Below are 72,089 nucleotides of genomic sequence, written 5' to 3' on the forward strand. Positions count from 1 at the left end.
AATCATAAAACAGTGTCTGAACCTAGAGTTGGGACATCAGTGGCATATGAGTGACTTGATTTCAAAATCATGATGGTTCAGCAAGGGGCTATGTGCTTTTAGATCTTCCCATTATGGAGATGTCTGTGATGATTGTGAGGGGCATGTAAATTGTCTTTTTATTTCACAGGAGTCTGAGACATGAGGATCCATAACAGAAAGCCTTTCAAAATAGTAATTTGACATGCACACACGTGCACACACACACAATATGCTATCCTAAAAGTGAAAAAGTCAATTTTCACATTTCAGTAGTTAAACTTAGAAGAATGGGCAAAAAAAAAGAAAATTACTGTCAATTATAAATCAAAAATAATTGACCTGGCAAGAGAACAAGTTATCTAGTAATTACATGTTTTTTTTTCCAGAATAAATTACATGCAAGCAATATCTAGTTAATTGAATTTTAAGTTGTAAGCACAGTACTTATTTATGCATGTTAATTTTAATAACCTTTAATCACAATGGTTAAAATAATAAATTGATAATCTTTAATACAGGAAAATATTATGGTGACAGAAATGAAGAGAAAAGTTAAAAGTGTTCAGTATTTTGTATCCCCAGGGCAACATACATGTTGTATGGCTTGGGATTTATTTTTCAGCTGCAGAGGAACTAAATGAAGGCCAAAAAATGCTGATTTTTGGTGATGGGCATTGGAAAATATCTGCTCAACTGCTAGGAATCATAACCTTTCTATAGTTTTTCTACAAATTTTTTTCACTTTCTTAATATCAGTACTTTTTATTCAAGATTCTGAGCTTAAATTTATATTACTCAGGAGATCAGGATCAGAGTCAATTATTTCAGCAGGAACACGGCAGAAACAACAGTACCATCAGGAGTCTTCCACAAACCAAGGGTGATTTAGGCTCACATACACAGTAAATTGCATATATATATATATACACACACATATCTGAGTGTGTGTGTATGTGTATGTGTATACATATATGCAAATATCAGGTATTTGTGGAGTATAATTCAAAAAAGGAGATCAAACATACACAAAAAAGAAAATAGAAATAATAAAGCAAATCTTAACTTTGAAATAAGAAAAAAATTTAGATAACTTTAAATAAGAAAAAAAAATATCTTGATAAAAGATGATATCTGCAACAATTCTTTTAGGAATAATAGTAAAAAAATTCAGCATAGATGCTAAATATTATGTTAGAGGTTTCAAAACATACTACAAAGCCAAGAAAATTCAATGGGGAAATGTATTTTTTACTTGATATGAGAAAGTTTTATTAAATACAAACATTTCCATTATCATGAAAATGTTTTAACATTGAGATTTTCAAGAAAAGGAAGAGCTCTGTTGGCTTTTTCAAACATAATTTAACTGTTGTAAACATTGAATGATTGTTAAATAAAAAGGAATTAACAGTTTTAAAATTTTATTCCACAAATTTGTATATGCATGATTACTGTTAGGAGTTTAAGATATCATCTTTCATTCAAAAGTGTGTTTGTTTTATTCAGTAGCTGATATATAGTATTTACAATTTACAAGAACTGTCGTATTATTATTATTATTTTACCTAGTAGCAATTCAATCTTAAATTCTTAATTTTTTTAATTATAGAAGTTGTCGGTTTACAGAAAAATCATGTAAAAAATACAGTGTTCCCACATACTCCCTATAATTAACACTTTGCATTAGTGAGGAACCTTTGTTACAGTTGACGAAAGAATATTTCCCATAGTTTACATTAGGGAGCATATTTTTCCATTTACCACCCTGTTATTACTACCTTGCATTGGTGTGGTATATTTGTTATAATTCATGAAAGAACATTTTTATAATTATACCATTAACTGTAAGCCATCTTTTGTAGTAATGATCACTGTGTTCTACAGTCCTGTTTTATATTTGAATTTTTATTCTATTAACATAAATACAACCCTAATAGTTCCCCCTTTTAACTACATTCACACGTATCATTCAGCATTGTTAATTACACTCAAAATATTGTGCTACCATCACCATCATCCATTCCCTAAACTTTACAATCAACCTAAATAGAAATTCTGTACAAATCAAGCATTAACTCCCCATTCGCTAACTTCAACCCAGTCCCTGGTAAGCTAGATTCTAGATTACAACTTTATGAGTTTGCTTATTCTAATTATTTCATGTCAGTGAGATCATAAAAAATTTGTCCTTTTGTGTCTGGTTTATTTCACTCAAAATAATGTCCCTAAGGTTCATCTATGTTGTTGCATGAAGCAGAACTTCACTCCATGTTAATGCCAAATAATATTCCATTATACATATATACCACATTATGTTTATCCATTCACAGTTTGATGATACTTGGTTTCTTCCATCTTTTGGCAATTGTGAATAATGCTACTATGAACATTATGTGCAAATATCTGTACAAGTCCATCTTTAAATTCTTTGAGGTATATTTTTAGTAGAGGGATTGTCAGGTCATATTGTAGTTCTGTACTTAGCTTTCTGAGGAACTGCCAAACTATCTTCCACAGCAACTGCACCATTTTACATCCCCACCAGTAATGAATGAATATTACTGCTTCTCCACATCCTCTCCAACACTGTAATTTTCTGTTTTTTTTTTTTTTTCTTTTTATAGCCATTCTTGGGTGTGAAATGGAATATCATTGTGGTGATTTGCATTTCCCTAATCATTAATGATGTTGAGCACCTTTTTTTTTTTATGTTCTTTTCAGCCATTTGTATATCTTATCCTCTTGGGAAAATGTTTATTCAAGTTTTTTGCCCATTTTTAAACTGGGTTTCTATTGCTTTTTCTATTATTCTATTTGTTTTTCTATTGTTGAATTGTAGGATTTCTTTATATATTCTGGATATTAAACCCTTATCCAATACGCAGTGTCCACATATTTTCTCCCATTGAGTAGGTTGTCTTTTCACTTTCATGATAAAGTGTTGATACACGAAAAATTTTAAACTTGATGAGGTCCCATTTGTCTATTTTTTTTCTTTTGTTGTTAGTGCTTTGGGTGCAAAGTCTAAGAATTTACTACCTAATACAAGATCCTAAAGGTGCTTCCCTATATTTTCTTCTAGGATTTTATAGTCCTGGTACTTATATTTAGATCATTGATCCAGTTTGAGCTAATTTTTATGTGTGGTGTGAGATAGGGGTCCTCATTCTTTATTTTGCATATTGATATACAGTTTTCCCAGCAGCATTTGTTGAACAGACTACTCTTCCCCAAATGAGTGAACCTGGCAGCCTTGTTAAAAATTAATTGGTCATAAGAGGTGGGGCAAGATGGCAGCATAGAGAGGTGTGGAATTTAGTTTGTCCTCTAGAGCAACTAGCAAATAGTCCGTAACAAGTAGTAAATAGTCTGGAACAACGGTTGGGGGACATCCGTGACTGGACACACATCATACATAAGTCCGGCATGGGTAGAATAATTGGGATCACAGCATAGTAAGTAAAGCTCCCCAAAATGCGGAGCTGGCACCTTCCCCCAACAGCATGGTAGGCTGAGTTGTAACACTTCCCTGTGGAAAAAAAGAAGCAGGTTACCTGAAGCAAGGATAAGTAACTCAACCAAGCTCCAATTGCAGTTTTTTTTTTTTTAATTCAGTTTTATTGAGATTGTTCACATACCATACAATCATCCAAAGTACACAATCAATTACCCATGGTACCATCACACAGCTGTGCATCCATCACCACAATTATTCTTTTCAAATTTCTAGAATATTTTCATTACTCCAGAAAAGAAATAAAAACAAAAAAGGAAACTCAAATCCTCCCACACCCCTAACCAACCCCCTCCATTATTGACTCATAGTATTGGTATAGTACATTTGCTACTGTTGTTGCAAGAATGTTAAAATAATCCTTACTATAGTATTTAGCTGCAAAAGGTATATTTTTCCTTATATACCCCTCTATAATTAACTTCTAGTTATAGTGTCATGCATTTGTTATAATTCATGAAAGAGATTTCTAATATTTGTACAGTTAATCATGGACATTGTCCCCCGCAAGATTCACTGTTGTATTCTTTCCCATATTTTACCCTCCAATTTTACTTCTGCTGACACACATGACTCTAAGCTTCCCCCTTTCCACCATATTCACACACCATTCAGCACTGTTAGTTATTCTCCAATAACATGCTACCTTCCCCTCTGTTCATTTCCAAACTCTTAAGGTCAACCTAGTTAAACATTCTGCTCATAATAAGCAACCACTCTCCATTCTTTAGCCTTATCCTATACCCTGGTAACCTATATTTTATGTCTATGAGTTTACACAGTATAATTAGTTCATATCAGTGAGCCCATACAATATTTGCCCTTTTGTTTCTGACTTATTTCACTCAATATAGTGCCCTTAAAGTTGCTTCATCTATCCATTTTTTTAAGACAGTTTTGTTCACACACCCTAAAATTCTGTCCTAAGTAAACCATCAATGGTTCCCTGTATAATCACGTATTTATGCATTCACCACCATCACCACTATCTATATAAGGACACCTCCATTTCTTCCACAAAGAAGGAGAAAGAGTCAAAGAAGGTAGAGAGACAAAAGAAAAAGAAAAAGAAAGAAAAAATGACAGCTAAAAAACAACACAAAGAAAGATAGAATTAAAATAAAGTATAATAAAAGAGTCAGACAACATCACCAATGCCAAGAGTCCCATAACCTTCCCTTATAGCCCCCTCTTGTAGACATTAACTTTGGTATATTGCCTTTGTTATATTAAAGGGAGCATAAAACAATGTTTCTGTTAACTATAGTCTCTAGTTTGCATTGTTGTATTTTTCCCCCAATACCACCCTATTTTTAATGCCTTGCAAGCTTGACATTAATTTTTTTCCCTCATGAAAAAGCATATTTGTACTTATTATCACAATTTTTGAGCACTCTAGGTTTCAGTAAGTTGTACAGTCCCAGTCTTTATTTTCCTTCTTTCCTTCTGGTGCCCCACATGCCCTTAACCTTCCTCTTTCAATCATACACACAGTCTTTTTTGTTCAGTGTACTTACATTGTTGTGCTATCATCACCCAAAATTGTGTTCCAAACCTCTCACTCCTGTCTTTTCCTATCTGTCTGTAGTGCTCCCTTTAGTAGAACAGGTGTCATGTTCACAAACTCTCTCATTGTTTGTCTAAGAATATTGTCAACTCTCCCTCATATTTGAAGGACGGTTTTGCCAGATATAGGATTCTTGGTTGGTGGTTTTTGTCTTTCAGTATCTTAAACATATCTCACCATTTCCTTCTTGTTTCCATGGTTTCTACCGAGAAATCTGCACATAGCCTTATCAAGCTTCCTTTGTATGTGATGGATCGTATGGATGGATCACTTTTCTCTTGCTGCTTTCAGGATTCTCTCTTTGTCTTTGACATTTGATAATCTGATTACTAAGTGTCTTGGCTTAGGTCTATTCAGATCTATTCTATTTGGAGTATGCTGCACTTCTTGGATCTGTAAATTTATGTCTTTCCTAAGAGACAGGAAATTTGCATTGACTATTTCCTCTATTATTGCTTCTGCCCCCTTTCCCTTCTCTTCTCCTTCTGTGACACCCATGACATATACATTCATGTGCTTCATGTTGTCATTCAATTCCCTGAGACATTACTCATATTTTTCCATTCTTTTCCCTATCTGTTCTTTTGTGTATAGGAATTCAGGTGTCTTGTTCTTCAGTTCCTGAATGTTTTCTTCTGCCTCTTGAAATCTGCTGTTGTATATCTCCATTGTGTTTTTCATCTCTTGTGATGTGCCTTTCATTTCCATAGGTTCTGCCAGTTGTTTTTTCAAACTTTCAAGTTCTTCCTTATGATTGCCCAATGTTTTCTTTATATCCCTCATCTCTTTTGTCATATCATACCTCAACTCATTGAATTGATTTAGCATATTTGTTTGAAGATCTTTAATTAGTTGTTTCAATTCCTATATCTCAGTTGAACTGTAAGTTTGTTCCTTTGACTGGACCATATTTTCATTTATCCTAGTGTGATTTGTGGTTTTCTGTTGTCTAGGCATCTGGTTTCCTTGATTACCCTAATCAGATTTTCTCAGATGAGAAAAGGTTCAGGTCTTAGAAGGGGACAATATTCAGTGTCAGGTTCCCTGAGGGTGTGTCTTAGATGACTGACAGACTTTCCTGTGAGGCCTCTAGCAACTGTGCTTTTCCTAACTTGTCCAGCAGGTAGTACCTGTCAGCCTTTCCTTCCCCATTGGTGTAAAGAGGTGTGACCCCTTTAATTTTCAGATTGAGTTGTTTCCAGATTGATTGCTTTCCCCCAGGCCCTGAGGTCTCAGTTCTGAATGGAGGGTGGGCATTTGGGCTAGGCCCCATTTCCTTTCTCTTAGAGAAGATACACCCCCCAGGATTTAGCTTCTGCATTTGAATTACTCCTTTGTCTCTCTGATTCTGTTCACTCCACCCCTGTCTGGGTCAGAGAGCTGCAAACTGAAAATGGCTGTGGGCTGTCTCTACTGAGACAGTCAGGTTGAAAGAGAGAAAAAAGGAAAGAAAGCCCCTTTTCAGAGTGAGTCCATGGCCCCCCAGTTTCACCTGTGGGTCAGAGAGGACACCTGGTTTTCTGGGCTCCCTTTCCCAGGGCATAGGCTCCTTCTGGCTCTCTAAGGTCAGTCTCTAAAGCCCCTGTATTTTCCCTTTTTTTAAATTATTTTTTTTCTGTTTGTCAGCCCCACCTCTCCCCATTGGGAGCAACCTCAGGGTACTCTGCTGCTTGTTACGGGTTTGTCTGTTTGTAGCTTGTATTCAGCAGTCCACATTTGTTAATTGAAACCCCATTTGGAGCTAGGCTGAGCTATATTCACTCGCCCTAGGAATGCTACTTTCTCCCACAGTGAGGTCTTACAGCTCAACCTGCCGTAGGGGGAGGGAGCTCCCAACACAGTTCCGTGGTTTTTACTTACAGATTCTATGCTGCAATCTCAGCCATTCCACCCAATCTAGGTTGGTGTATGATGTGTAGATGTGTGGACAGTAATGGCTGTCCCCCAGCGGTTGTTTCAGATAATTAATAGTTGTTCCTGGTTGTTTATTAGTTGCTCCAGGGGACTAACTAAAATCTACAGCTTTCTATGCTGCCAAACTGCCCCTCCCTCTCCAATTGCAGTTTTAATTAACAAATTTGGACTACTGAATATGAGCTACAAGCACAGATAAACCCAGAGCAAACAGAAAAGGAACCCTGAGGTCTCTCCTAGCAGAGAGGAAGCAGGGCTGATGGAAAAATAAATAAACAAACAAACATTAAATAAATAAATAAGTAAATAAATAAAAACAGAGGCTTTTGGAATCAGCTGAGCACAGAATACTGGAAAACAGCTGTGTTCTAAGAAAAGGGGAACAGAGAACAAGGTACCAACACCTGTCGACTGGCAAAACTGGGGGTTTGGACTCTGAAAAGGGGCTTTCTTTCTTTTTTCTTTTCCTTTCTTTTCTCCCATTCTAAGTAACTCCTTAGTTCTTCTTTAGAAGAACTCTTTTTGCAGTTTCAATTGTCAGCACTATCTCAGCAAGAGTGGAGTTAAGAAAGTCAAAGAGACAAAGGAGGAATTCAAGTAGTGGGTAAGTCCCTAAAGAATGTCTCTTTCCTAGGAAAAGGGGGACAGGGCCCAGCTCAAGTGGCTGTCTTCTCTCAGAGAATTAAGACTTCAGGGCTGGGGGAAGGGGGGCAGGGTTTCAAAAACAACCAGAAACAACTTAAGTTTGGCTTCTGTCAGCCTCGGCCCCTGGCCAGGACAGATTCCAGAAGAATTAAAGGGACCACACCTCTTTACACCAGTGGGGAGCTGAGGGCTAACAAGTGCCATCTGCTGGACAGGGTAGCACAATTTTGTCTCTCCTATATGATGCAAAGTGGGCATGCAGAACCATCATCTACCAACTCGATCCTGAGCAGTCATTTGCTGAATATTTCTGGAATATGTGAATCTGTGTTCCTATGGTGAAACTATACAGCAACTCACTCCACAGGTAAAGTTGGTGCTAGATGAAATCTATTGTGTTTCATGAATTTAATTGTGATCTAAACCACCACTACTAGTCAAGCAGAGTGGGCATTTAGTATCAAATTAGTGTCTGTTTGCTTTCCTACTGCTTTTGGAAATCATTGATCTTTTATTTCATACTCAAATTTCTTGGTATTGTTTGATTACATTTCCATAGTAATAATTTCTCAAATCTTGCTGAAAATCTATTTGAAGTTTTAAGAATCCTACTGTTTATCTTGGATAATGTTATTTTTTTATGATAATGGAATGTAAAGAATCAGAACTATTTTTCAAAATATTTTTTTTCTGCCATCGAGCATGCCTTGGGGAATACAACAATCTAACAGATCAAAACTAATTCAAAATTAACTGTTATCTATTTTAGTGTCCATATTATGTGTCCATATTATATTTCTTGTCAATTTTATTTATTTTCCTAATGGTCACACTTTTCAAATAATTGTTATTAGTTACTTATTGTAAAGGACCTTAAAAATCAGGTAGATGCCTACCTCTCTAATTCTTTTTGCTGCTTTTTGCTTTTTATGCCACTTTCACCCTTGCAGGTTACGTCTAGCCACACTAGCCTTTCAATTACTCTTTCTTCAGATCTTCAGCTTAGCCTTCTTTTTAAGCCCATCCTTACTGTGATTTTATTTATGCTGCACTGTGTGCTGTAAATTCCTTCTCTCCTTCTCCTCCCAATAAGCATACTTACAGACCTTGTGAAAGAAACTGCTACTTATCATTCAGATCTCAAATTAAATTTTACTTGCTCAGAAAATTCCTTCTCTGATATCCCTAGACCAAAACACATCCTTTAGTAATACAACTTAATAAACCTTTCATTTTACCTTGCTAGTTCATTTTTCAGTATCTAATTATATATTTTTGTTTAATTTTGTGATCCGTAAAATCTACTCATCAATCTGTAAATTCCATAAGGACAGATAATGAGATACTTTTTTTTTTTTTTTTTACTATTATAAACATGGTATTAACTCAGTGTCTGCAAAAAGTAAGTTCTCCCTAAGAATTGGTTGAATGAATAAATGAATAAATGAAACCATGAATATCAATGATATAACTAGCATTTATTAGTAAGACATATAGATTTATGTCTTTGTTACGGCCATCCGAAGAGTTGGGATAAACCCCACCCTGAAATTTGGTTCAGATGTTTGGTGTCAGATTGATGATGTCAAACTTACCAAAAGGTTATGAAAAGATTTATTATCTACATAATGAAGCTTTTGGGGAGAGAAAAGCAGGCCTCCCAAGATGGTCTGGTAATGGTTTTAGAGAAATAGGAAAGGAGAATGGCTTGGGGTTTTTATTGTAATTATAGGTTAGGGCTGCAGGGAGGGTTCCCCTGTGTGGACACCACAGGAAGGCACACCCAGGCTTTCTTATTATACTTGTCCAGATGTGGGGCAGAAGAGGAAGAGTGAGGAGTGAAGCTTTAAATCTGTCAGCAGGCAAACATCAAAAAATGGAGTCAACTGCGCACACTTCTACATATTGAGTGTTTATGCATTTATTTACTAGTCACTATTTTATTTTCCTTTTATTCATTTAATCCTGCATTTACAAGACAGGATTATGGCTTTTGGAAAATTGCACTTAATCTTAGAGTAGTGCTAGGAGTAAAAGACAGGCATGTCTGATGCTAAAACTTATTATTTTAAACATAACTTATTCTTCCTTTCAGACCTGAATGTTTTAATCATTCCTTATTTTTTTCCTACTTTCACATAATATGAATATAGAGAATAAAAGGTTTTTAGGACTAGACACTTTTTTTTTCATGCATAAATGGACCTTGAGATTGAACAAGAGCAAAAAAACACATTAAGACAACTGTACTTTAATGGAGCTCCCAGTAGTGTGGACAGAATCTGCCAGTCAAAACAAAGCTATAAAATGATGTAAAATGCTAATATATGCATGTTTCTATTTTTATCTTTAGTGATATTTGGTATAACTTAGAGGTTTTTGGTTTCTCACAAATTATTTTTATTTTTTTATTCTACTACTATATACACATGCCTGTTATTGTGTGACACACAGAAAATAATTAATAACAATCTCCAACACCACTACCTATTTCTACTTATTTCACATAGGCTCTATAGTCAGGGTTCTGGGGAAGTCACAGACACATGCTCAGTGGCCATCTCCCAGCCTTCACCAGCACCCCACCCCTTTCCTCCTTTTCTATTGTCCACAGATGTTTCAGTTGTTGCAATTCCACAACCAAGGGGAGATTTGGGGTCTAATAAAAAGGCTGGATCAGACCTTGAAGTCAGAAACTGGGAACAAGCAGCTGTAGATGCTTATCAGGGCAGAAACTTTCAGTGACAGGACTCCCTCTCCCTGGGTCATATAAAGAGCCCAACCTTGGCAGCACTGGCTTATCTCTTCTCTGTGCAGAGCTGCTATCCCCTGACACTGACCCAAGCATGTGGCTTCCCTAGGAGACCAGCCATATGGGATCTCTTCTTTTGGATCCTTTCTGCCATGTAAGTAATAAAGCAGTTATGTCCTGAAAGTTTCTGTGTTCCTATGACACACCACGTAGCAACTTATTCCACTCAGGGAGTACTGAGTTTAAATCTGGGCTCTCTTATTTATAGACTGTGTAATCTTAGGCAAGTGGCTTAACTAATCTGAATGATGATACCTACTTGCTAGATGTGTTCTGAAGATGGAGAGAAATTAAACAAAGCACCTAGCACAGTAACTGTGAAAACCATAAGATCAATAATTATTATTTCTCTCTTTTTTCCCTCTCATTTCATGTTTTTCTTTCCTTGTCTTTGCTGAGCATTTAGTTTGTTTATTTAGGTGCGAGAGCTTTATCCATAGAATAAAGGTGATCTGGCAATACATCTTTAAACAAAAATTATATTGTGATGATAGATTTGAATCGGTAACTAATATTTTCCTTACTACTACGTTAACATTCTGTTGGTAATAATATAATTATTTGTCTAACCATTTAAAATGCATTTTTATTTCATGGTAGAGGAACTATTTTTACATCTCTAATAGCTAAACTTTTAGTTTCTGTTTGAAGACCCCTAAAGAAGTTTAGTATTTACTATGAGAAAATTATTCATGATCTCTGGTATAAAATGTTATTTTTTTTGCCTAATGTCCCCTGATACATCCTTCCAAACATTTCCATTAAGTCATAGGAAAAAAGCAAAAAATACAAATAGCAGCAGCTGTGAAATTCATTGATAAGAGCAAACAGTCTGCAAGGTTTTGGCAGGGATTTCAATTAATCACAGTGAAGATACACGTGACTCAGAAACAAAATGTTGGGTTATGACGAATTAGCCCTTTGAGGCAATAAACTAATATAGAATTTTCTGCTCTCAAATACTGTCTGTTCTTTGCTGGAAGATACAGGATGTGTAACAAGCCACATCCAAAATACTCAAAGCCTTACTTTGGGGAAAAAAACAAAAAAAAAACAAAAAACTTCATCCTCAGTACCTCTAAATTATTCTCTTTTATCATTTCTCCTATGTATTTTTGCACTGGTTTCATACTGGCCTGCTTACCAACTAGTCTTAAATTCCCATTAATTTCAAACATCTCCAAGTTATCTAAAATACAAATATATTTGGTATCTTTATAACTTGATCAAATTATCCTAATAATTTCCTAATTCTTTTGGTAAGAAATAAAATAACTTTAGTGATATTTTTATAAAATTTGTATATATTTGTTAATGATAATTTATTGTATTTCTTCTATATAGTTTTTCATTAAAATGGTGGTATTTATCTAGTCCTTATGAAATATTCCTAAAAGCTTAATTGCTTTGTCTCATTGAGCTTTAAAATATCTCATAAAGTGCATACCATTAGTATAATTGCCACTTAAAGATGATGGAATTGAGGTTTAGAAAATTAAACAAATTGCTCAAACATATATAGGTAGTAAATAATAAAGCTGGAATTCACATATAGCTTGACTTTGCTTGTTTTTCAAACCTGATACCTTTTCCCTTCTTTGTGTTAATATAAGCAAATTTAGGTAATAAGATTTTGAACTTATTTCTCCCATCACACTTTGTGCTTCACATTTTGCTTTTCCTTAGGATTCCCTTTCATGTTATTCAGCCTTTTCCTTTTCATGTTATTCAACCTTTCTTTCTTTCTTCTTTCTTTCTTTTTCTTTCATTCTTTCTTTCTTCTTTCTTTCTCTCTCTCTCTCTCTCTCTCTCTCTCTCTCTCTCTCTCTCTCTCTCTCTCTCTCTCCTTCCTTCCTTCTTTCCTTCCTTTTCTTTCTTCCTTCCTTCCTTCTTTCTTTCTTCCCTCCCTCCCTCCCTCTTCCTCCTTCCCTCCATTCCTGGCTTGTGCCAGTTATCAATGTATTACCTATCAGTTCTAAATCTATCATTTTGTCTATTCTGTGAAAATAGAACTGGACTTTTTAAATTTGTTTCCTTTGACAGCTGGCATGTATTATTTTTGCCAATGATGCTGTCAGCTGGCAAGATGATATCTTTGCAGTGATGTGGAACAAAATTGCAGAATGGTCCTTCTCTCCTGGTTCTAGCATTCTCACTAAAGGAGGCCCTCATTGACCAGTTCCTGCAGCTGCACAGTTGTTCCAGTTCTTGGATTTTGCAACACATGTCTTTCTCCAGCACCAGTCTTCTGCAGTGTGGTTGGCTTCTCCAGTACCTGACTTCTACTGTGCGTGGGGTAAGCAGCAACCAGTTGGCTAACAGCTTTGCCAGTACCCACTCTGGGTGGTTTTTTAGCAGAGTTCCTCAGTTAGCCTCTTCCCCATAGCATAGAGACTGGATTTTCACCGAGTTCTTCCAGAGCAGCCCCACAATGAGTTATCTGAGGTTCAATGAGCCATGGCTGTTCCTTCTGCCCAGGCTCTGGAGCTCAGTTCATCTTTGTATGTTCTGTCTCAACTCTGTGGTCAGTGGCTGCTATGACTATACTCTTCAGAGGAGAGGTCTATTTATTTTTTTGGCTAATCTCTTGTTACTCCAATTCGATGTTACAGTTAATAATTATTAATAGCAAACTTATGTTGCATAAAGTACTGTGTGGTTACTGTCTCCTCATTGGACTGTGGCTGATACTTATCTTTTTAATTCTTGATATATATATTTTTTAGCATGTTCCCACCATTAGTTAGAAAGATATACACTGTAATTCTATTAGTATGGTGGCTAATCCTGAAATATCACCATGGATACCTAAGAAATCTAAAGAGATTAATTAAATTACCCTATCTCCAAACAACATGATGCCAATGGAACTTTTCAATTCTGATCACCCTGCTTCTGAGTTGACTGATATTGTTTTCCAGGATTCTGTTTTTTCTTTTATTTAAATTATTTTATATAAATTAGAGATGATGATGATGAAGATGATGATGATTTTGTAGGGATAATGTCAACATTTACAAAGGTATTTAGCAATAACTTAGCTCACATTTGCATCCTAATTCTGAGACATTCATTCTGGTGTCAATTTCCTAGACTTTTTATATTGAAATAATCTTCATCTTATTTTTTTAGGAAGACATAATTTTCCTGAGTTTTCAGTTATAATTTGACAGTTATCTATTCTGAGAACTATGAAGATATTTTTCCACTGAATTTTGGTTTACAATATTGCTGAGGAAAAATAGGGTTGTTTTCTCTTTAAAGTACAGCTGTCTTTTCTTTCAGGCTGCACTTAATATGTGTCTTAACTTTGAAAATTCTTCAGTTTCACTAGAGTTATGTACTATGATTTTCTCTAAAAAAAACCTAGTATCTTATATCTATAGGTCCCTGACATTCTTCTTTAATCTCCTCAGTCATTATCTCTTCAAATATTGTGACATCCATTCTCCTAATTTTTACTTCTAATAACTGTTTTAATATATGTGTGTGATGGTTAGGTTCATGTGTCAGCTTGGCCAGGTGATGGTGCCCAGTTATCTGGTCAAGCAAGCACTGGCCTAACCATTACTATAAGGACATTTGTGGCTGGTTTATTAAATCATCAGTCAATTGATTGTATCTGTGGCTAATTACATCAATGGAGGGAGTGTCTTCTTCAATGAGAGAATTCAATCAGCTGGATTTAGTCAATCCAATCAGTTAAAGACCCTTAAGGGAGAAAAGAGAGACCTTTCTCTTCTTCAGCCAGCCACCCTCTCCTGGGGAATTCATTGAAGACCCCCATCAGAGTGCTAGCTCACAGCCTGCCTTATGGAATTTGGGCTTGTACATCCCTACTGTTCCTTGAGACACTTTTATAAAATCTAGTATTTACAGATATCTTCTGTTGGTTCAGTTTCCCTAGAGAACTCTGACTGATACAAAGTAGTTGGCAGGATAAAACTCTCTCACCCAGGATATCCATACCCTAATCCCCAGAACCTGTGAATATATCCGTTTACATTGAAATAGGTACCTTGCAGATGTGATTTATTGTAAGGACCTTGGAGTGAGGAAATAATCATGGGAAATATGGAAAATCCCATGCTAATATTTGAGCCCTCATAGATGGAAAATCTTTTCCAGTTTCAGTCATGTAAATACAGAGGTATCAGTGCACAAAGAACTTGGCCCAATGTAGTTCGTTTTGAAGATGGAGGGATGGGGCTAGGGCCAAAGTTTTTCTTTAGAACCTGGAAAAGGCAAGAAACAGATTCCTCCTAGAGTCTCCAGAGAGAAATGCAGTTCTTTCTGGCCAGCAACTTCAGTTTATGCTAGTGAAACCCATATTGGACTACTGAACTATAGAACTGTAAGACTTAAAATCTGCAATTTTTTAAGCCACTAAGTTTATAGCAATTATTACAACAGCATTAGAAAACTAATATAGTAGATATCTGAATTCCCCATTCTATCTTTTCTTTGCTTATCATTATCAGATTTTTTTTTTTTTATCTCCTTTACTCTCTTGCCACAGCCTGGAAATATATATATATATATATACACATATATATATATATATATATATATTTTTTTTTTCAGATTTGTCATCTACTTTATTATTTCTGTTTTCATGTATGCTTAATTTTCTGTTTAACTCATTGTATTTTAAATCAAATGCATTTATTCTTGTTGATTGCAATTTTTATCATATCTTTTATCCCTAAAGCATTCTATTCACTATGCATGAACACACATGAGCCTTATAAATCCAATATTTAAATTGTATTTACTTATTTTTCTGTTGACTGTTAATTACTTAACTCATATATGGTTGATCTTAATATGTGGCCAACTGAGGATAGTTTTACTCATAGAGAACTTACCTTTTCTTCTGATAAAGGCCAGGAGCCAATAAAAATCTTTTACCTCTGAGGAATCTTAAGTATAGCTGCCAATCTTAAGATGGACCCAGGTTTATTTTTTCCCACACTGGTGTTTTCAATATTTACCCCTTGGGATATCCCAGCTTTTGTATTTTCTTCCTACTCACATCCTTGCAGCTCAGGTTCCCATTTTCTGATATATTTTATTGGATAGCTAGATAGATAGGTAGATGGGTAGATAGATAGATAGATAGATAGATAGACAGACAGACAGATAGGTAAATGCTCACTTTTTGCCCTTTAGTTATTGCAAACCCAAGAATGCAGTAAAGAATAAACTTGTTGACTTCCAGTTTCAGCTCCAACTTGTAAAGTGCTTGGAGGTCATAATTCCCATATTACAACAATAGAAAAGCAGAACAAATGGAAAATCAGTGACTTTTCCTGAACCCATCAGAAAATTTAATTTCCTTGCTTTTGAAACAAATACATTGCAATGGGTTGTCTGAAAACAAGGAATTTATTGGCTCATGATTGTGAGGCTAGAAGAAGTCCAATACCCAAAGTATCATCAAGCCACTGCTTTCTTCAAGAAGATGGTGGCATTCTGGGGCTGGCTGTCAGCCACCCTTGGTCCTTGACTTTTATGTCACATGGCAATGCACATGGCAGTCTCTCTTTTCTCTTTTGGGTTCTGTTGACTTCCTCTGGTTGCTCACCGAGGCTTTCTCTCTTTTGGTCTGAATTTCATTCTGCTTATAATAGGATAAAGAAGCATCCTGATTCAGCTGGGCCACACCTTAACTGAGGTAACCTCATCAAAAGTTCCTATTTGTAATGGGTTTACATCCACAGGAATGGATAAACATTAAGAACATGTTTTGTTCTTGTTTATTTTTTTTCTGGGTACATAAATCCAAACCGCCACATAAGGCCAATCACCACCTGAAAACATAAGTGAATACACAGCAACATAGAAAAATCAGCTTCCATGGATGAATTCTTCAGGTGAAATGTGCAGATTAGTATCAGTATGAGAAACTCTTGGTATCTCAGTCTTAGGAAGTTCCCACATTTTTGGGGGTTTTATCTCCAGGTAAACCTCCACATACCCCTACTAGATTCTCATGGTGAAGAGTAAAAACAACCACCACAACAAAACGTTTATGTTTCTTTTTGGGGTCCAGAGGATGGAGTATAGTGGTTTGAAGTTGCATGTACTTCGGGTCAACATGTTCTTAAAACTAATCCTTTCCTACGGATGTGAATCTATTGTACGTAGGACCTTTTGATGAGGCTACTTCAGTTAAGGTGAGGTCCACCCAATCAGGATGGGTGTTAATCCTATTACTGGAGTACCATATAAGAGAATGCATTTCAGACACAGAGAGAAAACTGCAGGAAGCAAGAAACTGAAACAGAACCCAGAAGAGAGGGAATGGACCAGGATATGCTGCCATGTGACAGATTAGCCAAGAATTGTTGGCAGCCAGCCCTGGGGTGCCATTCTTTAGGAAGAAAGCATCACCTTAATGACGCTTTGATTTGGACTTTTTCAAGATCACATTGTGCAATTACCAAGATAAACCATGTTTTGAATCAGGAAACATACCTAAACCAATTTAAAAGATTAGAAATCATAAAAATGTATGTTCTCAGACCACAGTGATATTAAAATAGAAATTAATAATAAAAAGATAGCTGGAAAATTCCAAAATATTTGCAGATTAGAGAGCACTACTAAATTACAAATGTGTCAAAGAAAAAGTCTCAAGGGAAATTTAAAATTACTCTGGCATAATTGAACAATTAAAATACAACTTACCAAATTTATGGAATATAGCAAAGTAGTGCTTAGAGGGAAATTTAAAGCAATAAGTTACAACAGTACAAAAGAAGAAAGATTTTAAATTCATAATCTAAGTTTCTGCATTAGGAAACTCTAGAAAGAAGAGCAGTTTAGCTCTAAAGCAAGTAATATGTAAGAATGGAAATCTATGAACTTAAAAGCAGAAAACCAATAGAGAAAAGTAACAGAACCAAAAGGCAGTTCTTTGAAAGATCAATAAAATTGATTAACCTCTTGCCAGCTAAACAAAGAGAGCATAGAGAAGATGCAATTTACCAACATTATAAATGAAAGAGGAGCCATTACTCCTCATCCAATGTACATCAAAGGGATAATAAAGGAAAACTGTGAACAAAACAATATCCACAAATTTGATAATTTACATATAATTGGACATTTTTTGATAATTTGACAATAATTTGATCATTTACATGAAATTGGACACAATCTATTGAAACTCACACAAGGAGAAATGTATGAGTTGGATTATATATATTAAAATTTGCAACAATAAGTAATCTCCCAAATAAAAAAATACCAGATGAATTCTACCAAATATTTAAGGATGGAATGATACCAAATCTCTATACTATCCTCCAGAAAATAAAGGCAGAGGGAATTATTTCCTAAACTGATTTAAGAGGTCAGCATTATCTTCATACTAAAATCAAAAAAAGGCATTAAAATAAATGAAAACTACAAAAAAAAATCTCTCATGAGCATAGATGGTGAAACCCTAATCAAAATATTAGCAAATTGATTCCAACAATGAATAAAAATGATACACCACTACCAAATGGAATTTATTCCCAACATGCAATGCTGGTTCAGCATTCTAAAATTGGTCACAATTCACCACATCAACAGGTTAAAGGAAAAATTCATATGATCATATCAATTGACACAAAAAAAGCCCTTGACATAATCTGACATCTATTTACGATTAAGAATTTTAGCACACCGGGAAGACAGGGATTTCTTCGACATGGTAAAGAGCATCTACAAAACACATTTAGCTAACATCATACTTAATGCTGAGTAACAGCATGCTTTTCCCCTAAGATGGGGAAGAATGCAAAGATATCTCCTCTCACCTTCCTATTAAACCTATCAATACAAGTTCTAGCTGGTGCAATGAGAGAAGAAAAGGACACAAAAGGCATAGGTACTTGAAAACATGAAATAAAATCATCTCTGTTACCAGATGATATGACTGTTTATATAGCAAATCTCAAGGAATCAACCACAAAACTCCTGGAAATAATAAATGATTATAGCAAGGTTGCAGTGAAAAGGATAATGTGCAAAAAGTCAGTTACTTTCCTATTTGGAAGCAGCAAACAATTGGAATTTGAAATTAAAACACAATATCAACTACAATAGCACTCGTAAAATAGAATACTTATGGCTAAATACAAAAAAAAATTTACAAGATCTATATGTGTAAAATATAAAGCTATGATGAAATAAATCATGGAACATCTTAAAAATGGAAAGATACTACATGTTCTTAGATTGGAAATCTGAATATTTTTAAGAAATTAATTCTTCCTAAGTTGATCTATAGATTCAATGCAATCCCAATCAAAACTGCAGCAAGATATTTTGTGGACATTGACGAAATGATTCTAAAGTTTACATGGAAAGGCTAAAGATCAGAACAGCTAACAACATACTAAAGAAGACTGAAGTGGGAGGACTGACACTAAACCAACTTTATATTAGTACAAAGTGACAAAAATCAAGACAGCATAAAATTGGCAAAAGAATAGACATAGATCAATGGAACAGAATAGAGAGCTTAGGAATAGACTCACACAAATGTAGCCAACTGATTTTTGATAAAGGATTAAATACAGTTCAATGAAGAAAGTATATTTTTTTCAACAAATGCTTCTGCAACAATTTAACATACATTTTCAAAAAAAAAAATGTAGTCACAGACCTTACATTTATGCAAAAATTAAGGCAGAAGGTGTCATAGACCTAAATATAAACCATCCTCTGTGATTTTGGGTTTGGTAATGATTTTAGATACATTGCCAAGACACAACCCATGAAAGAAATAGTTGATAAATTAGACTTCATTAAAATTAAAGTCTGTACTGTGTAAGACACTGATAAGAAAATAAAATGACAAGTGTGCGGTTTGCTAGAGCTGTCATTATGTAAAATACCAGAAATGGATTGGCTTTTAAAAAGGGGCTTTATTAGGTTATAAATTCACAGTTACAAGGCCACCATAGTGTTCAAACTAAGGTACCAAACAAGAGGATACCTTCACTGAGGAAACGCTGATGGCATCTGGAACACCTCTGTTAGCTAGGAAGGCACATAGCTGGTGTCTGCTGGTCCTTTGCTCCCAGATTGTGTTTCAAAGTGGCTTTCTCCAAAATGTCTCTGGGCTTCTGTCTTTGCTCCTCATTCTCAGCCCCTGTGAGTCCTTGCTTCTTTCTCCCAGGGCATTTCTCTCTAATCATCTGGGAGTCCTCTTTTAGCTTCTCTGGGGTAAACTGGGTTTCATCTCAGCTTAGCATCTCCAAATGTCCTTCTGTCTGCATCTCCAAGCATCTGGGTCTGTGTTGGCTCTTAGCTTCTCTCTTAAATACTTCAGTGAACTAATCAAGACCCACCCTGAATTGGCAGGGTCCACAGCTCCATGGAAATAATCTAATCAAAAGTATCACCCACAGTTGGGTGAGTCATATCTCCAGGGAAGCATTCAATCAAATGTTTCCACCCAAAAAGATTGGGTTAAAAGATCATGACTTTTTTGGGAGACATAATATATCCAAACAGGCACAAGTGAAAGCCTGGGAAAAAATATTTGCAAAATTCCTCCCTTCAGATACTTGTACTCATTATATACAAAGAACTCTTAAGTCTAAGAATAAGAAAACAAACAATCCAATTAAAAAAGGGCAAAATATCTGAACAGACACCTTGTCAAATAAGATATAGAGATGGCAAGTAAGCAATTGAAAAGTTGCTCATCTTTTGCATTCAGGGAATTGCAATATAATCTGCAGTAAATTACTTTCCATTTCTATTTGAATGTCTAAAGTTTTAAATAAAAGGATTCAGAGCAGGAGGTATTCACATACATTGCTGGTGGGAATGCAAACTGGAACAGCCACTTTAGAAGACAATTTGGCAGTTTCTTGCAAAGCTAAACAGTCTTACTGTACAATCCTGCAATCATGCTCCTCCGTATTTACCCAACTGATTTGCAAATTTATGTTAACCAAAACAAAACAAAACAAGCAAACAATAAAAAACACAAACAAAATAGCATTTGGTTTGTTTACAGGAACTTTGCTAATAATTACCAAAAAATGGAAGAAACCGAGAAGTCCTTTAATATCTATATGGATAAATGAACTGTGGTTTTTCATGCAATGGAATATTATTCAGTGAAAGAAATAAATGAATTATAAGCCATGAAAAGACCTAGATGAAACTTAAATGCAATTTTTTTTTGCTACAGAAAGAAATCCTGTATGAAAAGGCTATGTATGTTAGGAGTCCAATTTTATGACATTTTGGAAAACACAAAATTATAGACAGAAAAATTATGTCATTGTCAGGGATTCCTGGGACATAGAGTTTTTTAGGGAGGAACAGGTTAAGCACAGGTGATGTTAAGGGCAGTAAAATTATTGTGTATAAAACTGTAATAGTGGACACAAGATATTCACTTTTGTCAAAACCCACATAACTGTAAAGCACAAAGAGTCAACTAATGCATGCTAATTTAAAAAAATCATTCATAACATTGTGGTATCCAAGGAAAGACTGCAAGCTGTGACAAGAGCATCTGGCTTTATTCCAAACATGAAAAACTCTCATTGAAGAGGATGGGGGGAAAGGTAGTGTCCTAAGTAATTTTGAAATGAGTGGAGTCTTTAATAGTAAAGGCAAAAAGAACTGCACAAAAGCACTGTACACTAGTTTGTAGAGGTGGGTCACATAGGGGTACAGGTTAATAACTCGGATACTGCTATACGTATTAAGTAAATGAATGACAGGTTGTTGGAGCCAGTTTTCTCATGGTTGTTACCAATAAGCAAGTTTAAACACCTTGAGTCATCCATGAGGTAATGGATTTGAGTTGGAGACATAAGTCCAAACTCACATTTACCTTAGTACAGAAACATGGAAACATACAGAAATATGTATAAATATGTGCATATACATGCATTACTATAAACATGTATATATTTTTGCTCCATCAGCTGAGAAGACCTAAAAGAAAAAACATGTTCATAGCAACAGGCATACCTAGCACTCAGTTCTTGGTTTCTAATACCATTCTCCAAAGAAAGGAGCCTGGGATCCATGGAGAAATGGCCAATTCTAGAACTGAGGCAGGAAATATAAAATATGAATCTGGAGTTTCTTATAGATCCAAAATATAAAGAAGTGCTCATAAAGGAAGAAAGAAAGAAAACCAGAAACAAAAATACAAAACCGTATTAATTGGTATGCAATAGAGCACCAGGGCCTACTTTTCAGCTACTAATGGTCAGAGCTGGAACAATTTGAGCAAAAACCAAAGCAGTACTGGAGTCTAACTCCAAATATAACATAAACATCTAAGAAGTCATACTGATATAAATAAAAGATTGGATAAATAAATAAATGGGGGAGAAGATGTGAATCTCCCAAACAGAAGAATTCAAATGATTTATGTAGATCTTCCTTACTTAAGGAAGAGAAGAACAATTCCCTAACCTTAAGTGTGGGCTGCACATAAGTGACTTAATTCCAAAGTATACAGTATGAAAAGAGGGTAGGAGAAAGAGTAACTTTACAGTAGAGAACCTTAAACACCACCTTGGTCAGCTGATCAAGGCTAATATCGACAATGATAAGTCATGTTGACATTAAGCACCCTTGATATGATGTCATGAAAATTGCAATTTGCTTCTGTGGTTTTCTTCCTAATAACCCCAATTATTTATCAGACAAATTCCAAAAAAGGGGGTATTCAAGAAATACCTGACTAATACTTTGCAAAGTCATCAAGGTCATCAAAAACAAGGAAATTCTGAAAAACTGCCACAGCAAAGAGGAGCTCAAAGATACATGTTGACTAAACGTAATGTGGTGTCCTGGATGGGATCCTGGACCAGACAAAGGACATGAGAAAAAAAATAAGGAAGTATCAATAAAGTATGGACACTGGTAAGTAAAGATGTATAAATATCCATTCATTGATTATGAGAAAACTAGGTGTCAAGTATATGGAAACTGTGTTCTATCTTTTCACATGTTCTGTAAACCTAAAACTGTTCTAAAAAATGAAATACATTAAAAGTTTAAGAAACAGAAACCATGAAAAAAGTAAATTTTTAAAAATATTTCCAAACTCAACTTCACTTCATTGAGAAATTATCCACTATAAGAAGTAGAAGTCTTGCCTGCCACATTACTGTGTACTAGGGTGGTTTTGTGAAAACCAATTAACTTAATGTTATATCCTTTATTGACAAGGTTTGTTTTCTTTTCATTTTTAATCATCTTTAATTGTCAAAGACCTCAAGTTTTTAATTATTGTCTTCCTGTTCTCAATACAAACTCTCTCCCAGAGTAATTTTATTATGATAAAAATATATCTATATTTCTTAGAAGTTTATATCTTCAGCACTCCCCTCATCTTGCCTTGTATCTTTGAATACAAAGTAAATAGTTCTAACTGAATCTTAAATAGTCACAATAAAACACTTTATTGTCATACCCTAATAATCAGTCTAAAATCTGTTCCTTCTACATTTATCTTCTTCTCAAGGAATGGCAATACTATACACCTAGAAACTCAAGCCAGTGCTTTTGTTTCTGATTACCTCATATCCCAATTCATCCAACTGGTACTACTTTAAACATATATCAAATTTTCTCTATTTAACTTTTATTTCCCTAGCTTCAGTGCCTATTGTCTCTTGTCTAAATCATTGCACTAGGCTCTTGCACCCTACTTTCAATCTTGTTCACATAAATTTATTTGTCCACAGGGAAATCACAAATCTGAAACCAGAACATAGCCTTACCTTGATTAAACCTTTTAAAGTCTTACTTGCCCTGAACTCTAAGGCTCATTGTGGCCTGACTGGTGCCTATGTCTTCATCACCATGTCATACAATCCTTCACTTGCTGCATTCTGTGTCAGCTATGCTAGATTCCCTTCTGTTCTTCTGCCATGCCAAACTTTTTACTACATTTTAGCATTTATTTTAGGCAGAAATTCTCCATTACCCAGTTAAACTCTGTCTCATTGCAATCTTTATTTCTTTCATAAACAAGATAGGGACAATATAATTTCCCAATTGGAAATTACCCTATTTTACTTTTTGATCTCTTGCTAGACTAACTACTCCAAGTTAAAATCTGTGAGGGGAGGCGGGGCAAGATGGCAGACTTGTGAGCTGTATGTTTTAGTTACTCCTCCAGGAAAGTAGGTAGAAAGCCAGGAACTGCGTGGACTGGACACCACAGAGCAATCTGACTTTGGGCATAATTCATACAACACTCATGAAAACGTGGAACTGCTGAGATCAGCGAAATCTGTAAGTTTTTGCGGCCAGGGGACCCGCGCCCCTCCCTGCCAGGCTCAGTCCCGGGGGAGGAGGGGCTGTCAGCTCCAGGAAGGAGAAGGGAGAATTGCAGTGGCAGCCCTTATCGGAAACTCATTCTACTGATCCAAACTCCAACCATAGATAGACTGAGACCAGACACCAGAGAATCTGAGAGCAGCCAGCCCAGCAGAGAGGAGACAGGCATAGAAAAAAAAAAAAACAACACGAAAAACTCCAAAATAAAAGCGGAGGATTTTTGGAGTTCTGGTGAACATAGAAAGGGGAAGGGCCCTGAGGCGCATATGCAAATCCCAAAGAAAAGCTGATCTCTCTGCCCTGTGGACCTTTCCTTAATGGCCCTGGTTGCTTTGTCTCTTAGCATTTCAATAACCCATTAGATCTCTGAGAAGGGCCCTTTTTTTTTTTTTTTTTTAATCTTTTTTCCTTTTTCTAAAATAATTACTCTAAGAAGCCCAATACAGAAAGCTTCAAAGACTTGCAATTTGGGCAGGTCAAGTCAAGAGCAGAACTAGGAGAGCTCTCAGACAAAACGCAATAATCCAGTGGCTGAGAAAATTCACTAAACACCACAACTTCCCAAGAAAAGGGGGGTGTCCGCTCACAGCCATCATCCTGGTGGACAGGAAACACTCCTGCCCATCGCCAGCCCCATAGCCCAGAGCTGCCCCAGACAACCCAGTGTGACGGAAGTGCTTCAAATAACAGGCACACACCACAAAACTGGGCGTGGACATTAGCCTTCCCTGCAACCTCAGCTGATTGTCCCAGAGTTGGGAAGGTGGAGCAGTGCGAATTAACAAAGCCCCATTCAGCCATCATTTCAGCAGACTAGGAGCCTCCCTACACAGCCCAGCAGCCCAGAACTGCCCTGGGGGGACGGCACTCACCTGTGATATAGCACAGTCATCCCTCAACAGAGGAACCGGGGTGCACGGCCTGGAAGAGGGGCCCACTTGCAAGTCTCAGGAGCCATACGCCAATGCCAAGGACTTGTGGGTCAGTGGCAGAGACAAACTGTGGCAGGACTGAACTGAAGGATTAGACTATTGCACCAGCTTTAAAACTCTAGGATCACCAGGGAGATTTGATTGTTAGAGCCACCCCCCCCTCCCTGACTGCCCAGAAACACGCCCCATATACAGGGCAGGCAACACCAACTACACACGCAAGCTTGGTACACCAATTGGACCCCACAAGACTCACTCCCCCACTCACCAAAAAGGCTAAGCAGGGGAGAACTGGCTTGTGGAGAACAGGTGGCTCGTGGACGCCACCTGCTGGTTAGAGAAAGTGTACTCCACGAAGCTATAGATCTGATAAATTGGAGATAAGGACTTCAATTGGTCTACAAATCCTAAAAGAACCCTATCAAGTTCAGCAAATGTCACGAGGCCAAAAACAACAGAAAATTATACAGCATATGAAAAAACCAGACGATATGGATAACCCAAGCCCAAGCACCCAAATCAAAAGACCAGAAGAGACACAGCACCTAGAGCAGCTACTCAAAGAACTAAAGATGAACAATGAGACCATAGTACGGGAGACAAAGGAAATCAAGAAGACCCTAGAAGAGCTTAAAGAAGACATTGCAAGACTAAATAAAAAAATGGATGACCTTATGGAAATTAAAGAAACTGTTGACCAAATTAAAAAGATTCTGGACACTCATAGTACAAGACTAGAGGAAGTTGAACAACGAATCAGTGACCTGGAAGATGACAGAATGGAAAATGAAAGCATAAAAGAAAGAATGGGGAAAAAATTGAAAAAATCAAAATGGACCTCAGGGATATGATAGATAATATGAAACGTCCAAATATAAGACTCATTGGTGTCCCAGAAGGGGAAGAAAAGGGTAAAGGTCTAGGAAGAGTATTCAAAGAAATTGTTGGGGAAAACTTCCCAAATCTTCTAAACAACATAAATACACAAATCATAAATGCTCAGAGAACCCCAAATAGAATAAATCCAAATAAACCCACTCTGAGACATATACTGATCACACTGTCAAACACAGAAGAGAAGGAGCAAGTTCTGTTCAAGCAGCAAGAGAAAAGCAATTCACCACATACAAAGGAAACAGCATAAGACTAAGTAGTGACTACTCAGCAGCCACCATGGAGGCAAGAAGGCAGTGGCACGATATATTTAAAATTCTGAGTGAGAAAAATTTCCAGCCAAGAATACTTTATCCAGCAAAGCTCTCCTTCAAATTTGAGGGAGAGCTTAAATTTTTCACAGACAAACAAATGCTGAGAGAATTTGCTAACAAGAGACCTGCCCTACTGGAGATACTCAAGGGAGCCCTACAGACAGAGAAACAAAGAAAGGACAGAGAGACTTGGAGAAAGGTTCAGTACTAAAGAGATTCGGTATGGGTACAATAAAGGATATTAATAGACAGAGGGGAAAAATATGACAAACATAAACCAAAGGATAAGATGGCTGATTCAAGAAATGCCTTCACGGTTATAACATTGAATGTAAATGGATCAAACTCCCCAATTAAAAGATATAGATTCGCAGAATGGATCAAAAAAAATGAACCATCAATATGTTGCATACAAGAGACTCATCTTAGACACAGGGACACAAAGAAACTGAAAGTGAAAGGATGGAAAAAAATATTTCATGCAAGCTACAGCCAAAAGAAAGCAGGTGTAGCAATATTAATCTCAGATAAAATAGACTTCAAATGCAGGGATGTTTTGAGAGACAAAGAAGGCCACTACATATTAATAAAAGGGGCAATTCAGCAAGAAGAAATAACAATCGTAAATGTCTATGCACCCAATCAAGGTGCCACAAAATACATGAGAGAAACACTGGCAAAACTAAAGGAAGCAATTGATGTTTCCACAATAATTGTGGGAGACTTCAACACATCACTCTCTTCTATAGATAGATCAACCAGACAGAAGACCAATAAGGAAATTGAAAACCTAAACAATCTGATAAATGAATTAGATTTAACAGACATATACAGGACATTACATCCCAAATCACCAGGATACACATACTTTTCTAATGCTCATGGAACTTTCTCCAGAATAGATCATATGCTGGGACATAAAACAAGCCTCAATAAATTTAAAAAGATTGAAATTATTCAAAGCACATTCTCTGACCACAATGGAATACAATTAGAAGTCAATAACCATCAGAGACTTAGAAAATTCACAAATACCTGGAGGTTAAACAACACACTCCTAAACAATCAGTGGGTTAAAGAAGAAATAGCAAGAGAAAAATTGCTAAATATATAGAGACGAATGAAAATGAGAACACAACATACCAAAACCTATGGGATGCAGCAAAAGCAGTGCTAAGGGGGAAATTTATAGCACTAAACGCATATATTAAAAAGGAAGAAAGAGCCAAAATCAAAGAACTAATGGATCAACTGCAGAAGCTAGAAAATGAACAGCAAACGAATCCTAAACCAAGTAGAAGAAAAGAAATAACAAGGATTAAAGCAGAAATAAATGACATCGAGAACAAAAAAACAATAGAGAGGATAAATATCACCAAAAGTTGGTTCTTTGAGAAGATCAACAAGATTGACAAGCCCCTAGCTAGACTGACAAAATCAAAAAGAGAGAAGACCCATATAAACAATATAATGAATGAAAAAGGTGACATAACTGCAGATCCTGAAGAAATTAAAAAAATTATAAGAGGATACTATGAACAACTGTATGGCAACAAACTGGATAATGTAGAAGAAATGGACAATTTCCTGGAAACATATGAACAACGTAGACTGACCAGAGAAGAAATAGAAGACCTCAACCAACCCATCACAAGCAAAGAGATCCAATCAGTCATCAAAAATCTTCCCACAAATAAATGCCCAGGGCCAGATGGCTTCACAGGGGAATTCTACCAAACTTTCCAGAAAGAACTGACACCAATCTTACTCAAACTCTTTCAAAACATTGAAGAAAATGGAACACTACCTAACTCATTTTATGAAGCTAACATCAATCTAATACCAAAACCAGGCAAAGATGCTACAAAAAAGGAAAACTACCGGCCAATCTCCCTAATGAATATAGATGCAAAAATCCTCAACAAAATACTTGCAAATCGAATCCAAAGACACATTAAAAAAATCATACACCATGACCAAGTGGGGTTTATTCCAGGCATGCAAGGATGGTTCAACATAAGAAAATCAATCAATGTATTACAACACATTAACAAGTCAAAAGGGAAAAATCAATTGATCATCTCAATAGATGCTGAAAAAGCATTTGACAAAATCCAACATCCCTTTTTGATAAAAACACTTCAAAAGGTAGGAATTGAAGGAAACTTCCTCAACATGATAAAGAGCATATATGAAAAACCCACAGCCAGCATAGTACTCAATGGTGAGAGACTGAAAGCCTTCCCTCTAAGATCAGGAACAAGACAAGGATGCCCGCTGTCACCACCTGTTATTCAACATTGTGCTGGAAGTGCTAGCCAGGGCAATCCGGCAAGACAAAGAAATAAAAGGCATCCAAATTGGAAAAGAAGAAGTAAAACTGTCATTGTTTGCAGATGATATGATCTTATATCTAGAAAACCCTGAGAAATCGACGATACAGCTAGTAGAGCTAATAAACAAATTTAGCAAAGTAGCGGGATACATGGTTAATGCACATAAGTCAGTAATGTTTCTATATGCTAGAAATGAACAAACTGAAGAGACACTCAAGAAAAAGATACCGTTTTCAATAGCAACTAAAAAAATCAAGTACCTAGGAATAAACTTAACCAAAGATGTAAAAGACCTATACAAAGAAAACTACATAACTCTACTAAAAGAAATAGAAGGGGACCTTAAAAGATGGAAAAATATTCCATGTTCATGGATAGGAAGACTAAATATCATTAAGATGTCAATTCTACCCAAACTCATCTACAGATTCAATGCAATCCCAATCAAAATTCCAACAACCTACTTTGCAGACTTGGAAAAGCTAGTTATCAAATTTATTTGGAAAGGGAAGATGCCTCGAATTGCTAAAGACACTCTAAAAAAGAAAAACGAAGTGGGAGGACTTACACTCCCTGACTTTGAAGCTTATTATATAGCCACAGTTGCCAAAACAGCATGGTACTGGCACAAAGATAGACATATAGATCAATGGAATCGAATTGAGAATTCAGAGATAGACCCTCAGATCTATGGCCGACTGATCTTTGATAAGGCCACCAATGTCACTGAACTGAGTCATAATGGTCTTTTCAACAAATGGGGCTGGGAGAGTTGGATATCCATATCCAAAAGAATGAAAGAGGACCCCTACCTCACCCCCTACACAAAAATTAACTCAAAATGGACCAAAGATCTCAATATAAAAGAAAGTACCATAAAACTCCTAGAAGATAATGTAGGAAAACATCTTCAAGACCTTGTATTAGGCGGCCACTTCCTAGACTTTATACCCAAAGCACAAGCAACAAAAGAGAAAATAGATAAATGGGAACTCCTCAAGCTTAAAAGTTTCTGCACCTCAAAGGAATTTCTCAAAAAGGTAAAGAGGCAGCCAACTCAATGGAAAAAAATTTTTGGAAACCATGTATCTGACAAAAGACTGATATCTTGCATATACAAAGAAATCCTACAACTCAATGACAACAGTACAGTCGGCCCAATTATAAAATGGGCAAAAGATATGAAAAGACAGTTCTCTGAAGAGGAAATACAAATGTCCAAGAAACACATGAAAAAATGTTCAGCTTCACTGGCTATTAGAGAGATGCAAATTAAGACCACAATGAGATATCATCTAACACCGGTTAGAATGGCTGCCATTAAACAAAGAGGAAACTACAAATGCTGGAGGGGATGTGGAGAAATTGGAACTCTTATTCACTGTTGGTGGGACTGTATAATGGTTCAGCCACTCTGGAAGTCAGTCTGGCAGTTCCTTGGAAAACTAGATACAGAGTTACCATTCTATCCAGCGATTGCACTTCTCGGTATATACCCGGAAGATCGGAAAGCAGTGACTCAAACAGATATCTGCATGCCCATGTTCATAGCAGCATTATTCACAATTGCCAAGAGATGGAAACAACCCAAATGTCCTTCAACAGATGAGTGGATAAATAAAATGTGGTATATACACACGATAGAATACTACGCGGCAGTAAGAAGGAACGATCTCGTGAAACACATGACAACATGGATGAACCTTGAAGACATAATGCTGAGCGAAATAAGCCAGGCACAAAAAGAGAAATATTATATGCTACCACTAATGCGAACTTTGAAAAATGTAAAACAAATGGCTTATAATGTAGAATGTAGGGGAACTAGCAGTAGAGAGCAATTAAGGAAGGGGGAACAATAATCCAAGAAGAACAGATAAGCTATTTAACGTTCTGGGGATGCCCAGGAATGACTATGGTCTGTTAAATTCTGATGGATATAGTAGGAGCAAGTTCACAGAAATGTTGCTATATTAGGTAACTTTCTTGGGGTAAAGTAGGAACATGTTGGAAGTTAAGCAGTTATCTTAGGTTAGTTGTCTTTTTCTTACTCCCTTGTTTTGGTCTCTTTGAAATGTTCTTTTATTATATGTTTGTTTTCTTTTTAACTTTTTTTCATACAGTTGATCTAAAAAAGAAGGGAAAGTTAAAAAAAAAAAAAAAAAAAGAAAACAAGGAAAAAAAAAAGATGTATTGCCCCCTTGAGGAGCCTGTGGAGAATGCAAGGGTGTTCGCATGCCCCACCTCCATGGTTGCTAACATGACCACAGACATAGGGGACTGGTGGTTTGATGGGTTGAGCCCTCTGCCACAGGTTTTACCCTTGGGAAGATGGTTGCTGCAAAGGAGAGGCTAGGCCTCCCTATGGTTGTGCCTAAGAGCCTCCTCCGGAATGCCTCTTTGTTGCTCAGATGTGGCCCTGTCTCTCTAGCTAAGCCAACTTGAAAGGTGAAATCACTGCCCTCCCCCCTACGTGGGATCAGACACCCAGGGGCGTGAATCTCCCTGGGAACATGGAATATGACTCCCGGGGAGGAATGTAGACCTGGCATCGTGGGACGGAAAACATCTTCTTGACCAAAAGGGGGATGTGAAAGGAAAAGAAATAAGCTTCAGTGGCAGAGAGAATCCAAAAGGAGCCGAGAGGTCACTCTGGTGGGCACTCTTATGCACACTTTAGACAACCCTTTTTAGGTTCTAAAGAATTGGGGTAGCTGGTGGTGGATACCTGAAACTATCAAACTACAACCCAGAACCCATGAATCTCGAAGATAGTTGTATAAAAATGTAGCTTATGAGGGGTGACAATGGGATTGGGAAAGCCATAATGACCACACTCCACTTTGTCTAGTTTATGGATGGATGAGTAGAAAAATAGGGGAAGGAAACAAACAGACAAAGGTACCCAGTGTTCTTTTTTACTTCAATTGCTCTTTTTCACTCTAATTATTATTCTTGTTATTCTTGTGTGTGTGCTAATGAAGGTGTCAGGGATTGATTTGGGTGATGAATGTACCACTATGTAATGGTACTGTAAACAATCGAAAGTACGATTTGTTTTGTATGACCGCGTGGTATGTGAATATATCTCAATAAAATGAAGATTAAAAAAAAAAAAAAGCGAAAGAGAAGAAATCCTAGTGAAAAATAAAATAAAATAAAATAAAATAAAATCCGTGAGGGCAATTTAAAAAAAAAAAAAAAAAAAAAAAAGGCTGTTCTATTTACCAACACTCCTTTACAACTAATTAATGATATCCAAAGAGTATATGAATTTAATTCATGATGTCCATTTTACCATTTTTGTAGATCCATCTAGTGATTGATTTTAAGCAAAAGACATATTTTATTTCCTTGTGAAGAATATGAGTGAAGTTAGTTGAAGGGGAGAAAAAAGGGAAATTAAATTTACTTGTCTGACTCCAATTCCTGTCATAAGTCAGAACACAGCAATGGGAATAGTGCAAAGAAAAGAGAAAAGTTTTACCATTTCTTTGCAGGTGGTCATCATACTTAGCTCACCATGACTTTCTTACGCCTTCAGTCTGGGCAATTTTAAAATGCTAGATAGCAATGAATTACAGAAAAATTCACCTTTGTTTCAGGTAAAAACATTAACTTTATTTAAGCATTCTGTTATAATTACAAGGAAATCTTTTGACCTAAAGAAGAAAATTGAAAAAAAAAAAAAATACACTCACAAAAAAACAAAAACTTATCTCTCAAGAAAGAGGGAATCATTATAACTAGGCTAGTAATGATAGTAGTATACACATTCAATAGATCTCTATCTTGAACATACAGCAAGATGTTACTTTTGTCTTCTGGAAGCACTCTTTTTTCAGGAGATCAAGGAAAGACTGCTTGAAACAGTAGAGAATGAAGTCAATACTTTAACATGTTTCAGGGCAAACATAACAACAAAACTTTTTTACTTACTAGGAAGAGAACAGCTTCTTTATTCAACATATTTATATATATTTGTGGCATATGTTTTACTATATTAATACAGCACTGAATATCCTTATAATGATGTTTGCTAGGTTAGACAGTACTAGTTTTTAAATCTATTCCAACAGAAGTTCATCTAGTATTTGTATCCTATTTAAAATCATAAATAACACCTCTCACTCCTTTATTTCTTAGGACTGTGTTTATCAAACATGGCCACAGATAAGTGTGTAAGAAAAAATGTGCTATCTATAGAAATAACATGTTTTCCTTTAGTTGGAAAATTCTGTTAGCACTCTGTAATAAGTTAGTGTCATTTATTCATTCTTCAGGTCAGTTATTTAGTCATTTATCAAATATATAGTAATGGTCTCACACTGTGCTACCCTCATGAAGAATAAAGTTTACTGTGGAGACAGGTATTGATCAGAAAATCACATAAGTAAAAGCACTGTGCAATTCTTGAGAGCACCTAATCGGTAGATTTGATCCAGGAAGGGATAACATGGAATATGTCCTAAGTAGGTAAAACTCATGCTGCCAGATGAATGATTATTCTATGGTTTTACCCAGATTTTTTTATATTCACCAAAACAAGCCCCTAATATTTTAACAAAATGTGAGGCAGGAATTGTGCTAGGTATAGATTATAATAAGAGGACCAATCCATGATTTCTGCCAGGTCATCAAAAATATGTCTTAATATTGCAAATCATATGAAATTAAATATATGTATTTATTTTATTAAATAAAAATTTTTATTTACTTTGTTAACTAAAAATGCCTTCTTGATCAAAAGAAGGAAAAGAAAGTTAAAATAATGTTACAGTGGCTAAAGAGATTTCAAATAGAGTCAAGAGGCTATCCTGGAGGTTACTCTTAGGCAAGCTCCATCTAGATATCCCAAATGGCTACAATATGCCAAGCCCTAACCAACTGTAGTCTGGAACTGTAGTCTCTATCTGAGATTCTATAAAACTTTCACTCACTAAGTTTATCTCTCAGAAACTTAAATCAACCAGAGTGTTCCTATGCCAGACAAGTCCTAAACCTAGAGGCAACAGCGTCTTTTAGAACAACAACCAGATGCAGCCCATTCCCCATAATGTTGACACCCCTTTTCAATATGAGTAAGTTTGGTTAGTCACTGCCTAGACACCCCTAAAGACTGAGAAATTGATTAAATGAGAGGAAGGGGTAGCAAGAGTCAAGATAGGATTTAACAAAGGATTATGAATACCAAATCTTTATATAAATATATTTCAGATGCTAGGGTATTAGAACAGCTAGAAGTAAGTAACTGAAAAGGCACTGTAACCCATAACATTCTTTGAAGTTTGCTCTATGACTACTCATTGAATTGAACTTTGAAAGTAATCACCTTTCTGTATATATTTTATATTTCACAATAAGGACAGAACTGAAACTGTGGAACTGTAACCCATAAGATTTTTTGAAATTACCTATATAGCTACATGTTAAATTGCACTTTGGAAGTTATCACTTTTCAGTATATATGTTATATTTAACAATAAGGAAATAACTGAAATTGTGGATCTATAACCCATAATATTCTTTAAAATTTGCTCTCTAACCACTTATTAAATTATACATTGAAAGTTGTCACTGTTATGCATATATGTTAAATTTCACAATAAAAATGTAATATATATATATAAAGTGAATTGCTTTGGTTTTCTTGTTTGTTTCATTGTATTTAGCATCGATTCATTCACTCATTCATTCCACTTCAGGCCAGGTACTTTTCAGCTCTGGAGATTCCATGAAGAATATAACTTTATCGCATCTGTCCTCAAAAAGGGCATATCAGTATATATTGAAAAAGGAGGTATTATAAGTTATACAGTATTTTACTTGTTCTCTACAAGTAAAATAAATAAGCTATACCCTTTCTTTCCTATTCCCTTCAGTAAGTTTAAATGTCTAAAAGGTATGGAATCACATAAAAATAGATATACATCTTGATTGACTGAATTGACAATCATAATTCAGCAGTTGCTCAAATGGTAAACTGTTTTATCATTGGAGTTAGCAACGAGGATGCTGCTCTTATAATACAAATGTTTCATCTATGTGGCTTACATGGGAGTTTACTGAGAGGTGCTGGCAATGAATATTTACCTATTCTTGACTGAAGAAAAGTATATATTTATATATATTCTAGATATATTTTCTATGTTGCTATACTTTCTATATTTGGTTTGATTGGGCAACACTGGGAAGGACGGTCAATGAATAGTGAAAGCCACCACCTACCTGACTGTATTAATTCAATCATCCATGAAAATGAATTGGGTAACAAATGTTATTGCCTCACATCCTACATTTTTATACATTCTTACATCTTATATTTTACTATTTATTCATACATTTTTTTGTTTGACATTTTCTTGTCCAAAATAATGAGGTTATGACAGCAGATATACATATCCACATTTAGTTGATAAAATAAGAAAAGCAAAGATTGGCAGTTTAAATGATTTGCCCAAGTTTATGGTGGAGGTTTTCTGAATTGAGGTTTGGGGCTATATGAATTAAGTTACTCTAAAAAATATGAAATCCAGTGTGATCACATATAACTTAAACCCTTCAAAACAATGACAATTAAAATATAGAAGGAAAAAGCTCTTAAGCTAATAAACCATTCTGAAATGTCCATGATACAAAGTGCTTTTATGTATTACTTTGGAGAAAATATAATTACCCCAGATAAGACTATGGAAAACATAAAGCAAAACAAAATGTGCCCCCTTCATAACTTAGTGATATATATGCATTTATATGGTTTGGATTTTTCTACTTCCCTGTGGAGTTATTTATAAAAGCATTATGATGCACCATACAAGATTACTTTTCAAATTTCCCTTTTCGATACCTGTGGTCACATTGCACTACAACCCTGCTGCTTTTCTGAAAACTCACATTTTCTGAGATAGTTAGTAGACCATCCACTACATAGAAATTATTTTATTTGTTCCAACAGATAGATTGACATATACTTAATCGACTCTCAGTTACATGAAACCTCTCATCTTACTCAACATGCACTTTATATCAAGTCAGCTCTGGCCATCTCTTCTAGTCATTACTATTGAGAGTAGGCACAGTGGTGGAACTTGTTATAAAAATGACAGGCGTACTCTGACCTATGCTTAAATTGTTCTTAGTTCATAGATTCAGTCAGTGAACTGGAACAGTTTGAAAGTTGGAAGTCTTGTTTCTGTTGACAAGCTTTTCAGCTTGAAGTCTCAGATACACAGTATTTACCAGTTTACCATTTTAGAGATGACTGCCTCAAAGGGACAAAAATAATGATTCAACTCCTCAGAGAAAAGTTTGAAACCTTCTTTAAATAAAATAAATTACACATCTGTTGGAGATGTAAGTCATTTAAAGTGATCCAAGAAAATGTGCTCAATTATGAGCAGCTATTTTACTTTATAATGGGATTCTTATAGAAATTATTTAAGCTTGAGGTTAGGAGAAATAAAGAAAGCATTACACGTAAATTTTTTAAAAGGCATTACATAAGCCCTCAGGGGAGAATTCATAAGCAAGTTTCAGATATGCAGACTAAAATTTGTTTGTTTTTATTCCTTGATATATTTAAATGTATTAGGCTCATATGTGTGCACATTTATAAATCAATATGCAATATTAAATAGCTAGTACTGTCTATGCCACACAATCTAGAGCTTTATGGAAATGTTAATTGTTAATATTGTTATGGTTTTTATGTCTTCTCCGTTAAACTGCTAAAATAGCACATCAGTGTTTGGGTTTTCTCCTATTCCTTTGATCTTCAATAGTGACACGTTTTTAAAAATTCTTAATTTTCTTACTTATTGAATGAATTAGTTACTTTTAAAAATACAACAAATCATTGTAACCGGTGGGGAGTTAAGAAGTTCTTGTGTTATCTGTAAGGAACGTTGTGCTTTTTGTAAATATAAAACAACATTTACGGAACCTATTGTAGGAACTGAGACATTCTGTTTCATTTTATTCAACATGTCAGTTAATAGTAATTTTAAAAGAAAAAATATATTTTCTCTTCAGCTTTTCCCTAAAATAACATGCATGCAAATATTCAGTGTCTTAGTTCCTGGAGGGGGTTTAGTTATAAAGCTGACCTATTATTTTTTATTCTGCAAGAAAGGAAATTAGGGACTAGAAAAAATAAGCATTTGCCTCAACAAATTGAAATGAAATGAAAGTGAGTTTTGATTTCTTTTGATTGTATTTTTAGCTATTCCAAACTGTACCATTTAGGGAAATCTGTGAAAATTATGTAATATAGAACTGTTGAGATCATTATAAGCAGCTGATGAATTGGAGTTGCTCTGCTTTATTCAGATTGGGTGTTTCCCAACTGGATCTCTGAATGTTTTTTGTAGCTATTTAATTCATTCTGCATATGTTTAATGAAGATTAATAAAAGGGGAATTTGGTCAGAGATTAAATTGCTGTAAGGAAGGAAAAACAGTGAGAAGAAAAAGGAAGTTATCTGCATATATTCCTACCTATATATATATAAAGATTATAAGACAATAGGACAAAAACTTAGGTTAGAATTTCATTCAGAATTTTGATTTTAGTTCATTTAACATATTTATTGAACTTCACCATTAAACAAAATGAGAGACACATTCCTTTCTGTAGTCTCACTCTATTACACACTGTCTCCCCAAGCTCTTGCTTAAGTTTTTGTCACCCCATTCAACTCTAGCTTCCAAAACAGTTTCCATCAAGCAAACAACAAACCATCTAAAATTAAGACCTCCTTACAATTTGCTCCGTTTCAATTATCTGAACCTCTATTTTTCCTTGTAATATGAAAATAATGAAATCCACCTCTCAGCATTTGTATGAGAATTGAATGGCTTATAGTAGGCAGTCAACATATGATCTCTCTTTGTCTATCTCTCTCACTTACTACTTCAACTTCAATGATAATATTCTCCTACTAGACCTCAGAAACGATTGTACTAAACCCTCACAACACACTTGGAGTAAGCTATTTTCATTCACTCCTATTGTACCCATGAACTTGTGAAGTTAACTCATTTTTGCTTCTTAACTCCAAACCGTATGAAACGCAAATCTTTGTTGTTTTGTGTGTTTTTCCATATTCTTCTATTCCTCTATCTGTTCTTTGTTATGTTCCTCACCAAATTCATCTGGCCATTCCCCCACTATTTTCAAGATATCCTACTATGCCCTCTGAAATATAGTTTACTTCACCATAAAATTTTTACTAAAACTAAAACATCCCAGAATTTTGCTTTTAAATTGTCTGAGTCACAGCTTATCATAAACTTAACTAAGGCTTTTTCTTTTTCACAACCATCTAAATCCCGTTATATGTCAAAAACATGATTCCTCTACTCTCTTGTACAAAAGATTTATCAATTGTATATGCCAGACAAATTATCCTCTCTATCATCCTTGATGCTCCGAACTGTCACTCTCTTTGACATTTCCTCAATTTCTCTTTAGTTTTGTAATCCATTGACACTGGGTCATTCCCCCTTATCTGTAAAATACTTCAGTGCATGACTCATTTTCACTCTTTCTAATGTTGTTCATCTTAATTTTGGTTGATCTCTATATACACACAGAGGATGCTCTCAACATCATGTCCTCTTCTTCACTGATCTTGTCCAGCACTCATCAATCCCTCAGTTTTCCTACCAACATCTGCATACTTTGTGTTTCCCCTTGTTATTAAAGATTGCCTTTTCATGCTCCTTTCTAAAGCCTTCTCTTTATTTGTGCACTAATTCCCACATGTATTGCTCATGAAAATACAAGTTGTCTGTACTTGTTGCCTTTTTTGCATTACTTTTTTCTCTTTTATAAAGATTATTTCCATCAGTGTACATACATGCTTATATTTCTCCCATCTTAAATCCAATCAATCATTAAACAACAACAACAACAAAAAAAAACAGTCAGTACCTCATTTCTTTGGTTTTCCTTTCCAAACCTAAATGAACTCAAAATTGTTTACTATATCCTATCTCTAATGGATTTCCTATACTCTTTTGATCTCAACCAATCAAGATTTCATAAACCCAACCATTTAATGTAAATGTTCTTGTAACAGTCAACAGTTATTTCCACTTTGCTGATTCTAATGGTCAGTTATCAATCTTTGTTCCCATTAAATTACAATTCCACCCTCTGGGTGCTTTTTTACTCCCACTTGGTTTCCAAGATACTGCATTCTTGCTTTTTCTCCTAGTACTACTCAATACGCATCACTTCTTTCTCCTTCCCTTCCTGATCTTTTAATGAGAACCACCACCATGTGAACAAATCCCAAGGCTCAGTCCTTGTTACATGCTCTTCTCCATCTGTACTCAATCCCTCAGTGATCTCACACAATCTTTGGCATTAAATATCATCTCTACACCACCAATTCACAACTCTGTATCATCAGCACAGACATCTCACCCAAACTCCAGACCATTCCATCCAATTTGTTAGTTAGCAATTGGCCTTATGTATGTAATAAATAAATCAATATATCAATAATGAATTCCTGATATTGCCTATTAAACATACTCTACTCAAATACATTCCCCCAACACACATATACATATTACTACCCTCAGCTTGATGGCAGCTCCATCCTTCCAGTTGCTGAGGCCAAAAATATTGAGTTAATCTTATTGAGGCCAAAAATATTGAGTTAATCCTTGACCTCTCAAGTCTTTCATATTTCATATCTGATCTAACAGCAAATATTTCTGGCCTTAGCTGCAAAATGTATTAGAGCCCTGCCTCTTCTTATCACTTCCACTGCATTCTGAATATTCTGTAATGCCATTCTTGTTCCCTCTCTACTTTTTTCATCTAGTTCTACACCTGGCAGGCCTGATATTTAAGAATTACATCAACCATAGTCCTTTGTCCTGTCTTCTACTTTCTTCAGATTGGAGGAACTAACAGGAGAAAGGCAGAGGAGGAAGAAAGAAGTTGAGGTATTAATTTGCTAGTGGATTTGGTTTGGAAGCAGCTGTGTTTCTCCACCAAATGATACCATTCTTATAAGGTAGCCTTTTTCTACCACTAGAGTTCTCATTGTTTTCTGTTCACTGCTTATTCCCCTCGATCCTGTCAGAGAGCTAAGGTCAATCAAATAATTCAAAATTTATGGACACTTGCTTACCAAGGATAGGCATTAGATCCTATATGAGGAAGCAAGATACCAACTTAGCTAAAGTTTTTAAGGAATTTCTAAAGATTAGGGGTGATCTAAAGTGAGAGTGTGTAACCCTGACAGCCCCAGACAAGAGGTAAATTCATACCCACTTACAAGTTCATCTCCATGGATTTCTTGGGTATGCAACTGGAAGACTGAGGGAACAGTGAGAGACAGAAGAAAGCCTCCATAGTGGTGTTAGTTTTGGAGAGAGACGCAGCAGCAACATCAGGTTAGGCATGAAGCTCTCCTTAGATTATTCTCCTCTTTTCTCCTATGGTACAAAATCCTAAAGCCATTGGAGGAACGATAGCAAACATTGTCACCCTGTGGAAATAGAGGAAGGCTCATTGCATATGGAAGGAGATAACAGAAAAAAGCAAGCAAAACACACACACACACAAACAAAAAATACTTCTAACTTTGAGAAGGTATAAGAAAACATCCGGGGTCTATGCCTCTAGAAATCCTCTATTGCTAGAAGAGGGTTCCTGAGATGCTCCAGACCCTGAAACATAAGGGCACAGTGCATGCCTGAGACTGAGATTGAGCCAGACCAATAGAGAAAATACCCTGGTCCCCATAACCAGACTAGCAAACATCCAAACACAAGTAACAGCAGGCCACTGCTGGTAAGTGGCAAGAGCATGTGGGGTCAAAGAGAGACCCTCCATGAAGCACAGGTAAAAAGGCTTAGGCTCAACCCTGACATTGTAGCAGAGTACTGACAAAAAACCCTCTGATGAACCAGCTGTCACTCTCTGCACAAAGCATTTGTAGTGCAATTTGAGGCCTCTGGTCTACTGAAGGTTACCATATTAACAACAAAACAAAGCATGGATCAACTCACAGTAGATGTTCTATGCCCAAAAAAACAAGAGAGAAGCAGAGGTGTGTCAATTTCCAGGCATAAATTTTATTTCCCTCATTCTCTACTCACCTAAACAAAAACAAACAAACAAAAAGTTACACTCTTTCAAGCAGCAAAGCAGTCAAGTGAAATAGACTCACTTATGACCACAAGACTGAGCAATTAAATTTGTCTCTTTAATGATGAAACTTCTAGGGAAAGATGTTTAAAACATGCATGATCAGATGGAGAATTTCAGCAGAGAGATGGAGATTGTAAGAAGGAGTCCAAATATAAGTATTGGAAATAAAGTATACAGCAACATAGATGAAGTCTGTCTTTCATGGGCTTGTCAAAAGACTCAGCTGTGGAAAAAGAAATTATTGAACCTAAAGGTAAGTTAATAGGAATTACAGAGAGAGAGAAAGAAAGGAAACAAACAAACAAACAAACAAACAAAAAAACAGAACAGTTATCCAAGAATTATAGGATAACATAAAATATGGTAGCATGGATCATTGAAATTTCAGAAGGAGAAAAGAGAGAAAAAGAAATATTTCAAAGAATACTGACAGAGAATTTTCCCAAACTAAATAGACCCTAAATTTAGACACAGAAGCAGCTCAGAGTACCTCAAGTAGAATAAATAAATTAAAAATGAATAAATATTTATAAATGTAATATTCAAAGTACTGAAAACCAAGGACAAAGAGAAAATACTGAAGGCAGTCAGTGGAAAATGGCACATTACATATAGAAAAGCAACAAAAATTATAAGAGACTTCTCAACAGAAAGTAAAAAGCCAGAAGACAATGGAATAACACCTCTTAAGTGCTGAAAGAAAAATGACAAATACAACACATTATCAACCCAAAGTTCTATACCGAGCAGAAACATGTTTGAAAAATAAGGAGAAAAGTTGAAGAGTTTTTCAGATAAACACAGGATGTCCTGACTAAGGAAAAATATAAAAGAGAGTTCTTTAGTCTGAAGGATGATTATAAAAAATAATGTTTTGGATGTACAAAAAGAAATGAAAAACTCTGGAAATGGCATGAATAAACAAAATGTAATATTCATTTTAAAAAGTTCAATTCTCTAAAAATTACCCCATTGTATAAAGAAAAATATTAGAAACGTATTGTGTAGTTAGAGCATGTATAAAAATAAATGCATAAAAAAATAGAAAACAGTTGTGAGGGGGGAATGAAAGTACACTGCTGTTAAGGCATTTATATTACAAGTGAAGTATGCTGCTTGAACAATATATAAAGTTGTGTATTTGATATGGCATTAATTGAAGATACATATTTTAAATCCTGCAACAACCACTAAGCAATAATTTTAAAAGGGGTAGAACAAGAAGCCAATAATAGAAATGAAAGTCAATAATAATCAATGTACAAGGAATTCAAAAGAAGGATAACAGTGAGGAAAAAAAGAAATAAAGAATCCAGAATAAATGGGGAAAAATTAGCAAGTTGTTAGATTTTGTCACCTAAATCAATAATTATAGCAAATGTAATGTTCTAAATCCAACAGTTAAAAGAAATTGTCAAATTAGATATACAAGCAAGACCGAATTATGTGCTGTCTACAATTAACTTAGTTTAATTATAAATTGGATAGACAGATAGACAGATAGATATAAATACATACATACATACCTATAGATAGATAGGTAGGTAGGTAGATGGATAGATAGATAGATAGATAGATAGATAGATAGATAGATAGATAGATAGATAGATAGATAGATCTATCAATCATTTATCTACCAGTCTACCTACCTATCTATTTGTTGAATCCATCCTAGAGGAGGAACACTCAGGAATGGTTTTATAAAAGTGGTATTGATTGACTTAAGCTCTAAATGATCCATGTGTTTATTTCCAGGTGGTCAAATTGGGTAGAGACACTATATAACTGATCTTCTTGTATCTATTTTGAACATTCTTGAACTCTTCACACAGTCAGTCTGTTCTTTAAAGAATGCAATTCTGAATGCACTCCTCGATTTATATTCCTTCAGACATGTCTATTGATTTGTGAAACAAACATAACAGGGAATACAATAACCACACGGTTTGCCCTGGCCACTTTCTCCTAATTCTCATAATACTTCCACATCCTTCCTCATGTCAGGAAACTTTTATTTCCTGGGATCTGATAACTTCCTCTTCCTTATGTCTAGAATCCTTTTCTCTGAATTCTTTATAAACTAACTGCAACATATTCATTAAGTCACAATTTTATTGTTGGTTCATCAACTTCAGAATTAAAGGGAAAACAAAAAGGAATATGATAAGACTAAGCCAGGTGGTTAATAAAGTGGGAAATCACAGGGTGGTTTGACCTTGATGAGGCTATTACATTACAATTTCTTCAGTTAAAAAAAAAGCAAAAATAAAAAATACAGATAGTTACATTAGTAAATATAGAATTGATCAAGTTCATGGTAACTGAGCATGAACAAATTCTCAACACATTGAATCATAGTGGAAACCCAATTTATTGTTTTGTTATGATAAATTTTCTGGGGAAGGTAGTGGACACTGATGGAAGAATCACAGAAACAGTAGCCATCTCCCAGCCCTCACCTACTTTACTGCCTCCTTTTCTATTGTGTGCAGATGTTTCAGTCTATTTCCATCCACAACCTGGGGGAAATGTTAGGTCTAATGAAAAGGCCTGACCAGACCCTAAATCCAAGATCTGGGAACCAGCAGCCTCAGAGGCTTATCAGGCAGGAATTCTCAGTGGCAGGACCTCCTAACCCTGGGAGTTTGAGTGCTACACACAATCGAACAGTACATGGTCTCTCTTCTCCAAAGCGAATTGGGGCATGCAGAGCTGTCAACTGCTGACCCTGACCTAAGCAGTTGTCCTTTCTGGGAGACTGGCCACGTTGGGATCTCTTCCTCTTCTCTTTTGGACACTTTGTGCTGTGCAAGTTAAAGCGGTCATTTGCTGAAAGTTTATTTCGTACCTGAGCCTGTGTTTCCATGACACTCATGTAGCAACTTGCTCCACAGTCACATTATAATCAGATGGCTAGAGGCATGAAATTAGAGCAAGGAGAATCTATTAGGTAAAATGAATGAAGCTATCCTCAAGCTTTCATGAATTTACTAAGCATCCACATTATTGAAATAGGGGAGAACTTAGTCAAAGAATGATATCGCCTGATCAGCAAAGAGAGTCACTAAATATATCTTATTATTTTCTCTGTTAGAAACCCCACAAAAATCATCAGTTTCCTTTAAAATAGTTTGTGAAACTATAATTGATTTAGTTTAAACTAAACAGTCTATGTTATAATGTGTGTTAGGCAGAATAATGGCTCCCAAAGATGTACACATTCTAAGTACCAGAACTAATGGATATGTTATGCTACATGGAAATTAATATTGAAGATCAAAATAAGTTTGCTAATCATCTGACTGTAAGATGGAAGGATTATCTCAGAGGATCCAGGTGAACTCAGTATAAATCAAAAAGTCCTTAAAAGTGGAAGCAGGAGACAGAATTGGAGAAAGTGTAAGATTGATGCAATGGGAGAAGGACTCGACCAATCATTGCTGGAGTCACTAGCCAGAAAAAGGAAAGGAATCTATCCTCCCCTAGAGCCTCCAGAAATAAACTCAGTCCTGTTGACACTTTGCTTTTAGCTCAATGAAATCATGTCAGACCTCTGAACTTTAAGACAAAAATTATGTGTTGTTTTAAGCCACTAAATTTGTGGTAATTTGTTACAGCAGCAATAGGAAACTACTGCACAAGCTTTTCCCAAATTACCTCAATATGTGTATTGCTTAGAATGGGATATTTCTCTGATTAATAATGATAAAATAATAATAAACATTTACTGAGAGAATTACCATGTTAAATAAACTCTGTGCTTTGTGTACCTTATTTCATTGATACACCAAAACTATCAGTTAAATATTTTTATTCTCCACCTTTCAAGTACAGAAACTCTTGTTCAGGGAAGCTAAATACATTTTGCAAGGTTATAGCAATAGGTGACTGAGTCAAGATTTAAAATTAGGCATTTGATTCCAAATCTCATAAACTATATCTTTGTTGAATGATTCCTACTTTCAGCAATAGTATCATTTGATATATTAAAAGAACTTTTCATTCATCCTCCACAGATTGACAAAATGCTCATGGGTCAGAGTAGATATAAATCCTATAGCCGTTTTTACATTCTTTAACATAATGACCCCAAGTTATTCCTCAGAAGTCTAAGTATATTTTAGTGTCCCCGTGTATTTCTTAAAGGTAGAAAATTATATTTATATGACTTACAATAATTGCAATAATGTTTAACTGAAACCAAACTTATCTTTCAATTCTACCCCTTCAATAATATGTGTTCATTTTTCATAACATTCCATTCTTAAAATACTACATTCATTTATATTTTCAAGTGTGATATAAATTTCAATCATGCAGTTCTATATGTATGAATAATTGCATATATTTTTGTTTAACAGAAAATAAAAGAAAACCTTGTAAATTTTGACTGAAAAATGTTCATAAGACATAATATTAACAATGCATACTATTGTAATTTTTGTCACCAAATGTCAGACTAGAGTAATAGAGTCAATATATGTTAAAGGACATTTGTGGTTGTTTGTTATGATAATTACTCATTTAAAAAATTAGAAATAACTGGAGAAATTGTCACTAGCACTTTGAATCTCAATTCCATCTAATTTTTTTCTGTGTGGAAATAACCTTAGTAGCTGAATTATAGTCAACATGAGTCAAAAACTTTTAAGAAATCAGATAGCAATGAAGATATTCATTTTTACAATAATAATAAGATTCAAAATCTAAATGTTAAGGTCAGAGTCAAACATCCAAACTTGAATTTCACTTCAAATCCTAAGCCATATATTTTCTAAAAATTATAAATATTAACTATTGAAAGATATGCATTTTTAAAACATAGACATTAATATGAAGTGAAGCAAGACATGAAATAGCTTTGTTTAAATTTCCTAGAAATAATATGTTCATTTGATTAAATATGTAAAATAACAAAAACAAGAAAAGATAAAATGTCAAGAGGACATATACATCTAATCTTACAAACAAAATAGAACACAGTAGAATCAGTGTCTAAATGTGTAATGCCAGTAACTAACGTGTTAGAAAATAAATTCTCTCCAAATAGCCTTAAGGGGCTATTTACTTATAATATTTTGATATTGAAATAACATTTTAGAGGAAGAAATTACTACATCTTGACTTAATCAAAAGACTTTAAAGACTTCCAACTCTGTGGATTTTATGTCCACTCACCTTGTGACCAATTGGATACTACTATCATAATACAAATTAATACAAATTAACTGTTCTCTAATTCATGTTTTGTTCACAAGTCTTATAGAAAGAGAATTGTGTGCATCAGTCCAAGTTATCAACAGTCATGGCTGATGGCAAGTAAAATTTACATTAATAAGTGTCAAAGTCAAGGAAGATAGAAGAGGCAATTTTTTCCTTTCTATATAACTCCAAGTATAAAAAAAATTTTTTTTCTATTTTTCCTGTGATAATCTACTAAATATTTTGTGAAACATTCTCAAGAGATCAATATTTTTAAAAGCTTTGTTATTGCTGCCACCCAAAGCAGGATCATTGCCTGATGTGCTTTGAAGAAAGAAGTCAATGCCTTCATGCCAGGATGCTGAGAAAAGAAAGAGTTTATTGCAAGCAGCTCAGCAAGGAGACAGGAGGTAAGGGAGATAAATCTCAGATCTGTCACCCTGAGCAGTAGGGGTCTGGGAGTTTTATACTGTTTGGGGAAGGCAGGCTTAAGGAAGTGGCTTAGAACACATCAACTCACATGTTACTAAACTTCCATCAGAAGGGATAAAGCTTTATCCTACCACCTACTTCAAATAATAATTCCTTTCTTCCTAAAAGTGCACTTTGGGATTCTCTTAGAACTTCTTCATCTAAAATTATTTGATGGATTTTTTTCCCAGTCAGCCCACTGAGATCTAAACTGTAATACATTCCTCTACTGCAGTTATGTTACACACTTTCAATACAATTTCTGTTATTTGGCATTTTCAAATGCTTAGAATAAAGGATCATGCTCTTTCAAGAAAGGTGGGTTGCTAACTGGAAAAGATGAATTATTACCAAAGAGGAAAGTGATGGCAATAAGTAAGTGACCACAAGAGTGAATGAGTGGGTGATGAATTTGGAGCTTATAACTACTCCAAACTATTTTGAGAAATGTAGGTTAGAGTCACAAAGAAAGCAAAAATAATTTAAAGGCTCAGAATTCTGTACTATAGTCCAAGGGAAGCTTGGACTCTGTCCAAGCTACAAGGTCACAGTAATATAATAACTGAAAAGGTAGAAAACAAAGCATAAGTTCCATGGACAGTTATAATCATCATCCCCATGCACACTGTCCTCATTTCCTTGCCCCACACTTAGGTCTTCACATGCCCTTGGTTAATTCCCCATTTGTTCTGAGCGTAACTCCATAAAGCAGAGCTTGCTTGAAAACAAACAAAAACAAAAACGCATACAACTATATTAACTGGTTTCACTTCAAATTCATGATAACTAACGTTAAGTGAACCAATGATGTTGCACAGCAGTCAAATCATATTTTCTCAAGGACATTAACTCTCTCACTAACCCAGGTAAATACTTCATCCTTCTCTCTTAAACCTTTAGTCACATAACTCTTGCTGAACATTCCCAGTTCACTGCAGAAAATTTGAAACAATAAGAAGGCAATCTCCTAGTTTACTACTGCAAATATACACCGATCTACCTCTGTATCAATGAACTTTAACTTTTTTCTTCATAAAGTACCCATGATCCAGGGAGAATAAACCCCACTATTTGTGTATCTATTTTTCCATCTTTATGAGATCATCCCGAGTTAAATGAATATATAAGCTGCTGTTTCTATGATCTAAAAAAAAATTAAAACGAACAGAAAAACACTCTCTTTTCACCCCATTTCCCTTACCACCCATGTCTCTCTTTTCCATAAGAGGAAACTACTCGAAAGAGTAACCTATTCTTAGTTCCTCAAAATGAGTTCTCATCCTATCTGGAACTCACTCCATTTGGTCTTTCAGCTCCACTGCTGCATCAAAATTTCTCTGAAATTTTTATTTTTCCACTGATATTTTCCAAAGGGGTTATATCAACAACACTTCCATCAGCATTATATTATTTTCTTATTCACTTTGTGAATGGGGAAATACTTTTATTTTTTAAGTCAGTTTCATCAAGTCAAGTTTATTGTATGTATAATTTTACATGCAATTAAATTCACCCTTTTGTGTGTACAAATCAACTAGTTTTGACAAATTTGTAAAATTGTAAAACCATCATATCCATAGCATAGTCTCATTATCTACAATAATTTTGTCAGTTACTTCTGTCTATTTTCTGTCCCTGTGGTGTTGCCTTTTTAAGAATTTCATACAGATGGAATCGCATAATCTGTCGTTTTTGAGATCTGGCTTCTTTGAATTGGCATGATGTTTTTTGGATCCATCCATGTTCCATATTTCAGTAGTTTCTTCCATTTATTGCTGAGTAGAATTCCATTGTTTGGATATAATGCAATATGCTGAGGGACTTCAGGTTGTTTTACATTTGGGGCTTTTATAAATAAGGCTGCTATAAACATTCACCAACAGGTATTTATTCAGATAGTGTTTTTCTTTTGGGTAAAAACCTATGAAGTTTGTTGGGTGATATGGTAAATATATGTTTTACTTTATAACAAACCAAGAAATGATTTTGCTGAGTGGCTTTGCCATTTTACATTCCCACCCATGGTGTATGAGAATTCCTGTTAGTCCACATCTTCACTACCACTTGGAATCTTGGATAGTCAGTCTTTGCACTTTTAGCTACTCTAGTGGGTATGCATTTTTTCCATTGTGGTTTACTTTTGCCTTTATATTTAGTTTAATTTTCATTTATCTAATGATTGATAATCTTGAGCATCATTTTATATAATTAATCCATATGTCTTCTTATGAGAGATGTCTAATCAATTCTTTTTTTTTTTTCCAGATGTTGTTCATTGTTTGTATTATTCAGTTTTAAGAGTTCTTTATATTATATGTTCTGGATAAAAGTCCTTTATCAGAAATATTTTTCACAAGTGTTTTCTGCCAATCTTTGGCTTGTACTTTATTTTTCTTAACAGTTTATTCTGAGGAACAGACATGTTAATTTTGATGAAGGCCAATGTTGCACTACTTTTTTTTTTCATTTATAATGCAAGACTTTTGTGTTCTTGTAAGATACCTTTCATAATCTGAGGTCACAAAGGTGTTTTCCAACATGGGAAACATTCCTTTGAAAAGATGCCTTTTCAAGTGATTTTAAAACAACTGTTCACATATATTACCATCCCTCTCTTTCCAAACATATAGTGTCAGGAAATATCCTATACTAATGTAGAGAGAAAAATTTGGAGAAAGACTCTGATACTATGAAACCCACCTTACCCTCACACTTCATCAGGAGTAGGGTAGGTACATTTATAACTAATGGAGGAACAGCAAATGATGCATGTTCCTGTGGACTGCTTTCTTCTAAAAAAGGGGAAGAGATGAAGGAACTCAAATATGCAAGCACACTTTCTTTTCATAACTGCACAACTGTGCCAGTCAGATGAAGTTCGTGGTATAGAGTGACTCAGTCAAGTGAATAGGCAAAGACTATTTCACTAAGGGGATTCCCAATATTTGGAAGGAAATATCTGAGCACAAAAGAAGCACTACAGCTTTAAATTTATGTGCAATATACAAATGTTCCTCAGGATCAATCTTCATAATATCAATTATTGTACCAAGGACATTACTCATACCCAAGAAATGATCCTTCCATTTTCTCTGCAATGGTCAAGTAACTATGGCAAAGAGATACTCCAGGGATGACCAGGACTATTCCAAAATCATCTGGGTTACCTACACCATATTAAAACACAGGGTATGGGTATCCAGTACTAGTTATGCAATTTTCAGCATAGTTTTTTTTTTTTTCACCCGGGAAACTTGTTTATTACTAATTCACAAATGTCTTTGCACTGCTTGGAAACATTTAGTGAATCAACTTCATCTTTGTCTTCTTCAAAGTGATCTGATGTACTGCTATCCAGGGGATTAAGTTCTAGTTCTGACAAATTAGATAGCAGATATGAACTCGCTTGCGATGTCCATGTTGACTGACTTTTTTCTAAAAACCTGCAACCAGTTCTTGTTTTAAGTGTAATAGATATATCTTGACCCTTCTTTATAACTTTAGAATTATGCATCCTATTTAGGTCTATCAGTTTTTCTTTTTCCTGGGTCCAATATGAAGAAGATAAATCGCTGGTAGAGGTAATGAATGCTTCTTTGAAACTTTTATCCTGAGTCTTTGAAATTTGAGGTCTTTTATGTGAGTGCACTGGTGATTTGGCTGAAAAAGGTGGGCTAAAAATAGAATTTTTTTTCACTGCTTTTTCCTTGTGAATGATCTAAATTCACTAAACTTACTTATATTTTGATTATGACTTGGATTTCTTATCCCTGGACTGCTATCGCGAGTCTGTAAACCTCAGTGGTGCAGAAATCTTCAGAATTACAAGGGCTGGTGAAGTCATCTGAAAACATCAGTTCCAGGATGCTTTCAGAGCCCCTATTTTACTTGCTTTATTTTCTCTTATATCATCAATAAGGATGTCATCATTTTTAGTTTTGATAACATCAGAAACACGGTTCTAAGCAGTCAGGCCCACCTGATCTCGCATGAAACAGAGAAAGAAGTCTCTGCTTTGGTGGGAAGGTGAGTTTAATGAAGATGAATCAGCAAGGACCTGGAGGGAAAAAAAAAGCTTTCCAAGACCAGTTCAGAGTGAGAAGAGTTGTTTGGGCTCTTTTTTTTTTTTTTTATGAATTTACATATTTTAATTAGTTCATATCAGTGAGACCCTGCAATATTTGCCTTTATGTGTCTCTCTTATTTCACTCAATATAGTGCCCTCAGGGTTTCTTCATCAACCCATTTCTTTTTTTTTTTTACATCTTCATTTTATTGAGATATATTCACATACCACGCAGTCATACAAAACAAATCATACATTCAATTGTTCACAGTACCATTACATAGTTGTACATTCATCACCTAAATCAATCCCTGACACCTTCATTAGCACACACACAAAAATAACAAGAATAATAATTAAAGTGGAAAAGAGCAATTAAAGTAAAAAAGAACACTGGGTACCTTTGTCTGTTTGTTTGTTTCCTTCCCCTATTTTTCTACTCATCCATCCATGAACTAGGCAAAGGGGAGTGTGGTCCTTATGGCTTTCCCAATCCCATTGTCACCCCTCATTAGTTACATTTTTATACAATTGTCTTCAAGATTCATGGGTTCTGGGTTGTAGTTTGATAGTTTCAGGTATCTACCACCAGCTACCCCAATTCTTTAGAACCTAAAAAACGTTGTCTCAATTGTGCATAAGAGTGCCCACCAGAGTGACCTCGCGGCTCCTTTTGGAATCTCTCTGCCACTGAAGCTTATTTCATTTCCTTTCACATCCCCCTTTTGGTCAAGAAGATATTCTCCATCCCACGATGCCGGGTCTACATTCCTCCCCGGGAGTCATATTCCACGTTGCCAGGGAGATTCACTCCCCTGGGTGTCTGATCCCACGTACTGGGGAGGGCAGTGATTTCACCTGCCAAGTTGGCTTAGCTAGAGAGAAAGGGCCACATCTGAGCAACAAAGAGGCATTCGGGAGGAGGCTCTTCGGCACAATTATAGGCAGTCCTAGCCTCTCCTTAATTTTTAGCATAGTTTTAACCTTTTTTTTTATGCTTTCTCATTTGTAAATTGAAAATAGTTACCTCAAAGAATTGTTCAGAAGATTACCTGAAGTAATAAATAAATGAATAAAAGAAGTATCGTAGAAGTGATGTCAGTTTCCTTCCTTCTATACTTTGGTCTGCATATATTCAATTATTTGGATATATACATCTCTCACCCTGTTGAGTCTTTTAGCTTTTTCCTTGGAGTCTTTCAATTATGCAGTTATTTGATAGTTCAAAAACATCTCTCTTCCCCACTATTCTCACATATCTTCCAATCCTAGCATTTTCACAACCTGAGTTCATAAGATGTTTTTCACTTTTTATGTGAAGAAATAGATTTCAAACATCTTGAGGGCAGTTAGTTTGGCTTTTTTTATCCATATTATCATTGTTATAAAAGTGTCTGCCACATAATAATGGTTCATGAAATTTTGTGAATAAATGAATGAATGAATAAATGACCCCTAATTGAACATTTTATATTTTATATTTAGTAATATTATCAAACAATGTTTTGAGTTTACTTGGTACAGTTTGACAGGATATCCATGTTAATGGGAATTGAATGCAACATGTTTTTCTATGACATAACAGAAAATTGATCATATAATGTGTGAAATATTAATTCTCCTTGGGTTCTTAAAACAAAATTGTGATTTAAATTTTTAATATAAAGTTGTGTAAAAGTGCCCTATAAAGATGAACAAATAATAGGATAAAAATATATCTGAACTTGGGTTAATTTTTTTGAGTTCTGTTACTAACTGACTTAAGGATTGAAATGGAAGATCTCCAAAGCAATTCATATGCATCTGAAAATGTAATAGCCACTAACAAAACTTTTTTTCTGAATGCATTGATAATGCAAAACTAATGACAATCATGTTTTTCTTACAAATAATACTTTTTCCTATGAGTGATAATAATATTGATGTTGCTCATATGTCCATGTGTTAGGTGAATTGTAATGATTATTTTTCAGTTGTCCAAATTGTGCTAGTGTTGTATAGTCAGTGCCTGAATTATTGAGAATGTTCTCTATAATATTACAAAATTTAGTTCTTCTCCTAAGAATTCTTATCACAACACATGCACTTTTTTCCCAAATGCATTTCAATCTTGGGACTTTTCTCTATAAGTAAAATGTATATCCCTAATATCTGTTATGAAATTAAACTAAAGAGATATTCAATTTTATTTTACACCATTTAATTTGACAAACTGTAGTCGCAAATTCTGACTTCTCTTTATTTTCAAACATCATTATTTAAAGAATTACATTGACAGCAGCCAGTAATATACTCTCTGCAGCAGCATACTGTAGTATGCAAAAGTCAATAAATAATGAAATGCAATAAAATAAAACGCAATTAATTTGTCAATCCTTACAATCTATTTTGTAAGTTACTCTGTTAAACAATTTAAAATATTGAGGTGAAGCAATCATCTCTGCATGTAGTTCTTGTGTTTGGCTCTTAATAAAAGGGTCATTTTAACAACTCTTAATGCCTCTTTCCCATTTTCTGTAATAACTACCTTATCTTGTTCTCTCACTTCTTTTTAATTATTTTAAACAAAGAATTTATACACACTGGATTCCCAGCAGTTTCAGGTAATTTGTGCTCAATAAATGTTTTTGCTGTACAAGAAATAACAGGAGAAAGCTATTCCAGCCTATTCTTTCCAAATATAATATTTTTTTCAAAGGACAAATTAAGAATTTTAAAGCACACAGTGTGTTCTTCCTACTGGAGCGAGATAATTGAGTACCTTTTTGGAAACATTTCCTACTATTTGGTTCAAGAAGACAAATATTAAGAAGTTAACAGTTTTTTTTTGTTTTTTAAAGATAATATCAGCTAAAGCCTTTTGAATTATATTTGTCTAAAATACAATTTTCACTTTATGTACACCTGCAGAGTCTATGGCTGAACCATCAGTGTGTATAGATGTTAATATTATGTACTTATGTTGGTCATTAGCTAATATATATTTAAAAAAGAAATCTGAACATTCAAAATAAGACAGACTCAAATAAACCTATAAAATAAACTGAACAGTCTACTTAATTCTACTTCAAATGATATCTCAAATCCATTCTTTAAAATTCCACTGCTACTACATTAGTTCCTATCCATTATCATTTCTTTCTGGGTAACAGAATATCCACTTTACCCCTTCTAATACACTCTGAACCTAGAAGTCTGAATCATCTTTGAAATTATAAATTGATTATCTTGTTTAAACACTATAATGCCTTCCTATTACACTTTAAATCACATCTATAATCCTGGAAATCATGAATCATTCTTCTCCCTTCCTCCCTGACCTCATCATGTGCCGTGCTTTCCCCGGATGTCATGTTACCAACAGCGATGCTTTTCTTACAGTTCCTGAAATACTCAAGATTTCTGCCAGCTCTAGGTTTTGCACTCACAGAGTTCTTTACCCAGAACTTAGTTTACTACCTGGACTCCCTCTGATCTTCTGAGATGAGTGGTATTTCTTTTTGTACTTTTCTTTATTAGAGAGGTTGTGGGTTTACAGAAAAATAATGCACAAAATACAGGATTTCCCTATACCACCCTGTAATTAACACCTTGCATTGGTGTGGAACATACGTTACAACTGATGATAGCACATTTTTATAATTTTCATGCCATTTTCTGCTTTTTCAGGTTCAATTAGTGTTTCCTATTGGAGAAGTTTTTCAATATAATTATTTCTATTTTCTTTTAAATCACTAGCTACACATTTATTAGCTTTCCTATTTACAGCTATAAGTTTATGCAATTATTTTACTGGGTCACTTGACACAAACTTCTTGGTTTTGAATCTTAGAATAAGATAATAAAGCTTTTCTACCCTGTTCAAAAAAGAGATTTAAACTGGAAAATGCAATACTCTGGATTGCTATGACTTTGTATATTTAAAAATGATTATTGTGGTGGTTTTCTAATAGGTCACTTTAGCTAAACTGGAGCCATATTTCTACAGGTCCCCTCCCTTTATATTTCCAAGTTATTATTGAACATGAGAGAAATTTGCATGACATAAGGAAAACAGAAGTGAATTAGCAGCTATGTTTACATTCTGGAGATCTTTGTAAGCACTGTGCACTTTTCTGTCTCATGTCTGTTGTCACTGAACTACTGGTTCACCTGCTTTGTGTGAGGCAGCCGCTAGTCCCCTGATTCTTTTCCAGATTCCTTTGCCAGATCCTCTCTTTTAGCTTTTCCAAATGTTGGGCTGGGTGCAAGTGCAGCTCTGCATTGAAGGGTTCTAATTGATCCTGCAGATTTCCTGCATCATTCAACTTGGCATTCATGAGATAGCTTTTCATTGTTGATTCTGCATTTTTCTTGTAGATTCATTTGTCCTTGCTCTCCCCCAGTTCTTGACCATCTTCCCTTCTCAACCACCTGCCCTGATAACCTCAGGCACAATATTATGAGCAGAAGCATTATACTTCACTAAGCTAGATCCCACAATGGTACAAGTTTACATTCCTACTATATATTCCATAGTGTGTATCACATAGTAATTATGCTTCTCTAATCGAACTCCAACTGATGCAATTAAACAAGAAGTGGTATAGATTCTTGAATTTGAGTGATTAATGATTTCTGGTTGCATTAAACCTAAGAGCTACTCTTCTTGACTAAAACAAAAAAATCAAAAAGTAAACCTTCCATAAAACTCAGTGGAGCTGCTTAGAGAGACTCAGAGCTGTCATGTCAAGATCCAATAGTGAGCAGAAAGACAGGTAGCTCTAAGCAAAATTCTTCAGCACAGAAGTATAGTAGCTTTTCTTGGATAATAAGCAAATGCAGCTTTCAATTTCATTCTATAATTACTTCATATTTCAAATAATAATTGGCATCATCACTTCTCTGTCGTTACCACTCTATTGTAAGCTCTCTGAATTCAGATTCTGTGTATTTGTACCTGTTTCATAAACCTGAGCACCTGATAGAATTTCAAAAATATTAGTTGAATAAATGAATACTTTAGCAGACTACATTGAAGGAAAATGCCTCTGCACAAATGGGTCTGAAAAAGAGCTGGAGTTTAGAAAACAGAATGATTGAATGCAACAAATCATTTAAGGATACAAAAAACCAATATGAAAAGTAAAAGAAATGAAGGATTTGGAATGTATTAAAGAATCACCATCTGTAGGCAAGAAAAGAGAGAGAATGAAAGAGGAGAGAGAGGGAGAAATGGAGATAGAAAATGCAAAGAAATTCAAAACAATATATTTTTTCTTAATTTCATATGGTTATACTGTTTTCCAATCTCAAAGAAGAAGGATTTAGTCATCTTTAAAAGTTTATACTACACACTATTCTAATATAAAGATTCTTTTGGGAATTGTTATAAGTGGATTTCCAAACACATTAGATTGTAAAAGATATTAACAGGAAAACTTTGTAAACTTATTTAATGCTCCTCCTTTAAAGGTTCATTCTTTCCTTAATATTACATAAAAATATATTCTTTCCTACTTAGATCATCTTTATTGTTTGAGATTTTACCTGAATGTCACAAATCTGCTCCATAAATGATTAAAATATCCATGTATCTCAGATTTTGTGTTTAGCTTTTACTGAAATATATGCAAAAATGAATAAATCCAAGGGAACCTTAAGTATGTCATTACAAAAATTGGTAGAGAGTTCTCACTTTTAGCTTTTGCCCCAATTAAGATGCGTCACTTGTATTTTGTGGCTGAGGTAGCACTTGAAGGCAGAGGCCAAGAGAAATACAGAGATACCATTCTAAATGTTGGAAACATCATTTAATAGAGTATATTTCAAATAAACTTTTGATTTTAGTTTTCTTTCTTTCCTTCCCTCCTTAGTTTCTATAAACTCTGAATCTCAAGCTTTCCAAAGTTTCTGCCAGGTACACAAGCCCTCTCTTTAGCAGGTTTTCTTGCATTTACATTTAGTGTATTCTCTTATAACTTGCATTTCGTAAGCAGGCTTAGTAAACATCTATCCTCTTTCTGTCTTCCAAAAATGTGTTAAATCTTTTGACTCTCTTCTTTATATTTATATATACATTAGTTCATTTCCTAAAATGGTAGTGAGATCAACAAATAAAATGGGTGACAAAACTTTTTTCAGTCTATCATGATAAACAGACTCTCAAGTATCATAATATATAAATTTTAGCCAGCTGATTGATTCAATGCACATTTGTAAATTTTTTTCTTGTCTATCTTTCATTTCTCTCTCTTAAAAGCATATATTCCTCAGGGGAAATAACCCCTCCAATATTTTGTAAGTTGGAGGAGCATTGACAGAGGGCAGAAGCATGAACCAAACTAGAGAAAAATCTTCTCCATGTAAATAAAATTACTTAAGAATTAATAATGGAAATCAAACCAAAACAAAAATATGTTGAAAAGCTTTCATTCCAGTGATAGAGTATAAAGAGGCAATACATGGTTTCTGCTATTTACTCAACCTAGATCTATTGTACATACCTTGTTTCCAGGAATAATTGTCCTGGCTCCTAATCATTCAAATAATTGTCATTTTTTTTTATTTAGTTACTTGGAGTGACTCCAGAGATTCCTAATAGAACAGATGTCATTATTTTGTGAATGCATTTATAAGTTAAACAACAAAGTCAATCTTCTAAAATTATTATTTGTAATTGTCTTTGTATTAACTGATTTTTCATGCCCTGTGCCCATATATGTGTTGATTTTTTTCTACTTTTTCTTATAAATTTCTAAATATTTAATCTCATTAATTTCTTCTAATCTCGTTTTTTATATTGGTGTTATTAGGCTTGCAGCAAAGCGGCTGAGACACATAGTGAAAAAATAAAAGTTGTAATAGGAACATAAAACTTGATTTTTTTTATGTCCTCTTAATAGGACTAAATATGCTATTGCTAAGGTTTCAAAACATAGCTAAATATAGTAAATACTCCACAAGAATTTAACCCTAAGTGTTTGTCATAGTTGAATAGTCACAACCTGGATGATAAACAACTGAAGAACTTATTAGAAAGACAAAGAGAAAGGGAGAACTTGAAAGTGTTAACAAAACAATGAAACTTTTTTAACATTTACCTGGTCTGTATTTGTAAATGTACTGAGGAAGAACCTAGATTTGTCAACTGAATGCTGTAATTATTTTTTTGTGTGTATTATTAGCATCCAGGAACATTTATTTTCTAGGTAATCTAAGTTATCACGGATATCTAAGTTTGTTACTGTTTTTAATCACAATGCTGAATATAAAACAATATTAGCTTATAAAAAAGGAAAGAAAAGACCTTTATGTTAGATATTCAAATCTATATGTCCTATTGTGCCATTTTGGACATATTATGACCCCCGAAAAGGCATGTTCTGCAATTCAGTCTTGTGAGGGCATACTGGTTAGTCTGTTGATTAGGTTGAAAACTCTGACTGAATTAATTCCATGGCAGTGTGGCCCCACCCATTTAGGCTGGGTCTTGATTAGTTCACTGGAGTATGTAAGAGAAAAGCTAAGAGCCAACACAGACCCAGATGCTTGCTAATGCTTGGAGATACTTGGAGATACAGACACAAGATGTTTGGAGATGCTTAAGCTCAGAGATGAAGCCCAGTTTGCCCTGGAGAAACTAAGAAGCTTAGAGAGAAACACCCCAGGAGAACTGAGCAGAGAGTTGAGAGAAGCTACAAGAGACAAAAGTCCAGAGATATTTTGGAAAAAGCCATTTGAAATGCAACCCAGGAGCAGCAAAGGACCAGCAGATACCAGCCTCGAGCCTTCCCAGCTGACAGAGATGTTCTGGATGCCATTGGCCTTCCATCAGTGAAGGTATGCTCTTGTTGATGCCTTAGTTTGGACACTTTTATGGCCTTAGAACTGTAAATTTGTAACCTAATAAATCCCCTTAATAAAATCCAATCCATTTCTGGTATTTTGCATAATGGCAGCTGTAGCAAACTGGAACACCTATATACAATAAATTCATTAAATAATTAAATTTAAAGGTGAATTTTTCTCTATTGCCTAAAATTCCTCAGTGGCCAAGTCTGGTTCTTAGGAGAAGAGCCAACATTCTTAATATGTTATAGAATATTATGCCTCCCCTTACAGGCAAACACAGACTCACGTGAAACACACCTGTATCTGGGTCAGTCACTCCAAGAGAATTGCAGTCCTTCTTTTCAGGCTATAAGCATGCTATACTCTTTATCATACGCCAGGTTTAATTCTGCTATTCTATGTGTGTGGGAATGTTCTTTCTTTTCTCCTACTTTATTCATACTCACTTTTCAAGGAACATATCAACTAGTATTTCCTTAAGAATATCTGTCCTGGTCCTGAAGTCTTAGTCAGATATCCCCCCTTTTGCTGTAGGCACTGTACTTTTTAATCAAGGCATCTATCACAAATAAGTCTTTTTTGATACACTCTAATGTCTATTTCAAGAGTTTTGTGTATGTTCTAAGCTGCACATTAATAGACTTGATGATATTTGATGAATTAACAAATAAATTAATGGATTAGAACAACTTATTCAAATTCTACTTATATTTTAAAATTTATGATTTCTAACATTTGTTACAAGGAGTATTCAACAAAAACTTGGTAATGGAATTGATACATTGAGAATTCTATTAATTCTTGAATTCTATTATTCAAGCATAATACAGTTTAAAAGTACCAGATTATTTTTGTAAGGCAATGCTTATACTACAAATATTTCAATTGTCATTTTAGAATAACTTGTTATCATCCCATGAAGATGCCAACATTTTGACATTAAAAAATAATAAACTTTTTAATAAACCATTAAAAATCTCTGAATATCTTTTATTTTTACTTGATAATATTTTTGTTTTGTTTATTTGTTTATTGTTTTTTGCCTCTCTCATTTAAGTCTACCTAAAGTGTAGGGTATTAAAATAATTCCAGAAACCAACTTTTATATTGTTTAAAATAGGAAACAATCAAAATTAAGAAACTATTTTTTCTTGAAATTTTCACTTTCATATAACTACTCTAAAGTCATTTCACAGTAATTTTAGAACTAAAATAAAAATGTGTAAATCCTTTCTTGGATTTATAAATTTACATTTAATCTAAGAGTGAAAATAAGGTAACTTATAGCAAAATTGCTGTTAAACAAGTTACTTTAAATGTTTGCAAATGGAATAAATAGTTAAAATGCTGCTCTTCACATTCTTATACTTAAGCTTAATTTACAGTAAAAATAGGCTAAAAAATATTAAACAGGGAATATGTGTCTAAAATTACCTGGCATTTTGGCCTTAAATATTTTTCAATCATAGACAGAAGCAAAAACTAAATCATAAAAACAGTCAGTTTGCCTCCATAATGAACTAGAAGTTTGACCTTGAACCCAAATATCTTCCATGTATTTTTATGTGTAGATATATATTTTAAGTGAAGTTAGAGTTGTGAAAAAATAATGCTCAAATATCTTTTAAGGTATTTTGATCTATATGATAGGCAGAATTCTTAGATGGCACCCAAGATTATCATCGGCTGGAGAACATGCCATGCCTATATGATTCTTATTTCCCTTCTGAGTGTAAATATGATAAGAATATCACTTCTGTGATTAGGTTACATTATACAACAATGGTGAGAGAATTTTTCAAATGTAATTAAGGCTCAAGTCAGTTGACTGAGTTCATCAAAAGGGACATGATCCCTGGTGAGCCTGACCTAATCAGAATAACTTTTAAAAGGGACTGGGCCATTCTTAAAGAGATATATTCAAAGCAATAAAGACTATTCTGATGGCCTTGAAGAAACAGTCATCTTGTGAACTGTCTATGGAGGAGGGCATGTGCATGGCCTAGACTTGAGAACAGCCTCTAACAACTAACTGAGGCAGCAAAAATATGGGGACTTCAGTCATACATACAGCTAGAAGTAAATTAATTCTGTCAATAACCTGGAGGAGACTGGGAGAAGATCTTTTCTTATTCCAGTCTCTAGATGAGGACACAGTTAGCTGACACTTTGATGTAGGTCTTGTGAGAACCAGAGCAGAAAACTCAGCCATGTTGTCCTGGACATTTGATGCAAAGGAACTGTTAGGTAATTAGTTTGTGTTGTTTTAAGCCTCTAGGTTTAATATCCAGCAACATAAAGTTAATACACTAATGTATCACTACTCTGTTAGAAAAAAATATTTACCTCCTATAATTGTTCCACACTCCTTTTACCACCCTCAAACATAACCAAATAGAAAGATTGATAGATAGAAAGATAGATTGGTAGATAATAGATATTAATATAGATAGATATAGATATTGATATATTTAAGTGACATGTGGATGTTCAGATATTTTTCTAAAATAGTAATTCTAACTTGCACATTGAGACAGTACTCTATTTTAATAATGCTAAAATTATAAACAATAATGAAAAACAGTAAAATTTGCTGTAAATTAATAATATACTTAAAATATCCAGAAATTTTAGGGTACAATAGGCTTAATTATACCATAATTATATACAATTCACAAGTAGTATGTTGTCTTCTGTGCATGAAAATATGAACTGTCTGTGAAAACCAAAAGATTCTAGTATTTCTCATATTGACTTTTAATCAACTAGAAAATTACATGCAAAAAATAACATAGCTGTAATGCAATCTCTGAAGTTTGATTTCTGACACAATTTCAACTTCCATTGTGTTCTGATAATAAGGAGAACAGTTCGTGAATGAACACGTACCTGATACTGAATGGAAGGAAAAGAAAGGTAAGTAATTTGACCCCAAATAAATTTGTATGATATATAAAATATTTTGCATTGTGTTTTGTCACACAGTATATATTCAATATAAATGAATTATCTTTCTCATCATATAGGTCAGATTTCAAATAATTTTTGTTAAGTTTTCAATCAACAGTATATGTTTTCTTCAGCCCTCTAAGGATTGGTAATCTTAATTTATCATTGAAAGTATTTAAATACAGAGTGCTATCAAGATAATGAGGAATTGTAGGACAATGTGTAAAAGAGGTGGAGAGCACAGAAAATAAACTTTTCTCCTAAATCTTTTAGAGACTCCTGAGAAGCTGAGTGCTTGCAAAAGAGAATAAACCGGTAAATTCCCCCATTTTTCTTTTTTTTTTTCGGTCTTGTGAGTTGGTTCCTGGGTGTTTCAACATGACCTGTCTGACATGGTAGGATATTCTAGGCTTATTTACCATGTAGATTTCCTGCCCCAATCTTGAAATTAGGTATGGTTTTTAGGACCTTTTTTTAAACAGAAATAGTTTTTAGAGACCATTATCATAGTTTATTTTGCAATTGACAGTTTTATACAGTACGTCTGCAGTTTATATAAAATCTCTGAGGCAAAGTAAATAAATAAAAGCCTAGCTATTTCATTTGAATGTAAGTTGCCAAGAAATAAAGAGAGAACAAAAAATATACACACAGTAGCATGGATTGATAGCAGTAGTTACATCTGAGAGACTGGAATTGCAAAAGACTATAAAGGAGAACTGTGGGTTAATTAATCCATAATTTTTTAATTTTTCACACTGAGAAAATACTTCACCTTAGTTATGTAAATAAACATATCTATGGATGAATACAGATGAATATCTGAATAACATATTTAATAAACTCATCATAAATTCTTACAATTTGTTTAACTTAGTAGTCATCTTAATAATGAAATTATATCTCTGTAAAAATAACCATTTAAAAATTCTTATATGAAAAGCAACTAAAATAACATGCATCAGATTACAAAGTTTGGGAATGTTGGGAAAAAAATAGAAGAAATTAATGACAGATGTTTGTCATAAAAAAAGCATGGTTAGGTCAAAAGTTCATAATATTTAAAAGATTTGGAACAATCTTCAATTTTGTCACATCCTTGCTTTGTAAGCCAGAAAGAATCAGTTTCCCTGTCATTCAAGTAATAATGATATGGATGAACCCTGAAGATACTACATTGAGTGAAATAAACCAGACACAAAAGGACAAATATTGAATTATATCACTGATATTAATTAGAATAAGCAAATTCATAATGTCAGAAACTAAAATACAGTTTACAAGAGTCCAGGATGGGCATAGAGAATGGAGAGTTAACATTTAATTGGTGCATAGTTTCTATTTAGGTTGAAGGAAAAGTTTTGGTAATGTATAGTGGTGATGGTAGCAAAACATTGTGAATATAATCAACACCATTGAATTATACGTCTGAGTGCAGTTGAAAAGTGAGAATTTTAGGTTGTATATATGCTACTAGAATAAAAATAAAAACACAAACATAAGGCTGTGCCACACAAACAGTGAACCTTAATGTAAACTATGGGCCATAGTTACTATTATAATTATAATAATTTTGTTTCATCATTGTAGCAAGGTACCACACTAATGCAAAGTGGTAATAATAGGGAAAACTGTGTATGTGAGGTAAGTATATGGGAATGCTGAATTTTCTGCATGGTTTTTCTCTAAACCTACAACTACTCTAATAAAAAATAGACTAAAATTTTTTTAAAAAAGATATAATGCTAATAGGAGCCAACTCCTAGAGTTGAGATTACCTGACAAAACCTAAAACACTTAGCACAGGGTCTTTCATACTCAAATGCTAAACAAATGATTTTTCATATTAATATTGATACCAAGAAAGAGCCATTAATATTTTATTGAATAAATTATGAAAATTTGTTTGTGATTTAAACTGAAAATGGCCAAATGAAAAGAGATGTAAATATACATGCAAATGAATATAATTTGTTGGATTGGTAAGATTTTTATAATTTTTAAAAATTTATGCAATTTTTCATGTTTGAATTAAAAAATTTTAAGGTTGGGGAAAGGGCACAAAAATAGGAGATGTGATGATTTCAATGACCACCTTAATAGAACTCACGATCTGCCATGTCAAACAGGCTTTGCCTTTGTACAATATACCATTATGTAAAATTCTATGAAGTTAATAGTTTCTCCCTCTATGTCAGGTGAAATCAATGTCAGCATTATCCCTAAGACAGAAATCATTGCTACCTTGTCTGTAATTCTGCATTGCTAAAATGAAACAGACTCTTCTCTTATTCTTCATTTCCATGTCAGAGGAAGGATACAGCTCTAATATAATAGGAAAAAAATGCAATAAACAGGAGTAGTTTTAAAGTTCAAAATATACAGTGGTATTTAAGTAGCATGCTTTTATAAATCTTTTCGATTACAGATCAATTTAAGTAGAAAACAAATTTGAAAGGTATTTTGATATTCAGCAGCTCCCCTTTAGGTAGCTGAAGACAAGTCATAAAGAGCAATTTATTTAAAATTGAACATGTTTCAAACTCTAGTTGCATAATGGGCATTCAATAATACTAAGCTGATTGGAGTTAAAGTCGGTGGGTGAGAGAAGAGGAGTAGGGTTTGGTAATTGGTTGATGGCCACAGTAGTTCATTCATTCATTAAGTCATGTGCAGAGAAAATGTTTTGATGGACGCTATAATATTCATCCAATCTCAAGGTATGAGACATTTAATCTTTTATATCATCAGTTTTAGATCCTAAAAGAATGCATTAAATTGTTCTCAGAGCTCTTCAATAAAGTGATGTAATATGTAACTTGATATCAAAAGCATATGTCCATTATCACCAAATGCTATTTCTTCTTTATATTCTCAAATGCTGTTTGAAAGTATTGATCTCCACCTTTTAAACTACAGTTTAAGATACAGAAACATGAAGTTTAAAAAAAAATCCTACTTCAATGGACTAAATATGGAATTTATTTAATTACAATTATGATAAAGTCTATTTTCTACATTTTTCTGTTCCACTCTGTACCAGAAATGGAGACTGATCTTTCACACTGCCACTGTCCATCCTGGGAAAACAGACCCCAATCCATGTTTGGAAAAGATCACTTATAAGAGTCCTGGGCTTGTTAATACAAGGAGTTGGCAGGTTAGACGGAGGCAGCATACTTTGGGGCATAGATAACATGACGGTTATCTAGGTGACATGATGGTTCTTTCAATTGGAGTCTGTTTCAAGAATTGGCTCTGTTTCAAGAAAATCATTCCACTCTTTCAATTCAAATTCCCTTCTCTCATGGTGACCTCATAGTCAGGACTCTTTCTCTTGCCTCTACTTCCTTAGAGCCTCAGACTCTTTCTTACTTCCAACCCAAATAAGCCTCATTTAATTTTTCCAGAAGGTCGTCATCTTCTTCTCCCATTACCTTCCTATTATTTTTTTTTAAGCCATACACACATACTCTGCTAACTTTGGAAACTTCTTGTTTGAATCTTAGTATAATGTAAAAGCAATAAATATCTAGAATTTAAAAAAGAAAAAAAAACTTTTAGATGCATCAAATGGAATAGATAAAGAATGAAAGATATTGGGGGAAAGGATGCATAAATTAGGTTTATTTCTCTGATTAATTTACTGTAAAATTATTTATTATTTATTATTTTGTGATACAGACTTATAATAGGTGCAATTTCATGAAAGGTAAGAAAACTCCTTTATTTTCTGTTTGAAATGCTACTGTTTTAGGAGCAATACAGAGGTGATTTCCAGTCAGCCTGATTCTATGAAAAGGATATGTTGAATTTCATTGTAGAACATTGCTAACAGTAATTATTTTTCCTTGGCTATACAGACAGTTATGAATGATAGTGTTTCCCATAAATGTCAATTTATGACTTGCCAGCCTATTATATATGACATTTCTTTTTCCTGGAATCTTATTTTTGTGGCATTGCACTTTTGATGTGTTCTTATCAATAAAAATTGCACAATTTAAATATTTCACATAAGGTAAATGTTGCTAAGTACTTTGTCACTTTGCTGGATAATATCCTACATAGGACAATAAGAACAAAGTTTGCCATGTAGAAAATGATCCTTAAAATGTACATTTGAAACACTTGAGTCAGTAGGAATTAAATGTTTATTTTCAATGTAGAATCAGTTAGTTCTTATCCAAGTGACAGCCATGACATGAAGAAGCCTGGGCTATCTTTCCAGCATAGAGTAATTCCCATGCCTCAAGCCACAGTGCAAAAGTCTAACTAAAATGCATAATAGTTCATATTTACAAACAGGTACTTCAGAATATAGGAGCGTAAATTCTCTTAAGATGAAGGATAAACAAGAGCAAAAAAAAAGCAAATGGTGCACTCAATATTTCCCTTATATCTAAAATGTTATATAAGAGAATCCAGCAAGTCATTTATAGCCAAAGGTGATGACTTTTTTTTTCTAAATACCTAACATACATTGTTTCACTACAGCTTGAAAAAATTTACTTGTTTAACTCTACCTGAAATATATTTTAATTTTTCTTCTATTTATATTTATTCTCTGGGTTTTCTCCCAAACTTGTTCAATTAATTTTATTTTTTGAATATAAAAAAATTAACATAATTTCAAAAGTAAAAACGCTCTTAAAAGGTGGATAGACAGTTCAATGAACACACTAGAGTTCAGTAATAGAACCACACAGATACTTTCAACAGAAGTTTGGCAAAGTTGATCTTGTATTTCAAAATGGAAAGGAGAGACTTTTCAACAAATAATACTGGACAAACTGAATAAATGGTTGATAAAAATCAATCTTAATGCTAACTTTACACTATATATGAAAAGTCATTTGAAAAGAATCACAAATATACATAAGTAAGCTTAAAAGTAAAGCCACTGGTAGGAGACAGAACACATCTTTGTTCTGAAGTTGAAGTAAGCAAAGATTCTTAAGACACAGAAAGCGCTAAACATATTTTTTTTTTAAAGTGGACTTTGTCATAATTGTACACTTCTGTTCATCAAAAGACAGCATTTAGAAATTGAAGATGATTTGAGAGAAAATATTCACATGCACACACATACATACACTATATACATACATGACAGAGCATTGGCATTCAAAGTATATAAATGGCTTCTACAAGCCAATAAAAAATAAACACAAAGAACCAATTAAAATGAGCAAGAGCCTGGAAAGGAAACTTCTCCACAGAAGGTTCAGAAATAGCCAATAGAGCCTATAGCACATAGAAAGATGCTTGCCATCACTAGTCAACAAGGAAATACAAATTAAAACCACAGTGAGATATACTTGACACTTGCTATAATTGCTAAAATTTAAAAAACTAACAACACTGCACTGATGATGTGGAACTACTGGAACCCTCATTCATTGTTGGTGGATAAGTAAAACTGTGTAACCACTTTGGTAAATGGCTTGGCAGTTTCTCATACAGTTAAACATACAGTTACCTAATGGAAGGAATTGAAGCAGATGTGGAGATGCCTCCAAGGCGAAGGAAAAAAGTGACCAGGTTAAATTCCTTTTCAACTTGAAAACTGGACCACTGGATTCCAAGTAAGGTTTTGCTAAGTGGATGATCCTATTTTATGAATTGTGCTTTATAGGATATTCCTGTTTAAAACTTGTTTATGTAAATATAACCAGTATCTATGTATTTATGAACCCAGGGTCCCTTAAAATGTCTTGCTTGATGAGATACACAGTGAAGATTACTATAAGCCAAAAAGTTCTTCTGCTGTGTGAGGTAAATTTCCAAAACCTTACTTTAAATCCTAATCTTTTTTTCTGACACAGACAGTGCATGTCCAATGCAGAAAGGAGGGGCTTGGGGAGCTGCCATCCATGCTCCATTCCCCTTCCCCAATTTGCCTATATCCTTGAAATTATTAGAAAAGCTCAATACTGAGTACAATCTCTGATTCTTTTAAGTCTGATTTGACTAGTCATTCCTTTGTGATGGATCCTTATTTTGATTCGAGCAGTTCTATTCCAAGATTTTGAAAAGATGAATGAAAAAATATGCCCCCCAAAAAAGAATAATAACAAGAATATTTGTAGCAGCTCTAATCACAATAGTGTCAAACTGGAAACAATCAAATATCCATCAATAATCATCAATGGGATAATAGATTAAAAAGTTTTAGTATATTCATACAATGGAATATTCCTCAACAACAAAATAATAAAAATAAAATAAAGTACAAATGGACATACCAGCAAGAGATCATTGATCTCAAGTTATATCATGTTGTTGGGTAATAAAAGCTAGGCATAAAAGAAGGCATGTGCAAGATTCCATTTATATGAAATTTTACAACAAACAAAATTCATCATTGGTGACAGAAGTCAATCAGTTCTTGACTGGAGTAGGGGAGGAAGAATTTTATAATGTTCTATGTCTTTCTTGAACGGAAAGATGCTTCCAGAGTGCATACATTTGTCAAAATCATTTAACTGTTACTTAACCATTATGATTTTTTTGTATGTAAACTATACCTTAGTAAAGGTAATAAAAAGATATAGAAAGTATCATTCCCTTCCCTTTCTTTTACACACTGTTCATACCCATTCCCTGAAAATAGCTATGTTTTAAACTTTTCTTTCATTATCTTTCCTGTTTTTATTTTTGACAGCAATGACATAAACAGATTATTTTGCACCCACAGGGGGAGAATGTACAGATTTTTCATAGGAAAAAAAAAAACAAAACACTAAATGGAGTGTCCTTGAAGGAAAAAAATGGATCTGTGCACAAAATACACCATTTTCACTCTCTTTTGCCTAGAGACTTAAGATCTCACATTTTCTGAATGATTCATTCCCATCTGTCTTACTTTCAGCTTCTGTCAGTGCACCTAAAAACAGTAAACAAAATTAGCTTATACTTTTATAAAGGGTGTTATTTCTCTAATTGTGCATGCCAGCACCAGAATCTCTAAAATAAGCAGAAAGCGTGTATTAATGTACTTGTATCCAGCACTAACTGGAGTGTTCCTTAACCCCTGACTTCTTGAATATATCAAATATTTATTGAAAATAGAGAGTATAAGTAACAATTTATCCAATCTTACTGTGACTGTTCAACTAGGGCTGCTGCCTGGGCTGTTGAGGGAATGCCTTCTGATCTGGTTCATTTTACCTCAATCTTCCCCTTGTGTGTTTTGCTGGTTTGGATGTATTATGTCCCCCAAAATGTCATGTTTTTCAATGCAATCTTGTGGGGGCAGACATATTGGTGTTGATTAGGTTGGAATCTTGGTGGATTAGGTTGTTTCCTTGGAAATGTGACCCACCCAGCTGTAGGTAATACCTTTGATTAGATTATTTTCATGGAGGTGTGGCCCCATCCATTCAGCATGGGTCTTGATTAGTTTACTGGAGCACTGTATAAGCTCACAAACAGAAAGAACTCTGAGCAGCTGCAGCTGAGAGATAGACATTTTGGAGACAGCCATAGAAAAAAAATTTGCTAGTCCAGAGTTTGCCTGGGAGAAACTAAGAGAACACACCCAGATGCTTAGAGAGAAATGTTTTGGGAGAAAGCCATTTTAAAACCAGAGCTCCAGAGCAGACACCAGCCATGTGCCTTCCCAGCTAACAGAGGTTTTCGGAAGCCATTAGCCATTCTTCGGCGAAGTTACCCTATTATTGATGCCTTACCTTGGACACTTTTATGGCCTTAAGACTGTAACTTTGTAACCAAATAAGCCCCCTTTATAAAAGCCAATCCATTTCTCATATTTGGCTAACTGGCAGCATTAGCAAACTAGAACATGTATTCTTTGTTCCTTTGATCCTTTTGTTTCTATCCTTCTGTGTTTGTTCCCACATCTGCCATATTTTGGGTGTATATGTTTGTTTCAGTGCCTTACTTTAGACTGTGTTTTGTAATGAAATTTGCTCAACTTTCAATCACACTGTAAATGCAATCTTTGTGCACATTCTAGGTTTTCAAATAGCAGCAAAATGCCTGGATTCTTGTGGAAGATTTGGAAAAATACACAGTGTGCATTTTATTAGAGAGATAGGTCAAGTTATAGAAAAGTCAGACATTTGTGATTTTTAATGCTGAAGATATAAGGCAAAGAGGCCTACAGATTTATCTTTTCAAAGATGTGATTATTATTTTTGGAAGGTCTAAATCAAAGGTGTTAGCCAAGTCAATAATGGTTGACATATACAAGCAACTAAGGCCTTGTCAGGCTGATGAACTGAGAGACTTTCTGACTTATTTTTCAATTTCAAGGCTTTTATCTTTTGAGGAGGATGGTACCAGTTGTCAGTAAGTAATTAACCTTAAAGTATAGGTGGTCTCCTTCAAGAGAGAAAAAGCTGACTTTTTCTACCTGGAAGCCCCAAATACTATTCCAAGTACAGGAAGAGTTTATTCTTTTATGTGATCTCACTCCAAGGGAACAGTCTTACAATGAATCCAACTTTTTTTACTAAAATACTCACTCAGATTTCATTAAAAAAAAAATGACTTAAGGAAACTTGGTCGACATGAACATGATTAGATTTCTAAAAATTCTACATTATTGCCAGTGACTAAATAGAGATGCTTGACATTACATCAAAAGGAGCTATGAACTAAATCTATTTGGGCACTGATGGGAGTTTTAGTAAAACTTTAGTTGAAATTAATGATGGTATTACTCTGTGACAGTTGGCAAGCTTTTTGTAGAGTGTTAGAGATTTGGGCAATAAAATATCAATATGTCATAGTAGACAAGCAGAGGTTTAATTATTTAGACCCCTTTCATACTTTAATTAAAACTATGGATTCCCTTCCTCAGGGGGAAAAGAAAAGTGAACATCCCCAAATTTCCCAGGGAAGAACCCAACTTACTTATTTTCTTCTCAGTTATTCTAGTGCACAGATGTGTAAGATTGAAAGGGAAAATAAATGTGTTTCAGGCTCTTTTTTTTTTCAAGAATAGGTAAGTCAGCAACTATACCCTGCTGTCTGTTCCGATTGCTTAGCATGATTATAGAAAATGTGCTTTCTAATCAAATAGAAATCTGCATATCATTTCTTATGCAATTGGAGATGTATGGGAGATAAATCATTTTAACTTTTCTTTCTATTTGTGCTTGTTTGTAGCCATTCAAGTTTATTTTTTAAATCAGAAACATAACTTAAAGACCATTTTTTCATGCTGCTAGTTAGATTGGTTAATCATAGGGAGGATATCAGAAACGCTTATTTTTTAAATTATCAATTTAATAAAGTATAGCCCAATATTTTCTCAGTAATTTCCTCTAAATTTACTCTGGATTACATAAATCTCGCCACCAATTCTATGTTTTAACCACTCCTGGGACGGCTAAGCCAGAAGTCTGAAGGCAAAAATGGGCAACAAGGAAGTTATCCCTCTTTTAAAATTCAAAGACCAGTGACTGGTAAGCTGGTTTGTCTTTCTTTGTATGAATATAGATATAGTTGACTGGTAGGAAGTAAGCATGTTTACAAGTTAGAACATTTATGCCAGGAATTATGACACATAACCTGCCATCTCCATACTTTTTCCCTCTTTGTCTTAGAATTTTCTCAATCAGATTTTCTAGTCAGCTTTAACTGATTGACCATAGCCTGTATATTGCCATTATTTTTTCATTTATAATCTATGTTAATATTTCTAATGCATAAATTGGGCAAAATCAGGGGGAAATGTTGAGGTCAGTGAGAGAGATTTCAAGCACAGGCCACAGTTCAAATTGTGGATGTCTCGTGGAAATGTTAGAAGAGGATGGGGGGTAGTGCCCACACAAGAACAGCTTGAGGCCTTTTCTGTTCATGTGGTCAAAAATAAATAAATAAATAAAACCTCTACGAAAATAGTATTTTGTTGTTGTTGGCATTTTTCTTCTTTCCTAGATTTCCTATTTCATTTATTTTTTTCAAATGAAAATTCCCTATTTTCTAAATTCTTATAATAAATTATATTAGATAAATGATAACTTCACTACTATTCAATATGTGCTTATAATTTTTTAAAAATTCTCTCATTTTCATACAATTATCCTTTAAACAGTAACTATGTACAAGGTTTCAACATCAATCCATCTATTTCTGTAACAGGGTAGCATAGCTTTGACTAATTTCATTTGGCTATGGGAACTCACTAGTTATAGCTCAATACTTTGGTGATTTTTGAGCAATATTTCAACTCCTGAGTTAAACTCATGCCCAGTTTATGAATCAGGTTTCTCTCATATTCATTGGTTTTGAATTTCTGTCTTATTAACTACTGGACAAAACACTAGCAAACAGTATGATTTTCGTCATGACCTTATATCTTTTTCAGTCTCTGAAAAATTGTCCCTGGCAAGTGAAGCTTTCTGTTCAATAACAATTCTTCCTTCAACTACTTGATCCAAATATCAACAAGTATTCCTGTCTCTGTGCTCTAACCATTTATTCTGACAACTAATACAATTTCTTGGACCTTTCCCATTGCTGAGATAACTAAATGCTTTACCCCTGGAACTTGTAAGATACATTCAAGTGACACAATAAGCTACCTAAATGACCCTCTATTATGATATCTTGAAACAGAAAAAAATTACAAAATTATACCATAAGAACATACACTGCTTTATATTAAGACTATATAAACAATAACCTTTAATTTTTGCCTGACTGCATTATTAATGAAAAATATATAGTTCTTAAAATATTGAGTCTATATGTATAGATATTTATGCATTTATAGATTTTTCTAATTATAATGTTTGATTTAGTATATGGTTTATAGCTGTAGAAAATGCTTTATCTTTAAAGAGTGCACTTTTTTTCCTTCAGAGTGAGGAATTAAATCAAGCTTTGTGTGCACGTATTCTTTCTCATCATGACTGGATCATTATGCATGCACTTTCTTTTCATGATGCAAATTTAAAATTTCATAGACAAATTAAGGTGAATTTCCTACCTGAATCTGTTGACTCAATTCTTGATGACAACTGTATAACTATATAACTTTTATCACGAGACCATGTGGTAGTGAAAGCTTGGTGACAGACACTCCAGTGTACGGGCAGGTGAATAATAAAATAAAGACCAAAATTATATAAATAATGGG

This window comes from Choloepus didactylus, chromosome 2 (genome assembly GCF_015220235.1).
Source record: "Choloepus didactylus isolate mChoDid1 chromosome 2, mChoDid1.pri, whole genome shotgun sequence".
NCBI classification, from domain to species: domain Eukaryota; kingdom Metazoa; phylum Chordata; class Mammalia; order Pilosa; family Megalonychidae; genus Choloepus; species Choloepus didactylus.